Genomic DNA, 72089 nt, shown 5'->3' with positions numbered 1-72089 from the left:
GTTTTATTTTTTCCCCCAGTTACATGTAAAGACAAGTTTTAACATTCATTTTTATAGTGAACACTTCTTGGTAGGAAAGTAGATATAAATGTAGGAAAGTAGATTTATCAGAAGCAACAGCACAGAAAGTCTGCTCAATATTTAGAGCCGAGCATATGTGTGCATCAATTAGTCTCCAGCATTTATTAAGTGCTTACTATGTGTCAGACACTATTAATTGCTGAGGATACAAAGAAAGACAAAAACAGGGTCCCCGTTCTCCAGAAGTCTCCCTTAACGATAGAGACCATATGTAATTAGGTATATGCAGGGTGGATTGAAGGTAACATCACAGAAGGCCGGATCTCTTAGGGCAGGTTCAAAAGCCCTTTGCAGAATGCATTGTTTGAGCTGAGTCTTGAAGGAAGCTAGGGATCTTAAGACACAGTGTGGCTTAGTAGATGGAGAACTGGCCTTGAAATTCCTTACACACTCAGGGTTATGGGGGAAGTTTCCCTGCACCCAAGAAATCACAAGCCTGGTGCAAATGAAACAGACATGCGGTGGAAAATGAGGAAAGGCTAGCAGGGGAACCTGGGGCCTTGAGGCCCCATGTGACCCTCTAGGTCCTCAAGTGCAACCCTTTGACTGAATCCAAACTTCAAAGCATAAATCCTTTTAGGTTCCCCACTCTTGGTGGGGTTTTTCAAAAGAGGAAACCTATGTTGACCCTGTTGTGTACTTGGAATGTTTTCTGGCTCTACTGAAAAATGAAAGATTGAAAAAAAATCTAAAGGAATCTCTTAAGGGAGTGAAAATGAAAGCAACAGAAAGAAACTAGATAATTCTAAATCACGGACACTAAAACAAACAAACAAACATAAAAAACCCAAACCAAACCAAACAAACAAAAGCAAAAAACTAATGAAAACTTCCCAATTTTCTCCAAGAACCGTGTCAAGAGCACCTAAGCTTCAGCTCTGCCATCTAGTGGTCACTGCAATAACTACACATTTCCTAATCCTGCAAAAAGGGGTGTTTTTTTTTTAAAAGGGCAACTCACATGGAAGAGAATGTTATATAAAATAAATCAGGTACAGTGAGATTTTAAAGTGCTTCTGGTGCTCTCCAAATACAGTTAGTCATTGTTTAGAGGTGTGAGAAAAGAGTCCTCTCTAATTTTATTTAGAATAAGTTGCAAAAATGTTTAAATAAACATGTACGAGGAAAATACAAGTGAGGGTGAGCCAAGGGGAAATAAATGAGCCTTTGTTCATGTTCAAGTGTCAATCTTTAGTAAGAGCCTTCTCATGAAGCCCTTGCAAGAGTTAATTAACCCCCCACTCCAGGACTTGGCAGCAGAATCTCCCAGGGATGCCTGGGATCACCGAATCCATCTTGTCTCAGATCACAGATATCAGCATCTCTACATAATGAGCCAACAAATGCTTTCTCAGCTTTGCAAAACATCAGATGCATTCAATCTGGCAGGACCTCGTTTACTTCCTTCTCTTTCTTCCCAGCCACGAGAGGCTCCGCAAAACTATCACCTTTGTTGCCTGGGATTTGGCTTTTGAAGAAATGGAACTCTGGGAAGCCAAGGTAGAAAATGATCCTACTCAGCCCTTCTTTTTTCCAGAACTGATGCCTAAGTGACAGGTTCTTCTGCATGGTACATTGGAACAATGTTGAAGTTACCTCCTTCAAGAGTGGCATGAGAGATAGAATGTGAGATTTGGAGTTAGGAAGGCCTGAGTTCAAATCCCGCCTCTGACACTTATTAGTTGTGTGACCAAGGGCAAGTCACAGAATTCCTCTAAGCCTCAATTTCCTCATCTGTAAATGTAGGGGTTGGACTTTCAATGTCCTCTAAGACTCCTTCAAGATCCAAATCTATGATTTTTTATGTGAAGATTTGGTTCTTAATTTTTTTTCGGGGGGTTTTGCGGCAGAAGACAGAAATAGCACATTTAAATGTATTCAGGTAAGAGACCCAAAGATGCAACCTCGAAGTGACTTCCTCCCCCCCAAAAAAAATTGCCTGGGTGGTCTAATAAATGAAGATATATTTGGGTATGTGCAGTATAAGGAATAAAGGAGATCTAGAAATCTGCAGCAGTGGAAAGGTCATTGTGGAGAGGTATAGGAAAGATGGCAAAGTTAGGAAACAAAGAGAAGCCAAGAAAGGCAGAAAATAGGAACCTGGCTTGTAACTAGAAGTTTCTTATTTTTTCTTTTTTTTTATTTTAATTGTTTTAGAAGTTTTTCACATGGAGGAAAAACAGGATGGTGCAGGGAGAATGCAGAGAACTGGACAATGGTACAGTTACTCAGGGAAAGGGTAGCCCAGCTTTTCCTTCATCCTAGCAGGGGTCAGGGGGAAGACAGGAAGAGGCCCATGAGGTGAGGTCTAAGGATAGTGGCCACTTGGAGGAGCAAACTTGTCCCTTCACATGTTGACACCTTGGGGCAAAGCCTCATTCACCCTATGATAGTTCTAGCTCTGCTGAGGGGAGAGGGAAGACGGTAAGACAGGAAACTCAGAAGTGCTGGTGGGGGTAGGGAGAACCTAAAGGAAACCAGTGGGCCTGAGACGTCCTGTAAGCTACCAAGTCAAGGAGGGCAGGACTACCTTCACAGAGCTATGCTCTGACTTATCTTCTTTAAAAATGTCATTATGTCACACAGGACACACAATTAAATGTCGCTTGTGATACGTTGTTTATTGTTTAATCATGTTTGACTCTTTATGACTCCCTTTGGAATTTCCTTGGCAAAGATACTGGAGTCGTTGGCCATTTCCTTCTCCAGTTCATTTTACAGATGAGGAAACTGAGGTAAACAGCATTAAGTGACTTGTCCAGGGTCACACAGCTAGTAAGTGTCTCAGGCTGGATTTGAACTCAGGTCTTTCTGATTCCAGGGACAGGGGCACTCTCCTCATTGCACCACCTACTGTGCGTAGGATCATAAACTTAGAGCTGGAAGAGAGGTCTGAGGTCATGGAGTCCAACCCTCTCCTTTTACTTATAAGGAAACTGAGGCCAAGAAAGGGAAAGTGATTTGGCCAAGACCATCTTATTTTCACTTACTACATTTGCCTTGACCAGAAAATACACAGATAGGTGTGATCTCCGCTGGATTCTCATAGGGGTGTGTATCATATATTCATGAGGGAACATTTCAGCAACAATAATGCACTGCACCCATCTTTAATGACTAAATGATGATCCACACAATACCAATGGGGAAAAAAAGCAGGGAGCCTCCTACAGAGCTCCATTGCCATGCCCCATTCCTAGGCTCCTAATGTTTACCCTGATTGTTTTATCGCGTTTCCCAGCCAATTCCTGTTTCCAGTAATGATTCTGACATCAGTTTCCCAGAAACCATGCTTTCTGGGGCTTTTTTCCCTATTACAATACAGCTCCTTTCCCTGTCCCTTTGCCCCATGGAATTATAGTAGGCATATACCTATTTAATCTCATATTCAGAGGACATTGGAAAGGTGTTTCTTAGTTCTTGGAAAAAGAATCTAAAACCTATTTAAATTATATATTTGTTTTCAAAGCAACATAAACCAAAACTCCTCTAAGTGGGAGAAAATCTGGAAATTCAAACCAGAGACAGAAAAAAGATAGAGAGCTCTCTGCTTTACTTTATTAGAAAATGTCACTTGCTACTTGCTTGGGAGGGATTAGTTGGAATTAGGCAAAGGTATATGAGTGTTCCAGAACTCATGCAAGCCTCACATGTGAAATGTGTGAAATTTGAGCTGTATCAACCCCAAAGAAATTTCTGGTGATTTCTGAATTTGAGTTGCAGATAAAATGAGGCAAAAGGAGACTAATAAGACCCACATGTGGAAGCCTTTTCATGCTTCCATAATGGCAAAGAGCTGTTCTAACTTGAACAATTCAGTATTTGCCCAGAGTCCTGTCTTCCACTGTTTTTCAGATTCTTTCCTTCATCTTCATGACTGGATTTCTAGTTGGCAAGTCATTGATTTTTGCAGGGCTGATCTTCACACACCATCAAGAGGGACCATGTTCTTTGATTTATTCTGAGCAGTACCCAATGTAAAATGAGTATTCTAGACTAGAATAATCTAGTTTTAGGTTATTCTAAAGCTAAGGTCAAGGTTCTATGAACAGTGCCTCATTTTTTCCAAACTGAATTATCTCCCTCTCCTACCTGCTCCCTGTCATCTACTACTGGCTAGCAGACCATATCTGATATTTGCAGTTTCCAAGGTTGAGCAAAGTGGCAAAAACACAGGAAAATGTCTTTATGATGCTTTCCCTAGGGTGGAAGCATAGAAAAATATGGAAAGAAATGATGCACAAGGAAATAGCACTTGACTAAAAGTCAAGCTACAAAAGAAAACCCTTCCATGTTGGGGAAAGTGTATGAAGCCCAATTTTTATCGTCCGATTAGAAGATAGGATAGAAAGGGGAAACAATCTTGATAATCCAGTTATTTTATTATTGCTTTTGATCTTTCTCTTTATGCCCAGGTTAACATTTTAGTAATAAACCAGGCTCCATTGTCAAGAAGGTAATTTGTTTTGGAACACCACCAAACCTTGTTTTCTGACCATCTTTCCTGATCCCAATACCGTCATCCTGTCCTTTGATATCCCAAGGGACCAAATTATCTCTCTATAGGAAGCAATTTACCATTTATCTTTGAGTGATATGAAGATCCTTGCTTACAATGTTGGCCATTGACAAGGATAAGCCTACCTTTGAATGCAAGCAAGGCATCACCTACCAGCCTAGAGAGGAACCTGTACTTTCTGGATTTGAAAGACATGCCTAACCACATGGCTTTTGGTTACTTAGGGTATTTTGGAAAAAGGAAAAATGGTTGGGGTGGACCAGTCTAAGGGGGGGGGGGGCTTTTTCAAGAAGTGGAGAAGCAAGGACAGAAAGAGGAGAGCATGAGGTCATGGCATTAATGAATGTTTGTCTCCAAACTGCTGAGTAGGACTGAGAAACACATCCCTTAGAGACCTACATCTACTATGCTCACAGGTAGGGAGGAGAACCATGAGTAGAAAAGCACTAAGAGTCAGAAGAGACTGAGGTCACCAAATCTGCCGCTTGCCTAATGCCTTTTCCTTTCTATAGCAGCAGAGGGAGGAGGTCTAAACACCTGAGTATAAACACTCCAGCTGTGTTCTTGAAACTGCAGGGTTTGGGGCACACCTGTTTGCTGGTTTCATGCTGCCTAGGTCTGGGAGGTGCTGTAGGCACCTAGCCCATGCAGTGGTTGTTTTAATTTATTTGGTCTTATTTATTTTGCTTCCATGGTTATTACTAAAGGCCCGTACATAGTTAAGCCATACTTGTATGATCAGCATTATTCTACCATGCTGGTATGATTGAATTGAAACACAATAGCAGAGGAAAGAAAGCATTCTTCCCAGTAGGTGGGGACTAAGCCAAGAATATAACTGGGTAAATACCCACAGTGCACCTCTAGACCAATGAGACAAGCGCTGCCTGCCACCCCCAGGATGGTCAGAGCTAGGGGACAGAGGTAGCCAGAACCATAGAGACCTTGGCATTTTCCCAGAGTTCCCTCTGATGTTAAATGGAGCATAAAACTTTGGGGGTAAGCATGGTACAGCTTGTGCAGGGTCCTTATTATTGAATAGGATCTGTCAAATGACCAGCAGTGTCTCCTGGTGGTTAGATGTGCCTTCTAAAGTAGAAACATTTGGGGAAGGGGAGAGAAATAGAGTAGTAGGTGGGGAGGACACTGCTTATCCCTACACTAGTTGATAAGAACTAGCATTTATACAGCATTTTATGGTATATAAAGCACTTTACAAATGTTCACTCAGCAACCATGGGAAGCAAGTGCTATTATTATCCTATTTTATAGATGAGAAAACTGAGGAATTTAACGGAAGTTAAATGACCAGCCTAGGGTCTCACAGCTAGTAAGTGTTTGAGGCTGGATTTGAATTCAGGTCTTCCTCACTCCAGGTCCAGAATTCTATTCACTGTTCCACCCAGCTGCTATAAACATGTCTAGAAACTCTCTAGTTGGGCTCAGTCAGTCAATTAGCATTTTTAAATGCTTATTATGTGCCTGTTAATGGGATAGGAAGATCTTCCCCACCCAATAATAGGTCTCACATGGAGCCCATTAAGGGAAGCTTGCTTGGGGAGGCTTGCTAGTAAGAAGGCTTTCACACCTTTTGGTACTAAGTTGATTAGGCACTGAGTCAAGGGTTGTGATGACTTCTGGCTCTGAGAAGTGTATACATACTCTGAGTTGTTATTTTGCTTTGGGAGCTCACTTATGAGAAGTACCTTGTGACTCCCTGGACCAGACTCTGAGTAGTCATATGTACATACCCCCTGACTGCTCAGATGTAAAGGCTTTCTTGATCCAGTGGTGTATGTAAAGTATAGAGCAATATTGCTTTGATTCAGGCAGTTAAAAGCCCTGTCTCTTGGTCTTTATGCTAATTTTTCTGCTTGTATTTTCTCTGACATTCAGGGTGATAACTTTTCCCCTGAACTAGTGAATGTAATTAAAAGTAAGATTGTTAACCCCTTTTTGAGCAGTCTTTCCTAGAAAAGCAGATTAAAGAACCTGTGCAAGCAGGCCATCCTGGGCATGCTAGGGTGCTTCCTGATACAGTGCCAAGGATTAACCGTTCTTGCGTGCTTATGCTTGTGGACTAAGAATCTGTGTCTCTTAACATAGTCTGCTGGAGTAGGGTTAAAAGTTTCTTCTCTATTGCAAGAACCAGATCCACAAAGTTTGTTATCAGTTTAATAAAAGGAAGTACCCCCCCAACCCAGCAGCTGTTAGTACTTACCAATAATACTTCTTATCTTCTTAGACCTACCAAAAGCTCCACCGCCCCCTCCGCCACATGCACATAGGCACCTGGTAGGACAGTGATTGGAATCTCAGTTACCTACTTTATTGGTCATCTCTCCAGCGTAATGACTTACATTATCTCAGAGAGGGCATAGTTAATCACTTTCAAGTCACAAAGGGCAATACTAAGGAGATTATGTGACTGAAATTTTATGCTACTGTCTGAGAGGAGAAACAGAGAAGGAAAAGTGGAATGGAGGCTGAGGCCTCAGGAGACTAGTGTCTCCAGATCTGCACACATTTTCTGTATTAGTATAGTAACTACAATATTATTTTTTTGTTTTTGTGCAAACATATATGTAAGTGAAATATCAGAGGCAATTGGTAATATTTGTTCTTCACTGTATTGCTTTCTGACAACTCTACCACAGCTCCATTTGAAATGTCTCCCCTGATAATAGCCAGTGAGGCTAATGTGACTAAAGCCTTGTAGGGAATCAGATGCTGACTCTCCTGCAGATGCGTACATAGTAAGGCTGCCTTAATAGGTTCGTTTCTTCCAGAAACACCCCCACTGTTCCCAGACATTAGATAAAAGTGATTCTAGGCTCCTGATCCCAGGGGACCCACTGCCAGGCCCTGCATCCGTTACATACCCCTTCTTCATTTCCCAAGGTAGCAGAAGGACTCCTCAGATGACAATTTCTGTTGTCAGAGGATGTCTATTCCAGGTTATTAGCTGTCTCTCTTAGCCATCCTTGAAGGCAGCTTGGTATATTAGGTCTATTTTTCACATAGGGAACTTTTAAGATGAAGGCTAAGTCTATATAGAAAGAAACAAAGGAGAGACCTAATTTATTTGTATGCATTCAGATTATTACAAGTTCCTAAGTGAATTTTGAGATATTCCCCTTCAACTTTGCCATTTATATATAACTTTATGTGATAATCTCGAATTCTCCCCTTTTGTGCTAAGTAATCCAGTCAGGTGGATTCAATGTTCATCCCAATATCAACGATATCTTAGCCCTGAAAGCATAATCTGTTTTGTTTTTGTGTTCCTAATGCCCTAGGGTGGTACCTTGCATATTTTTTTTTATTTTTGGTCTGGATCTATGATTTAATTGGTATGTGGATAGACTGGCACCTCCTCTGCTGCCCAGAACAATATGTATCAGAGACAGGACTTAAACTCAGGACTCTGAGGCAAGATTTCTATCTACTCTGCCATGCTGCCTCTCACTCTTTGCACACAGTAGGTGCTTAAATAAATGCTTGTTGAACTGAATTCACAGTCAAGTGATACCAACTCAGAATCATGCTTATTTACCTAAATTCTTAGAAACCATTCCCAGAAGAATGAAGTTTTTTTCTTAAGAGAAACAAATATTAGGATGTGACTTTCAGAAATGCCTCCTCCAGTATCTGAGGAATTGGATAATATTGTGGTTTGCTACAGTTAAAATAAGAACATTTGAGTATTGGGAATAGATAGTGACAGGCGCCTGTTTATTGAGGGACCGTTCTTTTTTCTGCTTGTTGGTCAGGCTACAGACATGGTGGACCTAGGCCTGTCAAAACGTTTCATAAATGGGAACATGAATTCTTTCAAATTTAAACCCCAGGGATCCTTTTGATAACATATGCAGTACATGTGTAGGCAAAGGGCTTTCTGCACCCAGGTGACCTGTCTGTGGGGGGCAGCTCATTCAAGGGGAAGTATGCCTTCTCTTGCTGTGATGCATCTGGAATGTGGCAAGGAGCTGTCTGCTGAGCTCTTCTATTCTCTGGATTGACAGCCCTTGCTCTGCTCATGACATGCGTGTTATGGAAAGGAGAACTGGAACGGATGTCTTTTAGCATCAGCAGCAGCTGGTACATTTTCAGGCTTCGCCCCCTCAGTCTTTTCCCCACCTCTGTGATGGAACTGACCTGTGCAGCGGGGAGATGTTTGTCAGGAGAGAGAAAATTGGGCAATGCCCATTACATTCACCATCCGTTTCTGAGGACTGCGTTCGGTTCCCTGGCTTTCTGTGCAAAGCAGAAATACACGTCTGTGACTTTTGAAGCTGCTTTGCATTCAACAAATATGTATCAGGTGCTTCTATGTACGAAATACTATGTTAGCACTGTGGAGGATACTGAGAAGAACAAGGCAGTGGTTTGTTTTGTTTTTCTGTTCTTTCCCTTTAGGGAATTTATAATCTAATAGAGAGATAAGGCATATATATATTGGAGGCAGTGTGGAGTGTTAATTAGAAATGGCACCAGAATGGAACCTGATTTCTAGACCTGATTCTGCCACTAATTAGCTGTGTGGGGCCATGGACAATTTACTTCCCCTCTCTCATTCCCAGCTTCCTTGTTCTTGAAATTGAGGTGGGGGTGGGGGGAGGTGGACTAGATGATATCTGAGTTTCCTCCTAGTTCTAACATCCTGCAATTTCATGATTCTATAAAATAACTATAGCATGTGAAAGTACAGTAAAAGAAGGGGCAGCCAGGTGGTGCAGTGGACAGACCTCAGGGCCTGGAATCAGACTCATCTTCCTGAGCTCAAATCTGTCCTCAGACACTAGCTGTGTTACCCTGGTCAGGTCATTTAACCCTGTTTGCCTCAGTTTCTTCTCTTATAAAATGAGCTAGAGAAGGAAATGGCAAACCACTCCGGTATCTTTGCCAAGAAAACTCCAAATGGGGTCACGAAGAGCCAGATGCAACTGAAAACGACCAAATAACAACAGTAAAAGAGGCGAAGAGCTAGGGTAATTCAGAAAAGACAGGAATTGTTCTCAGCTACAATAACTAGGGAAAGTTTTATGAAAGACAGAGTGTCCCAGAACAGGCAGAAATTTCAAAACCAGAGGAGGACCAGAAGAAGTGAAAATTTAAAAAGCATGGGGATGAAGGAAAAGCATGGCGCCTAACTGGAGAAGAGTCTTGGGTCCAGTTTAGTTGGAATATTAGAAGGTTAAAGGAGAATAGTGGAAAGTAAAATTGGGTTAGATTTAGAGTCAGATTTTGAAATGCTTTAATGTTAGTCTAATGAGTCTGAACTTTATTCTGTAGTGTAGGTAATAAACAGCCATTAGGGTTTCTTTGCTGTGTGTTTTTTTAACGTGGTTGATACAATTACTATGTATTACAAAGCCTAAGCTATCAGCAATGTAAGATAGATTGGAATGGGGAGCAGGTGACTAGAGGCAGTAAGATTAGTAAGCTATTGCAAATAGGTTAGGCAAGAAGTAATAAGCTTTATATTTTAGGTTGAGAAAAACAGAGGTATGACAATGAAATTGGCTTGATTGTCCACTTGTGAGGCTGCAAGACTCAATGGTGGCAGCAGAGGATAGTGTCATCAGTGTTCGGCCCGACCTTGGAACATCCATGTCTTCCAAGGGTTGAGATCATTGCTTTCAGCTCAGGGTAGCCATAGCATAGCCAATTCTGGGAGAAGCAAAGAGCATTATATAAATGTACACCATTATTAGAGATCGTAGGCGAGGTGAGAAGTAAAGAAGAGATGCCATTTCCAAAGGTCAAATCAAACCAAGAAATCAGTCCAGTTGACATGAGGCCAAAAAAGGCAGATGGAGCTCAGACCAATGAAGCTGAGATGGATATTCCAAGACAAGTCTAAGGCCATACTGTCTGACACAAAAGCTAACAGGAATTAGGAAACATTTCAACAGGGTAGTGGGAATTTTCGGCTGATGGCCTCACAATCTCTATGGGCTGACTCCCTTTGATTTCTCTACTGTATTTAGGTTCTTAAAGCGCTGATGCCTGCATTAGTACAGGATCTGACAGATTAATGAGAGATGATATGAAAGAAGTGGAATGGAGAAGCATATTGTGGATAGCAATGATAAGACTCAGTTTATTATTAGAAGCAGGATGAAAGGAAGGGAGATAGCAAAGATGACCTTAAGATTAAAAGTCTGAGTAACTCAGAATGCCACTAAGAAGCACTGGGGACTTTCAGGGGTGGAGCCAAGATGGTAGAGTAAAGATGAGTTCTCCCAAAATTCCTCTCCAAATAACTCTAAAATAATACCTTAAATCAAATTCTAAAGTGGCAGAGCGAACAAAAGGTCAGAGTAAGACATTCTTCCAGCCCAAGACAACATTGGAGATCAGAAAGAGAGATTTGTGACATGGGTGAAGAGGCTGGCACAGAGCCCATCTGGATGAAACACTGGTGGTGGGACTAAGTGGAGGAGACGGAAGCAGCAGCAGTTTTGGGAGCTCTGAAGCCAGAGACAATAAAGGGACCTGGCAACTATCCAGAAAGAGATTATAGGGCACTCCTGTGCTAGCACTGGATGTAGGACCAGATGCTGTTTGGCAACTCCATTGCTTATACCCACTTGTGGGTCATAGTTCAAGTTCAGAAAGGAGCACTTTCTGTCAAGAGGGAGTAGGAGCCCTGAGGGACAGTATCACTTTCAGCCCCAAGAGATCAGGAACCCTGAGGAACAATGTCATTTCCAGTCCCAAGGGAGGAGGGACCCTGAGGAGAAATATTAATATCAATCCTAAGGGATCAGGGCGCCCTTTCTGTGCAAGAACCAGAGTACAGACCAAGAGAGCAATGATCACCTCTCCCCATTGGAAGCACCAAAAACTTCCAAACCCCCAGAACTAGCTCTGAGAAAAGCAGTGTGAGAAAGCTTGAAGTCTGACACAGAGAGTCTTCACCCCTCCCCTCTGAGCTAGGAACGGAGCCCAACAGTAACATAATGTTCCAAATCAAGAAATAGGGTAGAAAAATGAGCAAATAACAAAAAAAAGAACCAACCATAAAAATCTCCTGTAGTGACAGGGAAGATCAAGACAAAAACTCAGAAGAACATAGTGAAGTCAAAACAGCCACAAGCAAAAACTCAAAAAAGAAAAAATGTGAATTGGACACAAGCCCAATGGCAGTTCCTGGAGGAACAAAAATTTTTTTTCAAAATCAAATAAGAGTGGTAGAGGAAAAATTAGATGAAGAAATGAAAGCAAAGGGGGAAAAATAACAAAAGACAATTGACAGCTTGGTAAAAGAGACACAAACAATATTGAAGAAAATAACACCTTAAAAAGCAGAATTGATCAAATGGAAAAAAGAAGTACAAAAGCTCACTCAAGAAAATAATTCCTTAAAGATTAGAATCAGGCAAGTGGAAACTAATGACTCTATGAGATATTAAGAAACAATAAAAGAAAGTCAAAAGAATGGAAAGATAGAAGAAAATGTGAAATATCTCATTGAAAGAACAACTGAACTGAAAAATAGATTGAGAGGAGATCATTTAAGAATTGTTGGACTACCTGGAAGTCATGATCAAAAAAAGAGCTTAGACATCATATTTCAAAAAATTATCAAGGAAAACTGGCTTAACATCCTTGAAACAAGGGGTAAAATAGAAATCAAAAGAATCCACAAATCACCACCTGAAAGAGATCCCAAAATGAATACTCTTAGGAATATTATAGCCAAATTCCAAAGCTCCCAAGTCAAAGAGAAAATATTTCAAGCAACAAGAAAGAAACAATTCAAATACTGTGGCACCACAGCTAGGATCACACAAGCTACCACGTTAAAGGAGTGGAGAGCTTGACATATGATATTTGGAAGAGGATTACAACCAAGAATAAACTACCTAGCAAAACTGAATATAACCTTTCAAGGAAAAAAATAGATATTTAATGAAATAGAGAACATTCAAGCATTCCTGATGAAAAGACCAGAACTAGATAGAAAATTTGACTTTCAAATAAAAAACTTAAGAGAAGCATAAAAAAGTAAACATGAAAGAGAAATCATAAGTAACTCAATAAAATTAAACTGTTTACCTCTCTATATGGGAGATGATATACTGTGCCACCTAGCTGTCCAGAAGATAGAGTGTAGGAATCACCAATGTGAATGCTGAAGTTGCCAAGAATGCTAGCAGAATAAAGAGCAAAGACAAGGACTGCTAGCTGGTTGAAAGGGCTATGAAGGAAGGTAAGAGGGCCTTGGAGATGAACATAAATGTACCAATTAAGTTGGAGAGAAGGGGCTGTAAGTAGATGGCATGGGCTTCACAAGAGGAGAGCTTGTTGATAAGTGATGGAGGAATAATAGTCTGGAAGTGGCAGTGGTTTACACTGAGGGGTGAGAATGAGTAGAATGGATGAGAGTACAAGTGAAGGAAAGTGGGCAAAAACAATACCAGTAGAAAAGGTAGAATGTTGAGATGTTCACAATACAACAAGGGTTTCCCCAAAGGGAATGATAAATGGATAAAGTGATCCTGGTGATGGCTAGGACTGAGTGGGATGGCGATGATATTATGAGAAGAGCTAGAAGCAAGGAGACATTTCCAAGGAGTGCAATGTGTGCAGATAACTGGATTAAAGGAAATAGGATTCTTGAAGTTAGACACTTGAATTAATACTCAAAATGAAAAAAGTGAATATTCGACAAACTGAAAGACTTTCAGGTATTTGTAACAAAAAGACCAAAACTCAATGGAGAATTCAATATAAAAGATCCAGAAGAAATATAGGAAAATATTAAAGACTAATTATAAGGCACTCATTAAGGTCAAACTGTTTACTTATTATATATATGTATGTATGTATATATACATATATACATATACATATATATATACATATATATATATATATATCTATATATATATATACATATATATATATATATATATATATATATATATATATATATACACAAAAATGTTATCAGTATTCTTAAAATTGTCATCATTACTAAGGTAGTTTGAAAGAAATGTTGGGACTGAGTTATATATGATTAGGTGATTCCAAAATAAATAAAATTGGGTAGGAAAAGGCAAAAGGGAGCAATTATATCATAAAAATGGGGCATGGAAGGAAGAACTAATACAGAGGAATCAGGTGGGGGTAGAAGGCTGGTAATGTTAGAACCTTACTCCCATCTGGATTGGAGAGAAAACAACCTGCGTATCTGGAAGGATATAGAAATCTTCTGAACATGTAGAGAGCTAAGAAAACTGGGGGATGGGGTAGGGGAGAGACTTTTAAAGGGGTGTGTGGATTGGGATTTCAGAGGGCGGGGGAGGGGATAGTGGGACTTTTGGAGGGGTTTGTGGATTGAGATTCAGGACGTGGGGAAGGGGACAGGGAGGCTTGAAGGAGTGGGTAAAGTGAGAAGGTGGGAGGGTGGAGGGAGAAGATAAAGTAACATGGATAGGGTAAAAAGAGAGGCTGAGAAAGAAAATAGTGAGTAAAAATAAGATGGAGCAAAATTCATAAAATAATAATAATAATAGTCAGAATAATAATAACAATAGATAAAGTTGTGGTGTATGGATGTGATGGAATACTACTTGCTATAACAAATAATGAGTTTAATGATCTTAGAAAGGCATGGAAAACTTGCACAAAATTATGAAGAACGAATTGAGCAGAACCAAGAGAACACTGTATACAGTAACAGCAATATTGTTTTAAGAATGACTTTGAAAAAAAAGAATAAAAGTAACAAAAAAAGAATGACTTTGAATGACTAAGTCATTTTGACCATTATAAATACACAAATTAAAAATAAAGGACATGAAGAAAGATGCTATCCACATCCAGAGAAAGAATTGATAAATAGAAGTATGTATAGAATAATTTTACATATATCTACCTATCTATATCTGTGTCTAATGGTAGCCATCCCTAAGGTGGGGTGGGGAGAGGTGTTTGGGAAGGGAAGAAAAAAAGGAAAGAAAAGAAATTTACTTGATAACTATTATGTATTTAAAAGCAATAGCAAGTTGTACATGGTAGATTTGCAGTTTCATATGCAATCATCTTTTTATTGTACTATGTTTTGAAAATGCTTGTTTTGTCCCATGAATTGAAAATAAAATAAATGTGTAAGACTTCCAGGAGCCAAGATGGCTGAGTAAGCAGTAAATCACTGTAAGTCTCACATATTTATCTCTAAACAGCCATAAAAGAATGCCCCAAAACAAATCCTGGAAAAGCAGAACCAGCAAAAAGATGGGTTAAAACAATCTTTGAGCCCAAGAAATTTGGAAGGTTGTCAGTAAAGATCTGTCTCACTCAGAAAGAGAAATGCAGTCCAGGACAGGAAGCATCCCAGCAAGCCAGCAGCAAGCTCCCCCTCAGCAAACCAGAAGTAGATCCTGAGCCCCAGTGTGGTGGAGCAGGCAAATACCAACACCAGGACCCACCATATGCCTTGGCATAGCCAGAAGAACTGGCAGACTCCAGCTCTGAGAACTGCTACATGCTTCAGTGTAGGGCAAACAGGCAACCTCCAGTGGCCAGACCTCTACGTGCTTCAGCATAGCCCGAGGGAAATGCCAAAACACCTCCAGTGGCCTCGGCACATGCCAGACGTCAGCACTAGGACCCCTGCTCAACACCAGGTAAGCCAGACCTCTACAGCCTCTAGCAGAGCCAGTCACCCCTACCCCACACCCTCAACATAGCACCAGACAAAAGGGTCCCCCTAGGCCTCAGAGCAACATCAGTGCAGCACTAGATAAACAGCCACAGCTTGTAGCTCCTGGCACAAGAAGCCTGAGATGGAGCTCAAATTAAAAAAAAGGAAAAAGGCCCCAAAAGATGAGCAAATAACAACATAAAAAAAGAATCTGGCCACAGAAAGTTATTACGGTGACAGGGAAGATCAAGACACAAACTCAGAAGACACAATAATGTCAAAATACCTATGGGTAAAACCCCAAAGAAAAGTGGGAAGTGGTCTCAAGCCTAGAAAGAACTCATGGAAAAGCTCAAAAAGGAACTTAGAAGAAAAATTAGGAAAAGAAATGAGAATGATACAAGAGAATTGTGAAAAAAGAATCAACAGCTTGGAAAAAGAAAACAACTGCTTAAAAAGTAGAATTGGTCAAATAGAAAAGAAAGTACAAAAGCTAATTGAGGAAAACAACTCCTTAAAAGTTAGAATTGGGCAAGTGGAAGCTAATAACCCTATGAGACATGAAGAATCAATCAAATTCAAAAGAATTAAAAAATAGAAGAAAATGTAAAATACCTCATGGGAAAACAACTGACCTGGAAAGTAAATCCAGGAGAGACAATGTCAGAATCATTGGACTACCTGAAAGCCACAATCGAAAGGAGGACCTGGACAACATCTTTCAAGAAATTATGGAGGAAAATTGCCTTGATGTCCTGGAACCAGAGGGCAAAATAGGCATTGAAAGAATCCACCAATCACTGCAGGAAAGAGATCCCGAAATAAAAACTCCAAAGAACATTATAGCCAAATTTCAGAACTATCAGGTCAAGGAAAAAATACTGCAAGAGTCCAGAAAGAAACAATTCAAATATTGAGTACTCACGATCAGGATTACAGAGGACTTAGCTGCTGCAACATTAAAAGATCAGAGGTCATGGAACATGATATTCTAGAAGGAAAAGGAGCTGGGATTACAACGAAGAATCACTTACCTCACAAAATTAAGCATAATACATCAAGGGAAAAAATGGTCATTCAATGAAATAGAAGGATTTCAAGCTTCCATAACAAGAATAGAATTAAAGCAAAATTTTGATCTCCAAATCAAGACCCAAGAGAAGCATAAACAAGTAAAAAGGGAAAAGAAAACATAAGGGATTCAATAGAACTAAACTATTTACATCCCTACATAGGAAGATGATACTTGTAACTGTTAAAAATTGTATCACTAATAGTATGACTAGAAGGAATATACATAGAGGGTACAGGTATAAGGTGAATTTGAGGGCATAATATAAAAAATAGTTAAGGGATGAGAAAGAGGAGTACACTGGGTACAGAAGGAAGGGAGAGATAGAACACGGTACATTATTTCACATGAAGAGGTGAGAAAGACCTATTACAATGGAGGGGAAAATGGGAGGGTGGGTGATGGGCATGACTTGAACCTTACTCTCATCAGTAGTGGCTCAAAGAGAGAATAATACACACAATCAGTTGAAAATAGAAGTCTATCTTATCCAGCAGGGAAGTAGGAGGGGAGGAGATTAAGTAAAAGGGGGAGGGGGACTGACAGAAGGGAGGGCAGACCAGGGGAGGCAGTAGACAGAAGCAAAACACTGTCAAGGAGAGAAAGGATGAAAGGAGAGAGAGGATAAACAGGAGAAAAAAATAGGATTGAGGGAAATACATTTAGTGATCTGCATTGGTAAAGGTGGACTTTCTTACTATTTTAGAATGACAAATTAATTAAGTCTCTTTGAGTGAGCCTTACTAGGAGCAAAGCCCCAGGCCCAAGCCCCTAATTACTAGGTGCTAAACCCATGTGGGCGTGAAGCCCTCAGGGTCCTAAGGGGAGTTGGTAAAACCAGAGCCAATAGTAGGAGCCTAAATTCTGGTTCTCAGATAACATTTGATGACAGAGAGCAGAGCTATTTGCTTGGGGCTCTGAGCCACAGGAGGAGTGGTTCAGTGACTCTGGACCAGCCATTGCTATGAGCTCCCCAGCTACTGAACTCAGATGTTGTTGATGGTTCCTTGGTAACTATGAATTGTATTTGGTCAGTTTATAATGTATGTTTGTAATTTGTATTTGCTCTGAAGTTCAGGGTGCTAGCTTTTTCCCCTGAATTAAGTGAATGATGTTTGTATGTTGGTTTGAAATAAGATCGTTAACCCCCTAATGCTACTTTCCTTAGTAAAGCAGATCAAAAAAACCTGTGCTGGCAGCATCTTTGTTGTTGGGCTTGTGTTGGTCTTTCACCCCCACAACAGCTGCTAGCCAAATTGTTGCAACATGATCATAACTATGAATGTGAATGGAATGAACTTTCCCATAAAATGGAAGTGGGTAGTAGAGCAGATCAAAAGCCAGAATCATACAATATGTTATTTACAAGAAACACTTGAAGCACAGAGACACACACAGAATTAAAGTAAGGGACTAGAGCAGAATCTATTATGCTTCAGCTGAAGTTTAAAAAAAAAAAAGAAGCTGGGTTAATAATCCTGATCCCAGACAAAGTAAAAGCAAAAATAGATCTAATTAAAAGAGATAAGGAAGGAAACTATATCTTCTAAAAAGTTAAAGTTTGTAAAAAGAACACATGAAAGCCAGCAGATGACACATGAAGGCTAGAAGTGTAGAGATATCACATTGACCTACATATAGCCTATAAACAAATACTTAACCAAAATTTTACAGTAATGTACTGTAAACATACCATAGAAGAAAAAGAAAAAAAAATCAGACTTTTACAGGGGTTTTCCATATCTCAGGGAGTGGGGGTGGGGTGTCATACCCCTAACCCTGGTGATATAGAAAGGATAACTCTACTGCCTATTAGAATCACAGATCCTTTGATTATCTGTGTAATAACTGACATCGAAGGGACGCTAGAAACAACTTGTGAAGGGAATTTTCTTCTCCCAATCGAGAGGGACTTCAGTTGTGCCAAAGGGAACAGGCTACCTTTTGAGCCTGGGAAATGATTTTTTGATTGTCACAGAATCTGAAGTAAAAACCTATTGTATATAATTGTGTACTGTGGTTATCTTAACTTTAATACCTTCTCTTAGAGTGCCCTTTAAAGGACCTGAGTTATTGATGCTAAAAAGTACGTATGGAGTTGGTGAAGATCCCATATCCTGTCATTTGTCCTCACAGATTTTTTCTTTTTAAGAGAGATAATGCCCTTGGCAAATACCTCAGAAGGATATTAGATCCCTGTAGTCTAGGCAGATAGGGAAAAATGAAAAAGTGGAGTGACTTAGTCAAGATCACACAATGAACAGCAGAACAAGAACAAGAAGCAGAACTAGAAATCCCCTTCTGGGATCTCAAAAAGGAACACCTCCCATCTCCCTACCCCTGAGGTTAGCCTGCTACTATGATTTCTCAGAAGTCTACAAACAGGCTTCATGGGGGCACTAGAAATGGTTCTTCTCCATCTTTCTGGGCCATTTGACCCAAAGCTCTGGATAGGGTTGGCTGAAGAGAGTTGCAGATTAAACAGGTACAATTCACTGGTGGTTGCTGAGAACCTCCTCCCTACAAAAGCTCACCAAATGACACAATCTCTTATTCACCTGGGAAGCAGATTAAATGTATTAGCTTGCAATACTGGGTGGGGGGAGGGGGAAGGGGGTGGAATCAGTATCTGATTCTGGCTGCCTCCTAAAATTTTTTTTAACAAGAATAATATTTTCATCAATTTTAAATTAAATCTTAATAGTAGATTACATGGAACTTTGCGTATGTTCACTCATCTGGTCCTCCTAACAGCCTAGTCAGCCAGGTAGATGCTATGATTATTCTCATTGCAGATGAGGAAACTGAGGCTGAAAGGAGGTAAGTGAATTAATTACTTAGAGTCACATGACTGGTTAAGTGTCTGAGGTATTTAAACTGAGACCTTTCTGTCTCTTCAGTTTCATTCTCCATCTGCTATGCTACCTAGATGCCTACTGTGATTTACTTGAAGAATGGACACTTCAGGAGATGATTTGTGAAGTGTAAAGACTCTCCTCAGACTTATTTGAAATTGGAAAACTGATTTGGAGGAGGAAATAGACCCAATAAGCCCTGTCCTGTAACAAGCAGCTTTGCTGGTGCTTTCTTTGAATTATTTTCTGTCTACCAGTGAACCATAAGCTTGAACAAACAGTTAGAAAAAGGATTTTAGTAAGAAGGATAACAAGAGGGCAGAAAATCTGATTAGACAATCTAGTCGAATCAGAAAGCAACTTACAGAGGCCAAACATAGACTTGGCTGCTCCTGACACTGTTTTTTCTGGCAGCCCTTCCACTTGAGCTTTTTATTCAATCTTCCTCCATCTCCCTCCTTGTAAGAAAAAAAAAAAAACTAAAACCCTCAGTCTTGAGTTTCCGACAGACTTGGCTTTTGATAATTGTGGTTTTGTTACAAGATATAGATGCAATCCTAGTTATTAGGCAGGGCTGAAAAAGTCATCTTTGAGAATAAGTTTGGATTGTAATCTCATCCCACCAGAGGCCTACATTCTTTGACAAGATTAACTGAAAGACTAGTGGTCAGGTAGGCTTAGGAGGATTAAAGTCTGTGTTGGTTCCCACTCCCATCCTTCCACCCCTTCCCCCTCCCCCCACCCAGTATTGCCAGCTAATACATTTAATCTGCTTCCCAGGTGAATAAGAGATTGTGTCATTTGGTGAGCTTTTGTAGGGAGGAGGTTCTCAGCAACCACCAGTGAATTGTACCTGTTTAATCTGCAACTCTCTTCAGCCAACCCTATCCAGACCTTTGGGTCAAATGGCCCAGAAAGATGGAGAAGAACCATTTCTAGTGCCCCCATGAAGCCTGTGTGTAGACTTCTGAGAAATCATAGTAGCAGGCTAACCTCAGGGGTAGGGAGATGGGAGGTGTTCCTTTTTGAGCACACACAGAAATTCTGAGATTTGTAGACAGCAGTCATAGCTGCAAGGCAAAGGGCAGTCTTTGCATAGAGGTGAAGAACTGCTACCCCCCTATCTTTTTTTTTTTTTTTTTGCCAAGGTAGGGGATGGTAGGTGTGGAATATTACATGTATTGTCAGATTTGATTGGTATATTGGTTGACCTTACTATATTGCCTTTTTTCCTCTTTTATTTTCCTTCTTTGAAGGGAGGGGAGAGAGCTAAATTTGAAAATGAAGGTGATATAAAAACAAATGGTAACAATAAAAAATGTTTTTAAAAGAAAAGTAACCCTGTCGATCCCAGCAGAGTCTTTCTATTCACAATCCTACACCCCTACTATATCATGGGCCATAGCATAGCATGGTAGAAAGGTTGTGAATGCCAAAACTTACAATGTCCTAAGGCATTTTTTGCCAGCCCTTTGGTATTAGGACCAGATGACATACTTTGGAGGATTTAACTCTTTCAGCTCTAGAATTTCTCCCTGTCCCAACCGCTCCTTGAATAGATTAGTGACTCATTTCTATATGCCATATGACCTACTATATCTAGGCCTGTAGTCTCTCTCTCACCATCCTGCATCTTCCATTGCTTCCCATAATAAGAAACATAATGAAACAAATACTGCCATCGCTACTGGAAAAAGTATGTTAGTCTTTTCCTCTGTGTATACATTCAACAGCTCTGTTACTTTGCAAACCCAAATTCCCCCACAACCACTACCACTCCCCTTTAGGAAATTTCCCAGCGCTAGACTAGAAGCTCCTTGAGAGCAGAGACTGTCTTTACTTTTGCATTTATAGTGCTTCACATAGTATTGGTACAGTGTAGGCATTTAATAGATTTTCATTCAGTTATTCATCAACTAATGGAATCACAGAATTTCATAGTCAGAAGGAACCTCAGAGACCAGCCACATAATCCAACTTCTACCTGGATAAGAATCCTGTCTAAAATATCCCTGTCTAAATATCCACGGACTTGTGAGGAGAACCAGTCCCCTCACAAGGTACTCTTTTTATACTTTTAGATAATTCTGATGGTTTGAAAGCTTTTCTGAACACACCTCAGTTTCCTCATATTTAAGATAGAGATAATAATAACGCTCATATTGCCAGAGCTATGAAGAGGATTATATTGCTATAATTTATATAGTAAGGAAGTGATTACTGCTGCTGGGAAGAAAGTGGATTATAGCCACTGAGGCCGTAGTGAATGACTCTTGTCTTAATCAGCCTTAATCTATAGTCACAGATTATAGAATGTTGGAGAAAGAAGACACTCAACATATCATCTAGTATTTTACAAATGAGGAAATTAAGGCACAGAACTTGAAGTCACCTCTAGAAATGCCTTAGCTGAATCTGCTTTACATTGGCAAAGGAGTCATGAAGTCTTCCCACCTGTTCTCTTATGCCTCTGTGGGCTCACTCAGGCAACAAGCATTTATTACACATTTACTATGTGCCAGGAATTATGCTAAGCACTGGTAAAAAGCAAAACAAAGACAATCCCTGCCCTCAAGGTGAATCTATTAATGCACATTCTAATGGGGGAAGTCAACACACAAAAGGAAGCTGAAGGGAGAAAAGAGAGGGAAAAGGGAAGCTACCCAGTAAGGGGCAAAAGATGGCCAAGTCTGGATTGCAGCCTGATGAGAAACACAGAGATGGCTCCATGGCCTGGGCTTAAATGGAGGTTCTGGGAGGAGCCATATAATTAGTGATTGTGGCCCCAGCACAGAACACTTTCAAGGTGTAAATTCTAGGGCTGAGGTGATCTTCTAGGCTGAAGAGGTTTCTGAAGTGTGGTGGACAAGTATGGCAGCCTGGTCAGAAATGAAAAGTAATTTTCCCCGTCATCATGAAAACTAGAAGGTTCTGAAGGGGAGGAGGGTTGAAAAACAAGAAGCCTCTGAGTTAGGGCAATCTGGGTTCAGTCTCTGACTCTGATTCATACTGGTTGTCTGACTCTAAGCAGGTTACCTAAACTCTCAATGTCCCAGGCCTCTCTAAGACTAAGTTGCAGACCAGGTATATATCTGCTATTTATAGAGGGGATTTCTTCACCAAGGAAATTAACCCACATTGATGAAATCACAGCCAGATCAGATTGAAAAAAGGGGGGGGGAGAGGGCTGACTCACATTCTCTTTCACTTTTTGACCTAGATAATTAATAGTTGAATTACTAAAGATAAATCTGTAGGTAAGGTCAAGTGTCTGACCTGTCCAGAATAAATACTGTTAAACAGATCTCTTTGGCCAGTCAGGTGTTTTTGGATTTCTACTGTTTGGTGAATCCTGTGTACATCATTGTATATGGAGAATAATAAGCTAAAGGGCAAAGTATAGTGGTGAGTTCCTGAGTCAATGCCATCTGAGGACCAGCTGAGGGAAATGAGGATGCTAAGCCTGGAGAAGAGACTCAGGGAGAACATGGTGGCCATTCTCAAGTATCTAAAGGACTCTCAAATGGGAGATGGATTTGTCTTGTTCTCTTTGGCTCCTAAAAGTAGAAACAGAAACACTCAATGGAAGCTAAGGCAATAAGTTTAGGTTGGACATCAGGAAAAACATTCTCACTATTGGAGCTGTCCAAAAGTGGAATGGTATGCCTCGGGAGATGCCTTCAAACAAAGACTGGATGAGCATTTGTCAGTTATGTTGTACTGTATGGCTATTGTTGGGCCTTCTGACTCTGAAGTTCTGTAACTATACTCCCTAAGTATACAGATGACATTAAAGTTTCCCAGATAAATGAAATGCCCAAGGGCAGGCTCTGAAGTTACCCTCTGAAGCCTCTATTTGTACTAGTAGGCTAAGTTCCCAGAGGGTGGCCCTTATATCCCCACTCAGGGTCTCTGGGCATATATCCCTGAGAGCATAAGAGTGCCTGTGAGTGTGTGTGTATGTGTGTGTGTGTGTGTGTGTGTATGTGTAGTTGGGGGGGCAATCTTTCTAATGCTATGAGCCCCCACTGCTGGGATCCCCCCATGATTTTCAGTTGATATCCATTAGCCAGTCAGACTGAATTAATTTTTAGAAAGAGGTATTTATTAAGGTGGTATAGTAAGAACAGTTGTACAAAAACATTTCTCCCCCTGAAATTTAAAAAAAAAGGATTTGACATGCTTTCCTATCAGTACACATAGAATACAGGGAAAAGTTAGTTCAAGGCTAGTGAGTACATATGGAAAAGGGAAAAATTATAGCTCCATGTTTAAGCAGCTAGGTGGCCCAAGATAGAATATGGGGCCTTGGGTCAAGAAAACCTGAGATCAAATTCAACCTTAGACACTTAGTAGTTTGGGCTTAGTGACCCTGTGTAAGCCTTGTTATTTAGTCATTTCAGTCATGTCTGACTCTTCATGACCCCATTTGGGGTTCTCTTGGCAAAGATACTGGAGTGGTTTGCCTTTTCCTTCTCTATTGCATTTTACAGATGAGGAAACAGAGGCAAACTGGATTAAGTGTTTTGCCCAGAGTCTGATGTAAGATTTGAACTTAGGTCTTCTTGATTCCAGGCCCAGTGCTCTATCCACTGAGTCACCTTAGCTGCCCCTGGGCAAGTCACCTTGTATATATTAGCTCATTTGTTAGCAAGTCAGCCTCAGTTTCCTTAAAGTAAAATGCAGATCATAATAGCTCCTACCTCCCAGTGTTGTTGCAAGTATTAAATGAGATAATATCTATAAAGTGCATAGCACAATTGCTTGGCACATAGAAGGATTTAATAAAAACTCATTCCCTCGTTCCTGAAAGTCCTTTCTTCCCTTTGAAATGCCCCTTAAGCAGGTTGTGGTTTCTGCTGTCTTTCTGCTAAACTCTTTGTAGAGTACTTGATAATTCTTTTTTCAGCATATTCTCACCCGATTAAAAACCAGGTAGGATACTGTGTAGAGGCAGCTAGGTAGTGCAGTGGACAGAGTGCTAGGCCTGGACTCAGGAGGGCAATGAGTTCAAATCCAGTCTCAGACACTGACTAGCTGTGTGAACCTGGGCAAGTCATTTAACTTCTGTTTGCCTTAATACACTGGAGAAGGAAATGGCAAACCACTCCAGTATTTAACCAAAAAAACCCCACGGATGGTATGGTCCACAGGGTTATGACGAGGCTGAACAATGACAAGGATAAGGTCATTGCTTGATTAACTCAACCAACCCTGCCCCCCCACAACTATTCAGCAATAGCCAGAAAAGAAACATATGGTGGTAGGGGTGGGGAATAATCATAGTTATACTTAGTAGATTATGTATTAATAGAATACATAGTTCATATTTAGAATAACAGACTCTGAGTTTTCAGTTACAATCCAGGAAAAGGCTCTAAAAGTCTCAGTTCTGAAACCAATTTGGGCATGTGGTCTTCTCCTCTTCCCCCTCCAAAAAGACCAACAAAAGGAGAAAGTCCGGAAAAGGATAACTGATGAACAATGAAATAGAAACACTGCTTTATGGGGGCAAGCTAAGAAAACGAGACTTTGTTCTGGGAAAGTAAAGCATGGAGAAATATGAATGACATCTATAAACTCACAGAACCTTCAGGAATAGAAAGTGACCTTTAAGATAGTTTTTTTCCTGCACCTGTGATTTCATCAATGTGGGGAAACTCCCAGTGTAGAAACTTCCTCCACAGATGCAGAGGCTACTTATAATGTGAGAGTCCTCCAGTCCAGTGGTGCCAAATTCAAATAGAAACAGATCTCTGCTGGTACATATTGATTTAGAAAACCTTAAATTAATATTATCTATGTTGTATTACATTCTTATTTGCTTTGTTAAGCATTTCCCGATTACATTTTAATCTGATTTCCAGCTCACTTGGGAGTTTTACAGGCTGATTCTGGCAGTGGGCCTCTGCCAGAGGCAGAGAGCTGAGAGCAGAAGTGCCCATGGTCATACAGCCAGTATGTGCAAGAGGCAAGACAGAAACCTATTTCTTCCTGATTCCAAGCCAGCCCTGTAGCTACTATCCTACACTGAATCTCTGAAAGCACCCTAGGATCATGTAATTTGGAGCTGGAAGAGATCTTAAGGATTGTTGATCCAACCCCTTCTTTTTACAGATGAAGAAATGTTTGAGTGACTAGAAGTGACTAGAAAGTGAAGTGACTTAATGAAGTGAAGTTACACAGGTAGCGAGCCTGGAAGTCTAAACAAGTTGTCTGACTCCCAAACCAATGATTTTTCCACTGCATCACACTCTAGTCCTATTTCTTTGTTTTATAGATAAAGAAATCTGAAACCCAGGTATCTGAAATGACACAGAGGATAAAGAATGTAGATTTGTTTACAAGATCTTGGAACACTAGCATTAGGAGCTCAGGAGATGTCAAGGTAACACCAGTTTTTGATTGTAAGGTAAAATCAAATAAATTTAACAGGGAACTGACCACTGAACTCAGTCCTTAAGAGAGAGTGCAGAGTGCCACTGATGCAGTTTCCCACTTGGAAGAGCCAGGAAAGTGGTGATGACATGTAATGGAAATACTTTGGAGGGATTGCAATCATGTGTAGATAGATGTTCTGTATCTGGTTCTGATCCACTTACTATGTGAGGAAGAGGAGCCTTTCTGATTGGCTGCATAACTGGAGTTGGGGGAGGGAATCAAAAGGCACTAACTGCTTAGACACTCCGCCATTCTCTTCCTATGACTTCTTCCTGGCTGATGGCATTCCATTGAGAGACAGTGCTATAGGAGAAAGGCCTTGGGCCCTTTCCTTCTGAGGCTGACATAGCTCTAAAAAGAACCCCCAGTTCTTTGCCTTGCTGTTTGTTCTGCCATTTTAAGATGATATTTGAGATGACTATCACCTGGTGAACGTCGTTAGGAGCCAGTACTAAAAGATCAGGCATCTGTGATTTCATTAATGTGGGGAAACTCCCACTGTAGAAACTTCCTCCACAGAAGGAAGTCCTAGAGCCATGCCAAGTTGGTTTTTGGGTTTGTTTGGGTTTTTTTTTTTGCCAGACATCATCAATGCCTTTTTGATATCCAGCCTGAGACCCAGCCCAGCAATAATAATAGCTGAGACAAGGGCTCATCTAACAAAAAAAAACCATGCCACTTATGGGGGTGAACTTAGTAGGACCATCACCATGTAGAAATTGGATCAAGCCCATCTGCCCTAGGACTGAGGAAGAACAGGGAGAGAGTATGCCCCTAAAGTATTGGAGGGGGATGTTTGCATTTCTGTTCTTGCTATATATTTGAAGTAAATATACTTTTATAATGTTAGTTGATATTGAGTGGCTAAATAGACTGAGACCTTAGTAATAACTAGCTATCATTTCTATTTCACTTCAATTTTTGCAAATCATTTTACAAATATTCTCTCCTTTGATCCTCACAACAACCCTGGCAGGTAGGTGCTATTATTATCCCCATTTTACAGATTGGAAAATGATGCTGAGATGTTAAATGAGGGTGGCACATCTAGCAAGTGTCTTGGACAAGCTTCAAACTCACCTTTTTCTCACCCCAAGTCCAGCCCTCTCTTTGATCTACCACCTAAATGCTACTAATACCTGGAGGCTAACAGTGTAATGGTGGAGGAACCTACCTGGAATGGGGGCTCAAGCTGATAGCATTGGAAAAGAGACAGGAACCCCAAGGGGAGATAGAGCCTGTCTGGTTAGAATATAGTGAAGTCAGGGATTACTCACTATAGAAAGAATTACTTTGTACTGTGAATAGTAAACTTCTGGAAGTAGTTTACCCCAAGGACTAATAGAGACTGAAAATGTAAATTAGTTCAAGATGTATTTAAGTAAATTTATGGATGATGATGGCTTTTTAGACTTTTTTTTTAAGGGAAGCCAAGAATATCTGAAGTAATCTCTTTTAAATTGGTAGAATGAAGGATAACCAGGCCTTCCTATAAACTATCCCACGGTGTCTTCATAGTTAGAATGCCGGGCTAGGCATAGCAGCACATGCCTATAATCTCTGCTACGGGAGGCTGAACGTGGTCGATACCTTGAGCTCAGAGGCTCAAGGCAATTGGGTGCCCAAGTTAAGCCTCGAGCCAATATGATAAGCCCCTTGGATTTAGCCACTAGGCTGCTGAGTGGGTCAAAACTTTCATGCACTCAATTTTAAGTGGCTGCCACTTCTAGTCTGGCCAAGGTAGGAAGACCCAGTCTCTGGAAGGAAAGCAGGAAGGAAGGAAGGGAGAAAAGGAAGGGAAGGAAGAAGGGAGAGAGGGAGGAAAGAAGGAAAGGTATACTGAGCTGAATGGCTCAATGGTTCAGTCAGTGTTTATGTAAAAAACAACTGAGTACTTCAATAAGAGCTGGAAGGAAAAACAGGGAATCTTTTCTCTCCTCAGGTGTTCTGCTTTAAACTCCCCTATTCATTTACGTTTGAGGAGTGCCCAGTGATTGATAACATTAGACACCAGGGATATACAAAGACATATTTATGACGATGGGGGCTTACTGAAGGATGAGCTCTGGAACCCATCTGTTTCACTGGACAGACTCCTAGGAATGGTTATGATTGGGAGTTGCGCTGACCCGGGGGCATAATAAATTAAATGTTCAGTGTGATTATGGGTGGGTGTTCCAAAACTTCATAATGGTTGTGTCTGTCTGGGGTAGAAGAAACAGTTGGGGGAGGGGGGAGACTAGAATCCGTGGAAATGACACCCTTGGTTGCAAAATTGTCTTTTAGTCTCCTGGGAATCATTAGCTAGCTACCTGTGCGCTGAAGAGCTTCATTATCTCACAGAGCAAAATTTTGTTAGTTTCTAGAGCCAGAGCCACTCTCTCGAAACGATTTGCTTCTGGATTGCTCACATCGGTATTGTTGAGGAAGAATGAATTTCGCAAACAGTTCCAAGGAGTTCCATCCAGAGGAAGTCTGCATGATAGAAGAGAGAGACAAGCAACTCCAAGTACCCAGAAGTGTGTTTGTGGGGTGGGAATAAAGGAGTACTCTCTTATTCATTGGGAAAGCTTGGATGACATCCTTTGAAATATACTTTTTATTCTGACATTTTTACCTTGATTTCCAGACTGAAAAGTCCCAGTTACTGAGAGAGAAAAAGAAGAGAAAAGAAAAGAAAACCAAATATTCTGAGCCTGAGTTTATCACTTCCATTAGCCAGGCCCTTCTATGAGGCTCATCATTCCAAGGCAGTAGTGACAGAGAAACCCAACAAGCAGACAAGGTTCATTTTTTTCTCAGTTGTCTACCACAAATCAGACAAAACAGTACCTTGTCTGTCTGTCTTGTTCACTGACTTTGTCTGTCTCTCTGTCTGTCTGTGCCTCTGTGCATGTGTCTCTCTCTCTTCAAGGGCATTTACGACCTACAAAAATTTGCAACATATTTATGACCCCTGGGTAATTCCACAATCAAGAAAACACATTTAAGCATAATGAAGTGCCTTGCTCTGCAAAAGTGTAACAAAATAAACGACTCTATTCACAAAGGAAAACGTTTCACTAATGTAGAATTTGCATGTCTCCGAAGGTAACAATTTACTTCAATTAGCAATAATAATAAACCTGAGGAAAAAACTGAATATTCATAAAGGCCTGTATTTCAGTAGAGGACAATTATTTACTCTAGTGGCCCCAAAGAGGGAAAGCTGGCTGGCATCAGTACCAGAATGCCAACGTCTCCCCCAACGGCACTCACGATAATAATAATAGTAGTAGCTACCATTTAAATGGCACTTGAAGGTTTACAAAGTATGTTATATAAAGTATTTTATGTGATCCTTGCCATCTTCTGAGAGATTATATATGCATATATGTGTGTATGTATATATGTCTATGTGCATATGGGGTTAGCTAGATGGCTCACTGGATAGAGAGCACTAGGCCTAGAGTCAGGAAGACCTGAGTTCAAATCTTCCATCAGACACTTACTAGCTGTGTGACCTTCGGAAAGTCATTTAACCTCTGTTTGCCTTAATTAATTGGAGAAGATAATGGCAAACCACTCTAGTATCTTTTCCAAGAAAACTCCATCTGGGTTCACGAAGAGTCATACATGACTGAATAGCAACATATGTGTATGTGTATGGATATGTGCCTGAATATTTATGCTGTGTATTTGTGCACCTATATTTACATATAGTCACATAGTTATACAATATATGTGTGTATACACACACACACACACACACACATATACACGTGAATATTTTACAGATACAGAGCCTGAGGACCAGGTAAGTTAAACAACTTAACCAAGGTCAGTCACACAGATAATAAGTGACAGAGGTGAGTTTCAAACTCATTAAGTCTGAGCCTAATGCTCTTTCCACCCCTCTATACTGGTTCTAAAGTAATTTCACCCCCTTCTCAATGTCCCTGAGACACGGGAGCTGCCTCATCGGTGCTGCCTGCTCCAAACCACTGTCATGGGCTTAGACTACAAAACCAGAAAAAAAATGTTCCAAGAGACCAGGAGATCCATAGTGGGCCATTGACTTTAGGTGCTTATGATCAACTCCAAAAAAGGTGAAATGTTACTACTACTGCTTCTACTGCCACTACTACCGCTTTTACTATTGGAACTTGCCTAGTGCTCTAAGTTTTAGAAAATGCTCTGTAAATGTTATCTGACTTTATTCTCATAATAATCCTGGGAGGTAAGTGCTATTGAGAGGAAACTGAGGCAAGCGGGGTTAAGTGACTTGTCCGAGGTCACACAGTTAATATCTGAGGCTGCATTTGAACTCAGATCATCCTAACTCCAGGCCCAGCACTGTATCTTCTATGCATTCTAGTTATAACTTTTTCACAGTCTTATTAATACAAATTGATGTACAGACTCTCAGAGTTGGAGGATCATGGGATCTTAGGGACATGGGATCTAGGACTGGGGTGGGGAGCCTCAGGGACACACATGACCCTCTAGGTCCTCAAGTGCAGCCCTTTGACCCAATCCAAACTTCACAGAACAAATCCCCTTAATAAAAAGGATTTGTTCTGTAAAACTTGGACTCATTCAAAAGGCCACACTCAAGGACCTAGAGGGCCATGTATGGCCTCAAGGCCTCAGGTACCCCACCACTGATCTAGATGGCCATCTAATCCAACTCCCTCATTTTAAGGATGAGGAAATTGAGGCCGGTGGTTTTGACAGCATAAGCAAAAATTAAACATATAACTTCTAAACACCCATTTCCGCTGAGATTCTATGAATTTTCCCCCCCTAAACTTCCCCCCTCCCAATTTCCCTTTGTCTGTAGGTAGTACACCGTTCTCTTCTTCACTCAGGCTTGAAACCTTGGATTCCCCTGGGATTCTGCTTCCTCTATCATATTTATTGCCCAGTCCTGTCCTTTCTACTTACACATTATCCCTAGCAAAGTGGTGGGATGGAGAGGGCACCAGGCTTGAAGTCAGGAAGACCTGAGTTCAAATCTAGCTTCAGACACTTACTAGCTATGTGATCCTGGGCAAGTCGATTAAGCCTGCTTGCCTCAGTTTCCTCATCTGTAAGATGAGCTGAAGAAGGAAATGGCAAAACCGCTCCAGTATCTCTGCCCAGAAAGCCTCAAATGGGGTCACGAAGAGTCGGACACGACTGAAAAACTAACAAACAACAGGGAGCATATGGGCATCTTTTGCTGCCATCTACTGGATCTATGAGGAACTGCAGCTGCTTGACTAGATGGGGTGTCTATCAGTACTTTTGTTCCTGGCATTATGGCTGTTCCCCTTTTGAAAGCCCTTCCTTAGTTTCCTTTGTTTCTGAGGAAAGCAATCAGCCCAGGCAGTGCTTACTCAGGATTCTAGGGCATAGTTAACCCTCACCATTTTATTGGTAGCAGCAGCATCTGACTCAGAGATGTTTGTATTCACGATTGCTTGGAGAGGTTAAGTGTAAACATTATGTGACTTGGGCTTTTTTCTTCAGCAAGGTCACAGGCACACAGCAGGGCAGATTCAATTGAAATGGGTTTCTGCTCACTGCATACCGTAGCGCTGGCCTTTCACTTTGGGGTGGGTTCTGTCTCCACCTTCTCTCCAGAGATCTCTAACCGCACATCAGTCATGGATCTGAGTCTATGAATCATGCTGAGTTTGATGGCACCTGGACAGCATATTTCGGTTTGTGGCTATGTTAGTGTCAGGTTCCTTCTCTGTCATCCCTTCCCCCCCTAGAATTGTTTTCTTGAACAAGTCCTAATTTCAAAGTACTTTTGCTCTTGAAAGAGCAATTCTAAACCTCCTGGGACATTGGGTTCACTCTGCCCTTCCAGGTGACACTGAAGATCCGAGCCCTTCTGAGAGTCCTCTGTGATTTCAGTGCCTTCTGTAAGATGTCTTTCCTGGCTGCCCACTTGAATTGGGGTAGCATTTATTTAAAGAAAAAGGGACTGCTTGGCTATAAGAGTAAGACATGAATAAATTTATGAATGGGCTCACTGGAATCCAGGGAAGGGAAGTCTGTTTCAATATTGACATTGTCCTCAGCAATATGGAGATGGTAAGCAGCAATGTTGCCATTGGACATGGGCTCTCATCCTTTGCTTACTAATAAAGATGATCAGGCCATGCACCTAGGTATGTGCTATGGCCACAACTGTCACTGGCAGCCATCTGTCTTGGATTGTGTACAGTAGAAGGTAGACATAAATATTTTGGGTATCATGGCCCCTAAATGACCCTTATCATCAAACTTTGAATACTCATTTAAAAAGATTATTCAGAGAATAATTTAAATGAATATTAATTTAAAGTTAATTTTTGAAGTTAAAAAATTTAACTATTCATTTAAATGAATACTCATTTAAAAAGATTATTCAGCTGGGGTGGGGAGTATCTTAGGTTTACAGAGACCTGACTCTTCTCCAGCTTTTTGAAGACTTTTGAAGTCTTTTTTTTTTTCCAAACAGTGAGTCAAGTTGCTCTGTTAAATAAGAAGTGTTTCTTCATTTACTTGATATATTAGTGCATTTTGTCATTTTGAAGTCAATAGTTTGGATATCTTCTGATACCAAAATCCAAACACAAAGTACTGTCAATAGACTGGGCATTGACATAGACTTGAGTTTCTACATTGATTCTTGGCATATCTGAGCCACTACCTTCAGTCATCAAAGGTGGGTGAAACTTTTCCATCATCACATCATGTTGAATCAGGACCATCTCACAAATCCCCATCTTATCATGGATTACATAGGTTTAACAGATATGTGCCAGGATGATCAAGCAGAGCTATTCTTAATGGAGGCCAATTTCATTAAAAGCCTATTTTCTCCTCTTCATATTATTTCACAGGACCACTAGAATCCTCCAGTTAGGTGGTGGAAGGAGAATCAATAGCTGAGTCAGGCTCTCCTTTGCACTTTCTCAGGCTTGCTCCCTGCCCTCTGTCAGGAGCCCATTCCCTTAACCCTTACTGCCTGAGCTATGGCTCAGATGTTCAAGGTATGTGCCTGCTTTTCCTCATGTCATCCCCAAACCAATTCTAATCCACCTCAGCTGGCTTCACTGGCTTCTTAGACTTATTTTATCTCACTTTGCTTCCCTCCTTTGCCCCGATATCATTTAATTTTTTTCTTTATGGGGGAGGAATGTTACATACTCCTGTTAGATTGTAAATATCTTAAAGGTAGTAATGAATGGTGTTATTTATCTTCTCTTTATAAGAGAACTCATCCCATGGAGCATGCACTTAGCTTTCCTGGCTGCTTTCAGCCAATCAAACATGCTTACTCAGTCCTAAAGTATTCAGATGCTTTGGGGGTGACAAAGCAACCCCCTTACTGGCAAATGGTTAAAGGATCTTTAAGAGGGAGTCACCTTCCCTTAGCATCTCTCTTCTCTTCCTGTCTACAAATCTGGACTATTCAAGCCTATCCATTGAAGGGTAGGCTTGAAGGTCATAGAAGTGGTGAACTGTGAGCACATGGAATCTATAGCATATAGTGCGCTTAGGAGAGTTTGAGTCCAGGCTCTGAACCCCCAGCTTCCTTTTCTGAGTTTTTTTGTTCCTAAGAATAGGTGATCAAACTATAATCTTGGGGTTACAGAATCCAGTCTTGAAGGTAAACTTGTGAGGTTGGAAAACCTGTTTCCCTTGGTCAGACCTGTTAGGTATCAAAGTGAGGCTCTGTATTCAAGAGAATGACCACCAGCAGGGTGAAGAACTCTCCTTCCAGTCTAGTCTGCCAGAAGTCATGGATCTGGAGGGATTTGTTTGGACAGCAAAAGGGCAGCCAAGGTGAAATACTAATTTAGCTTTCCAACAAAATGCTTTATGTAAAGATGGATTTAACTCTAAACCTCCTGGTAGCATATAGTAGTAGTTAGGTTACTATATCCTGTTTAAAGTTTTTGTCTGGTTTTGTTTTCTGGTTTATGTTTTAGCCAATGAACATTTTTGAGTCTTCCTGTAAAGTATTTCTTTTATGTGGAGGAAATAAATAGCTGTCCCACACCTGATTTACACTGCACATTGGGTACCTTTCTACTCTTCTCTCAACCCCCTTTTAAGGAGATCCTAGACATTAACCACATTTTAGCTTTAAGTAAATCTTAGCTGGGGCTCTTGGGTAGGAGTTTAAAGAGGCAAAATATGTGAGAAAAGGAGGCTAATCTTTCTCATCAGAGGCTCTTACAGAACTGAGATATATTGCCTTATGAGTGGGTCCAAAGCAGAGGGGCCCTTTCATGGTCTGTGCCTGATTCAGGGTGATCCTCTAGTTAAGTCTTGTACTGAAATGAAATGAGACATCTGTAGGTCATTCAAGAGTTATCAGAAGGAGGTTTATTTAGTCATAGTAGGGGAAGGATATTCAACAAGCTTACTCAGAGTGTGCTCAGTAAGGAACCCATGTTGATTCAGATGTGTACATCTTTCTGGTTTGGGTCATTTTGTTGTTCCACAGGATAAAGTCTCAGAGAGGCAGCCAGAGCCCTTTGTGACCCTTTGTACTCAGGCAACAAGGAAGCCCCATCAACAGACTGAACCAGTCTCTGGAGCCAATCAAGTCTCAAGAAAGCTTTCAGCATCTCTTAAAGAAAAGAATTATCCTGGTTTGTGTAGCGTTGGGCCTCAGGAAAAATTAACCTCACCATTTTGACAGAGGCCTAGAAGATATTGCTTCTTTCATAGGTCCCTGAGGCAAGAGTGAGAGTGCTCCAGCCCTGTGGTTCCAAGAACAAATGAATAATCGCCACATTTGTAAAAGGTTACTTTGTAGCAAATTGCTCTACACCACCCCACTCCCTCCACCCCCACCCCTGCTCCTTTTTTGTAGAAACAAGTTACTTGAATGTTTCATATACTATCAGTCCTTGAATAGTTGGGTTGAATGCATGGTCTTACCACTTGCTACCAGCCCAATTTACCAATAGGAAGTGGAGAAACTGGTGGGTGTAAAGAAGAGCAACCTACCTTTGGGCTTCAAGCCTTCCATCTCCTGCTATGCTTATCCCTTGAGGAAGAAGAAAGTGGGTGGGAAACAGGTCTTATTTCTCCTGCTATGCATGTTTAACCTCTATATCCTTCTGTGCCCTTTTCCTGCCTCACATCCACCCTTTGGAAGGAAGAAGAGTAGTGAAGCAGTGCCTCCCATCAGGATGTCTGACCCTCCCATCTCACACTCTTCTTGTCTCCAGCTTCCATGGGGAAGAGTGGTCCCCTCCACTCAATGATGAACATTCTCATGCCTGACCATCCCATTCTCATACCTTATACATCCCAGTGATTCTGAACCCCTATAGATCATCTTCTAAACCCCACTCCCTATCCTTATCGTCTGATTCCTTATTCTCATCCCCCTCAATTCTCCCACCCCAAAGTTTCAACCAAACACCATCCAGCCCTTCCACTGTGCCCTTTCAAATGCCTGTTCCATAGGCAACAAATTCCCTTCATTCTTAAGCTTTTCATTTCTCTTTCCTTCCATCTTCTAGCCATTACTGAAACCTGGCTCCTCCCAGGTGAAATCGCCTCCCTGACTACCCTTCCCAATACTAGCTGCACCTCCATTCATTCTTCCTGGTTCACTGGTCAATGTGGGGGTGTTAGGATACTTCCTTATTGTCACTTCCAGGATGTCCCCCTACCTCCATCAGTAACCTCTCTTACTTTCAGGTTCATACTAGTGATATATACTACCCAATCAAAATCCTAGGAGTTGTTATCTACAAACCTCCAGGTCTTTCCCCTTCCCTCCTCAATGAGTTCAATACATGACTCACAATTTTGCTCTTCTCTACATCTCTTGCACTCATACTAGGAGAGTTCATCATACACATCGACTTTTCCTCAAACTTCCTAACCATTCAGTTCCTCGACCTACTCACTTTCCATGTCTTACTCCTCCACTCCACCTCAGCCGTACACAAAAATACTCATACTCTTGATCTTGCCATCACCCACAAATGCATCACCTTCAAGTTCAAGAATCACAAAACCCTCTTATCCAATCAAACCTATTGGCTTTTCACCTCTCTCTCTGTCTTCCCATACAAAACCCTACTCTTTACTTGCACTGTGATCTCCAATCCCTTGATCCCTTAATTCTCTCCCAGGTCACTCTCTCATCTCTTTCCCATCCTGAGCCCTTTGTGAACCAATTAAACTCTACACTCTCTTCTTCTCTTGAATCCTTTGCCCCAATTATTTATCACTGATTATTCCCTGCCAAACCTCAGCCTTAGACCACTCCCACCATTTGTTACATTTGTTCCTACACATGTGTTGCTGAACTTGGGTAGAGAAAACCATGTATAAGTTCTGACTAGATCCACTACAAATTTATGTAACACAGTCTCAACTGGGATCTCACCACTGCTAGCCAAGCCAACTAGACCTCTCTAATCGACTAACTATCCCACTCTCCATAGCAGCTCATCCAAACCTTTTCATCCCTCCTCAAACACCCGATGACTCTCTCTTCCTCTCATCTCAGTTTATATCCATACCTCATATTTTATCCACAAAAATAAGGCCACTTGCCATGAGCTCCTTCTTCTCTCCTCTTCCCTTATCATTCAGATGTCTTCTGTCACTATCTCCTCCTTTACCCTATGCTACATGATGAAGTTACAAGACTAACTAACCCCTCTACATGTTCAAGTGATCCTTTTCCATCCCATCTACTCCAACAGTTTACTCCCTTTGTCATCCCAACTCTATCACTTATTTTAATCTTTCCCTGTCTACTGGTGCATTCCCTACTGCTTACAAACATGCCCATGTCTCCCCATCTTGAAAAAAAACCCTCACTTGATCCTCCCATCCCCACTAATTATCATCTTTTATCTCTTCTTCCCTTTGTAGCTAAACTCCTTGCAAAGGCCATCTACAATAGGTGTCTCCACCTTCTCTCCCCTCACTCTCTTCTTTATCTCTTAAAATCTGGCTTTTGATCTTATCATTTCACCAAAACTTCTTTCTCCAAAGTTATTAATGATCTCATAGTTGTCAAGTCCAATGGCCTTTTGTCAATCCTCATTCTCTTTGACCTCTCTGCAGCTTTTCCTCCTGTTAACAGCTCTCTCCTCCTTGATATTCTCTTCTTTCTAGGTTTTGGGATACCACTCTCTCCTGGTTCTCCTCCTGCCTATCTAACTGCTCCCAATCTGTCTCCTTTGCTGCATCCTCATCCAGATCACACACTCTATAGAGATCTCTCAGGTTTTTTTTCCTGAGTCTTTTCTCCTCCCTCTATACTACTTTCCTTGATGACCTCATCAGCTCCTACCGATTTAATTATCATCTCTGATTCTCAACTTTACCTATTCTGACCCAACTTCTCTGCTAACATCTCCAACTGCCTTTCAGACATTTCAAACTGGATGTCCAGTAGACAACTGTGTTGGTAAGCAAAATGGGTTCTTAGCACTTAGTTCAACAAGTGCCCTTGAAGAGTTTGGCTTTTGTTTGCTTTGAGTAATTCAGTGTATTTCATTGAGTCTTACTAAGTGCTAAGCCCCAGGCTCTAACCCCTATTAGGTGTTAACCTAACCTATGTGGATGTGAACCTCCCAGGGTCCTAAGGGGAGGGGCTAACTCAAGAGCCAATCATAGCAGCCTAAGTTCTGGTCATTCAGATGACGTTTGATGACGTCTGAAGCCCTATAAGAAGAGAGGACAGAGCCATTTGTGCAGGGCTCTCGCTTGAGATGGTGTTGATGCGGAGACTCCAGGCAGCTGTAGCTAAGGGCCCTCCAGCTTGTAACCTGGATGCTGAGACTTTATTAAACTCTGGTAACTAGGTATTGGGATTTGAATCAGACAAGGTCTGTCTGTCGATGTTTGTAATTTGTTTATATTTTTTTCTGAAGTTCGGGGTGCTGCCTTTTTCCCCTGAACTAAGTGAATGATATTTGTATGCTGAATTAAAGTAAGCTTGTCAACCCCTTAACCGTGCTTTCCTTAGTTAAGTAGATCAAAAGAAGCTGTGCTTTGGCAGCTTTCTGGGTGCTGGCTGTTGGTAGATCTTACACCCCCACAACAGCTGCTAGCCAGATTGTTGAAACAACAACTTAAACTCAACATGGCCCAATCAGAACTCTGCATCTTTTCCCTGACCAACCTCCCACCCCCATCCTCCACCCCAATTCCCTATTACTAGAGAGGGCAACATCATCCTCCAAGTCCTTCAGGCTCACAACTTAGTGGTTCTCCTGAACAACTCATTATCTCTCTCCCCCATATCCAAGCTATTTCCAAAACCTGTCGATTTTATGTTTACAACAACTCTCAGATAGGCTCCGTGCTTTCCCCTGAAATGCTCATCACTCCAGTGCAGGGCCTTACCTCACACCTAGATTATTGCAACAGCCTGATGGTGGGTCTGCCTGTCCCAAGTCTCTCTCCACTCCAACCCACATACCATCCAGTCACCAAAGTGATTTGCCTAGTCTTACCATGTTACCTGCTACTCAATAAACTCCAGTGGCTCCCTATTGCCTATAGGATCACTGGCATTCAAAGCTCTACCTTATCAGTCTTCTTATGCCTGACTCCTGCCACATACATTTTGATTCATTAACTTTGGTGGCCTCCTGAATATTCTGTGAACAACGCACTCCAGGCGTGTTCCCTGATTGTCCCCAATAATGCTCTCCTCCCTCAACTCCACCTACTGACTTCTCTAGCTTCCTTTAAGTCTCAACAAAAATCCCATCTTTTACAGGAAGACTTCCCCTCTGTTAGTGATTTTCCGTTGATTCTGTATATAGATTGCTTTGCATATATTTGTTTACATGTTATCTCAGACTCCCATTAGACTGTAAGTTCTGAGTGTAGGGATGATCTTCTTTTGCCTCTTTTTGTATCCCTAACACTTAACACAGTAGCTAGCATATAATATGTATTGAGTAAATGTTTATTGATTGATTATTTGAGGGAATTTGTTTTGTTTGACTATACATATTTGTTATAAGGGATGTGTTTTTCTTTTTCTCCCCCCATCCTCACTACAATGGATTAGTGGGTAGGGGAGAGAAAATAGACTTCTGTTAATTAAAAAAATTAGAATTAAAATTAAATTAATTAATTAAATTAGAAAATAAAAAAAATATTTTTTAAAAAATTAAAAGGGTCAAAGAAAGTGAATATAATTTGAAATATATACCAATAAAACAAATTCTACACAAATATCTTTAACCACTAATATCAGAGTTGATAAAAAGTCATTTTACTGTCTCTGCCAACAAGAGGTAAAGAAAATGAGTTTGAGTACCGTTTTCTGTTTTGGCCCCTGGCTGGTGAAAGTTCTAAAAAGTGATGGTGCTGGATTTGCAGTCATGTGAAAAACCTGGGTTCAAATTCTCTTTTACTGGGGCAAAATAGAGACTGGGTTTGAAATCAGAGATTATGGGTTTGACTTTCCAGCTTACTACCTGTATGGTCTCAGACAAGCCCTTTAACTTCTTCAGGGTATAGATTCCTCATCTGAAAAATGAATGCATTGGACCAGATGACTTTTGAGATTCCTTCTGGATCTAAATCTCAATCAATAAACATTTATTAAGTACCTACTATGTGCCAAATACTATGCTAACTGTTGGTTATATAATCCTATGACGTTCACTGATGTTTAATCATGTTGTCATGTTCAGTCACTTCAGTTGTGTCTGACTCTTTGTGAGCCCATTTGAGGTTTTCTTGGCAGAGATACTACAGTGGTTTGCCATTTTCTTCTCCGGCTCATTTTACAGATGAGGAAACTGAGGCAAAAAGGGCTAAGTGACTTGTCCAGGGTCACGCAGCTAGTAAGTATCTGAGACCAGATTTGAACTCATGAACATCAGTCTTCCTGATTCCAAGCCTTATCTACTATGTTACCTAGCAGCCCTACCCAATGTTAAACTTTGACTACAAAAGGTTTAATGTGAAAAGATTTAGTAGCCTAGACTTTTGCCCAAATGTAATTTCAGGCTGATTTCAAGCAGGCATAAATACATTTATAACTTTTCTTCAGCAACCTCAAGAGGGCCTATCCCTATACCTTTCAGCTTCTTTATGTCACCTCCATAATACGGGGTTGTGGTTCCTGCTAAATGGCTTGCCAGCTTGTTATGTGACTGATCACAGCCCAGGGCAGCACTGCAGGAAGGTACTCAGAGAGTTTAGTTCTGAAACTATCCATTAAGACAGGAATAAAAAGTCGACATTATCCACATCATTAGTTTATGCCATAAAGTGTGATTAGCTTTCAAAATGTATCGGAAATGGATTTCACTGAAATGACAAATTCTTATGATGTTTATGTTCTGCCTGGCCTGAATCAACTTAAGTAACAGAAAAGAACCAGCCCATCTCACCAATAATCATCAAAGCTAAATATGTCTCTGGATTAGAATGGGTTTGTGGATGTAGTTGAGCAATGGTTTGATTCACACAGTACAGACTTTCTCTTAATGACTGACCATTTCTACAGCACACTTTTCTGAGAGGTGGGAGGGTGTGGTGGGGAGAAAAAAGAAAGCGAACTGGCCTGTTAATAAGATAACACTTCTTTAACATTTAAAAAAAGAAAAAGAATATCCGTGCTGAGGAACTTTGAAAAATAGGAATAAAAGATGGCCTCAGGGAGATGGATGATCAAACAACACACATTTAAACGACATGCCATCAATCAACAAACATTTGGGTTTTTTAAATTTTTTCAGGCGGTTGGGGGGGAAGTCAGGGAAATTGAGGTTAAGTGACTTGCCCAACAAACATTTGTTAAGAAGCTACTGTGGATACACTGTGCTAAGCACTAGAGATGTAAAGGTAAAAGGGAAATAGTCCCTGCCCTCTCGGGGCTTACATTCTGATGGAGATGAAATATGTATTTATAGAGGTAAAGGAAAGTGCATATGTTAAGATTAAAGGGGATGGTCACATGGTGAGGGTGAGGGATGACAAGGGTGCAGCCAGAGCACTACACTGATACCCTCCTGATGTCAGGAGAAAGTGAAGAGGTCTCCAGCAGTTTGAGTGGACCCCCTGTGGCTTACTTATAGGAAGAAATGGACAAGAATCTCTTAGACTGCATAGGCATGGATGGGGTTTGATCTTTGAATGGAATGTCCAACCAATGAGATCAGATTTATTTGAAAACCTGAGTTATGTCAGACAATAAGGGTCAGGTGTAGATATCTAGATTCTTTTCCATTTTTAGAGAGGGAATGGTTTTTTTATGCAGTGGTGAGAGCATCTCCAGAATGTTCTCTTCCCAGAGTATAGGTAGTGTTGTGGTCAGTCAGTCAATAAACATTTATTAAGCACCTACTATGTGCTAGACACTGTTAAATGCTGGGGATACAAAGAACAGCAAAAGAAGCATGTGTAGAATAAATTTACATATACATATATGTGTATATATACATGTAAGTGTATGTACATGTGTATCTATATACATAGATACATGTGTGTATGTATACACACACACACACACACACACACACACACACATATATATATATAAAGAGAGAGAGAGAAAGAGATACACACACCTATTTTTGTCTAATGGTAGCCATCTCTGGGGCAGGGGGTAGGAAAGGGAAGAAAAAAAGGGGAAAAACCAGAAATTTATATAACTTTGTTGTACATTTGGAAGGAATAGCAAGGTGTACATGGTAGATTTGCCGTTTCATATGTAATCATCTTTTTATTGTACTGTGTTATGCTTTGTTCCATGAATTGAAAATAAAATACAATTTTAAAAAATAATCCTTGTTGTCAACGAGTTCGCAGTCTAATGGGGATGACAACATGAAAAGAACAACACACAAGTAAGACAGATTTGCGATGAATTGGGGAGTGGAATAATCTCAAAGAGAAGGCACTAAGGTTAAGGAAGTTGGGGAAAGGCCTCTTGCAGCAGGTGAGACATTAGCTGAGACTTGAGGGAAGCCGGCAATGTTAGGAGGTGGAGATGAGGAGGGAAAAGCATGGAGGACAGCCAGTGCTTGAGTCAGGAGAGGGAGTGCACGCCACAGAGAACAGCATGTAAGCTGCTGTTGCTGGATAGCAGAGTAGGTGGAGGGGAGGAAGCAAGGGGACAGCTTATAAGAATAGGACTAGAAGAAAACTGGATGTAGAGTCAGAAGAGGTGGGCGGAATCCCAGCTCTGCTCCTTACTACCTATGAGCACATCACTTAATTCTTAGGCGTCTTGGCTTTCCTCCTCTGTAAATGGAGGGATTGACCCAGATGACCTCAGAGATCTCTTTCTGCTCTAGCTTGGTAATTCTAAGTATTTTTTGATTATATGGTTTCTTATATGCCTTCTGATTCTGAAGTGTATGATCTTATGACCTTAACTGATTCTACTAGGCAGCATTTTAAGCCCCTGCTCTATGGGACTGGAAACTGCCTAACTGAGCTTCATGCTAAAGGTTGACAGGTCCCATTTATCCACATTATCACTTTGAGATGAAGCCAGAGGGCCATTAGCTCTCAGTTCCCTGAGATCTGCAGGTGGTCCTTTCCATAGCCACAAAACAAGTATTCTCCAGTATCATATGGAAGGATTGGAGATAATCTTACAGCTATCATTAGGGCTGGCCTGCACTCTTGACTAGGTTATTGTGTTCACTCCTGGGGCTTTGTAATTTAACTCATTTATGGGAAGAGCTGCTAAATTTTGCTGAACAGAAGTTGTATTGAATTTTTACAACTACCTGCACCCATGCTTTACAGGGCATAGTGAACTTGGTTCTAGAGAAGAACAAAGGGAGGATTAAGGGATTAGACAGGAATATCATGGAGGAATGTTTAAAACCCAGAAATAAGGGAACAAATGTGGAAAAGTGGCTTTTAGTTTATGATTGGTTAAATAATGTACTAGGCCAATAACTGGCCTCAGTACCCTGAAATCATTTGTTTGGCTCTTTTGTCCATATAATCCAAAGGAGCTATTTGTAGCCATGAAAAGTATTCAAGGAATGTAACTGGGTTCTGCTAATTTCTATGCATTAGCATTCAATAAAACTTATGTATTACCAGTGTTTTACTTCAATTTGGTGGTGTAGAAGTGCCAGCTCACTTCCAATCAATCAATCAACCAACGAGTACAGATCAAGTACTCGTTACATTCCAGACCCTGTGCTAGGCACTGAGGACACAAGTATAAAGAATAAAACCATCCCTACTCACATTCTAATCAGGGAAACAAGAAGTATGTGTGTGTGTGTGAGCGTGCACACACGCGCACCTGTGTATGTATATGTATATGTATATATGTATACATACACATACATACATCCATACACATACAAGCACACATATACATATAATTTGTGTGCATATATATACACATATATGTATAGATATAGAAATAGATGTAGCATGTCAAAAGTAAATACATATATATGTATACATACAAACATGTATACATGCATACACACACATATATATGTACACATATAATTTTAGGGATATAGTTTTATTTTTATATTGCCTTTCCTCTTCTTTCATCCCAGTGAGATAGCCTTTATAACAAAGAATTTAAAAAAAAACTAAAAGAGGAAGAACAAAAATAAATTCAGCAAATTTCAATCAATATATCAAAAAAGTTGACATCATGTGCAATATTCCACTCTTGTAAACCCATTGGTGGGCCCCCTACTTTTTCAAAGGAGTGGAGGATCAGGGATCTTCTCATATCTTTTCTTTTGGTGAGTTTTTTTTTTAAATTTCACAAAATTCATTTTGTGTGTGTATGTGTGTGCGTGTGTCTCTCTGTGTGTGTTTTTGTTGTTCTTTCCATTTCCATTGTTATCGATGTATATATTGTCCTCCTGGTTCTGCATACTTCACTTCACATCAGTTCATAAGTCTCCATGTTTCTCTGTATTAATCAAATTTGTCATTTCTTACAGAATGGTAATACTCGATTTTTTTCTTTTTAAAATACATTTTATTTTTTAATTTATGAAATAAAACAAGCATTTCTATAACATAGTATAATTTTTTTTAAAAAAGAATTGCACATGAAACTGCAAATCTATTGTGTATAACTTACTATTTCTTTTAAACATGCAACAAAGTTATCATGTAAATTTCTTTTTTCTTCTTTTTTCTTCCCTCCTCCCCCTGCTCTAGAGATGGCTACCATTAGATGCAAATAGGTATGTATATGTAAATATGTGTGTATATATATATATATATATATATAAATTCCTCTATACATACTTTTATAATAATCAAAATAACTTATTCACTCAGTCATTCTTAAAACAATATTGATGTTATTATATATAATATTCTCTTGGTTCTGCTCATTCTGCTCTTCATAATTTTGTGCAGGTCTTTCCATGTTTTTCTAGGATCATTGAGCTCATTTCTTTTTAAAAAAATTTGTTTATTTTTAGTTTACAACATTCATTTCTACAAGCTTTTGAGTTTTAAATTTTAGTTTTAAATTTTCTCCCCCACACTTCTCTTCTCCCTCCCTAAGACAGGATGCAATCTCATATAGGATTGAGCTCATTTCTTATAGCACAGTAGTATTTCACCACAATCATATAAGACAATTTGTTCAGCCATTCCCCAATTGATGGGCATCCTTGCAATTTCCAGTTCTTTGCCACCACAAAGAGAGCTGTTATAAGCTTCTAAAAATATATAGATTCTTTTCCTTTTCCCCTAGTCAGCTTTGGAAATGGACCTAATAGTGGCATTACCCTAGTAGGGTATAGGTAGTTTAATAATTCTTTGGGCATAATTCCAGATTGCTCTCCAAAATGGTTGGCTCAGCTCACAGATCCACCAGTGTCCTAATTTTTCCATATCCCCTCCAATATTTGTTGCTTTCTCCTTAAATCATTTTAGCCAATCTGGTAGGTGTAAAATTATATCTCAAGGTTGTTTTAATTTGCATTTCTCTAATCAATAATGACATAGAGCATGTCTTCATATGACGATAAATTGTTTTGATTTCTTTATTGGAAAACTGCCTGTTCACATCCTTTCACCATTTTTATCAATTGGGAAATGGCTCACATTCTTGTAGATTTGACAAAGTTCTTTTTAGATATGAGACCCTTATCTGAGAAACCATCTACAAAATTTTTCCCCAGTGTTCTACCCTTCTTCCGTTCTTGCCTACATTTGTTTTATTTGTACAAAACCTGTTTTAATTTAACATAATCAAAATTATCCATTTTACACCTAACTTTGCTCTCTATTTCTTGTTTATCCATAAATTGTTCACCTTTCCATTAGTCTGATAAGTAATATGTTCCATGTTCTAATTTTCTTGTAATCTCTCTCTTTGTATCTAGGAGATGTACCCATCTTAGTAAATGGTATGACATACTGGACTATGCCCAGTTTTTGCCATACTTCTTTCCAGTTTTCCCAACAATTTTTACCAAATAATGAGTTCTTATCCCAAAATCTTAAGTCTTTACATTTGTCAAATACAGGGTTATTATGTTTATTTGCTGCTGCAGATTGTTTGCCTATTCTGCTCCATTGATCTTCCTTTCTATTTCTTAGTTGGTACTAGTAATTTTTTAAAACTCCTAAACCTCCTTCCTTCACATTTTTTTTCATTATTTCCTTTGATATTCTTGGTGTTTTGTTCTTCTAAATGAATTTTATCATTATTTTTTCTAATTCAGTAAAATAATTTTTGGTAATTTGATTGAGATTGATTGAATATATACATTACTTTGGGTAAAATTGTCATTTTTCTTATATTGGCCCTGCCTACCCATGAAAAAATAATATTTCTCCAATTATTTAAATCTGATTTTATTTGTATGAAAAGGTCTTTTAAAACAATTTTGTTTATATACTCTCTTAAATTCACCATGTTTAGCCATTCCTGAATTATCAGCCATCTACTTTGTTCCCAGTTCCCAGTTTCCAGTTCTCTGCTACCTAAGAGGTACCCAGTACCTCTGCTACTAAAAGTGCTGCTATAAATATTTTGGTGCATATGGATCCTTTCCTTTTGTCAATAATCTTCTCAGGGTATATGATAAATGGTGGAAATCTTTTGAATAAGTACATTTTAGCCACTTTATTTGCATAATTCTATTTTTTCCAAGATGTATGTACTGATTCACAGATCTGTCAATGACACATTATTCTGCCTGTCTTTCCACAATCCCTCCAATGTTGACTATTCCCATCTTTAGCCATCTCAAAGAGTAGTTGTTAATGATACAATGTATGTGGGACAGGAGGTCTCCAGTGGAAGTTATCAAATTTGAAGATGACACATCTGGGAACAATAGCTCACATACAAGAAGACAGAGCTGGGAGCTAAAAGGATCTTGGCAACTTAGGGTATTAGGCTGAATACAATAAGGTAAAATTCAGTAGGGAGAAATATGTTTTATTCTTGCACACAAAAAAAAAATCACTCAATGAATATAAAATGGGGGGGTGGGTAATGTGGGATTTGCTGGAGCCAACTCAAACCAGTTCAAAAGAGCTGATTGTTAAATTTTTCAGTGTGAACATTTACATCTTGAAAATTGACAAATGCTACAAATCAAGACTTGATTTATTGTTTTGTTGATTTTCTAGATTTAAGAAAGTGATGGACAACATATTAATAAGGAGTTTAAAGTTAAAACTGTGCCATGGTTACATTCCGCGCCCCCCCCCCCCCCCACCAAGAATTGGTTGTTAAACATTTACCAGCACACCACTGATAGGAATCACTACTGTAACATACCCCAAAAGTGATCATGGAGTATTCACTTGAAGACCACCAAGGAAGAGGTACCTGTGACTTCTCAAGTCAATCAGTTCCACTTTGGGACAACTCTGATTGTTAGGAAGCTTTCTCTAACATCCATTTTGAACATACCTCTTTGCTTCTTCTACTCAGAGCTCCTGGTTCTGCCCTCGGGAGCCAAAAGTAGCAAATCTAATCCCTCCTTCAAATGTTCAAACACACATTTTCTGCCCCTTTGAACATTTTCTCCTGTAATTTAAACATGTCTAGTTTCTTCAACCTAACTTCATATGTCTTAGGCTCAAGTACCTGCACCATATTGGTTACTCTCCTCTGAATCTTTTCCAATTTATCAATGTTCTTCCTGAATCATGATGCCCAAAAGTGAACATGATAGTCCAAATGAAGTCTGAGGAGGGTTGAATATAATGGGACTATCACTTCCCTGTTTCTGGAAGTTATGTCTCTCCTAATAAAACCCAAGGTCATATTAGCTTTTTTGGTTTCCATAGTAAGACTGCTGAATTAGATCGAGCAGGAAATTGCTATGTATCCATGCCTCTCCCATGTTATATTTTTATTTTTTTTTACTGAAGTGCATGACTTTACAGTTATCTCTACTGAATTTCATCTTATTAGATTCATCTCAATGTTTTAGTCTGTTAAACTCTTTTTGGGTTCTGACTCTGTCACCCAGCATGTTAGCTCTCTCTACCAACTTTGTTTCATCTACAATTTGATGGCCATGCAATGGATACCTTCGTTCAAATCATTGATGGCCTTTGTCAACTGGACCGAACTAGCCTCTAACCTTTGAATGGCCAGAGCTGAACAGAGCGGGCTAGAGAGAGAAGAGTCAGGAATCAAACAGAAGTTTAACTTCAAAGCGAGAGAAATGGCTTGCAAGCAAGGAGGCAAATTAGATACATGTGCCAGGGCCCTGCCTCTAGTAGGGGGACCTGCTTTAGTGTGTTACTTATACCAATGGCTACACAGTGAGCTCTAGCCTTCATAATGAGACAAGTTTGATTCATAGCAGGGCTTCATGACCAGAACATGTCTAGTGTTTCTTAGAGTCAGAAGGACATGAGCTCAGATCTGGCCTCAGACACTTACTAGCTGTGTGATCCTGGGCAAGTCACTTAACTCTGCCTTAGTTTCCTCATCCGTAAAATGAGCTGGAGAAGGAAAGAGTAAACCACTCCAGAATCTTTGCCAAGATGGAATCATGGGGATTCATAACTGAAATGACTCAACAACAGCAACGCTTCCCCACCATCTCTCTTTGCCCTGTCCCATAGAACCTTTCTTTATTTTTTTTTAATGCAATTTATTTATTTAACATATTTGGTTTTCAGCATTGATTTTCACAACATTTTGAATTACAAATTTTCTCCCCATTTCTACCCTCCCCCCCACTCCAAGATGGCTTATATTCTGGTTGCCCTGTTCCCCAGTCAGCCCTCCCCTCTATCATCCCCCTCCCCTCTCATCCCCTTTTCCCTTCCTTTCTTGTAGGGCAAGATAAATTTCTACGCCCCATTGCCTGTGTATCTTATTTTTTAGTTGCATACAAAAACTTTTTTTGTTTTTGAACATCTGATTTTAAAACTTTGAGTTCCAAATTCTCTTCCCTCTTCCCTTCCCACCCACCCTCCCTAAGAAGTTGAGCAATTCAACCTAGGCCACACATGTATTATTATGTATAACCCTTCCACAATACTCATGTTGTGAAAGGCTAACTACATTTTGCTCCTTCCCAACCCATCCCGCTTTATTGAATTTTCTCCCTTGACCCTGTCCCCTTTCCAAAGTGTTTGTTTTGATTACCTCCACCCCCATCTGCCCTCCCCTCCATCATCCCCCTGCCTTTTATTTTTTTTTTCTTCCTCCCTCTTCTTTCCTGTGGGGTAAGATACCCAACTGAGTATGTATTGTATTCCCCCTCAGGCCAAATCTGATGAGAGCAAGGTTCACTCATTCCCCCCTCACCTGCCCTCTCCCCTCCTCCCATAGAACTGCTTCCTCTTGCCACCTTTATGCGAGATAATCCACCCCATTCTATCTCTCCCTATCTCCCTCTCTCAGATAGTTACTCTCTCATCCCTTAATTTCATTTTATTTCTTTTAGATATCTTCCCTTCATCTTCAACTCACCCTGTGTCTGCTCTCTCTCTTTTACATATATATATATATATATATATAAAAACACATATATACATATATATACATATACATACACATACATACATATACACATAGATATATACATAACAACACATTCACTTATATATATACATAAACATATATATATATATATATATATATATATATATATATATATATATATATATATATACATGCATATTCCCTTCAACTACCCTAATACTGAGGTCTCATGAATCATACTCATCATCTTTCCATGTAGGAATGTAAACAAAACAGTTCAACTTTAGTAAGTCCCTTGCAATTTCCGTTTCTTGATTAACTTTTCATGCTTCTCTTGATTCCTGTGTTTGAAAGTCAAATTTTCTATTCAGTTCTGGTCTTTTCACTGAGAAAGCTTGAAAGTCCTCTATTTTATTGAAACTCCATATTTTGCCTTGGAACATGATACTCAGTTTTGCTGGATAGGTGATTCTAGGTTTTAATCCTAGCTCCATTGACCTCCGGAATATCGCATTCCAAGCCCTTCGATCTCTTAATGTAGACGCTGCCAGATCTTGGGTTATTCTGATTGGGTTTCCACAATACTCAAATTGTTTCTTTCTGGCTGCTTGCAATATTTTCTCCTTCATCTGCCAGCTCTGGAATTTGGCGACAATATTCCTAGGAGATTTCTTTTTGGGATCTATTTGAGGAGGCGATCGATGGATTCTTTCAATTTCTATTTTGCCCTGTGGCTCTAGAATATCAGGGCAGTTCTCCTTGATAATTTCCTGAAAGATGGTATCTAGGCTCTTTTTTTGATCATGGCTTTCAGGTAGTCCAATAATTTTTAAATTATCTCTCCTGGATCTATTTTCCAGGTCAGTGGTTTTTCCAAGGAGATATTTCACATTGTCTTCCATTTTTTCATTCCTCTGGTTCTGTTTTATAACATCCTGATTTCTCATAAAGTCACTAGCTTCCACTTGCTCCAATCTAATTTTTAAAGTAGTATTTTCTTCCGTGGTCTTTTGGACCTCCTTTTCCATTTGGCTAATTCTGCCTTTCAAGGCATTCTTCTCCTCATTGGCTTTTTGGAGCTCTTTTGCCATTTGAGTTAGTCTGTTTTTTAAGGTGTTGTTTTCTTCAGTGTATTTTTCAGTATTTTTTTGGGTCCCCTTTAGCAAGTCATTGACTTGTTTTTCATGGTTTTCTCGCATCCTTCTCATTTCTCTTCCCAATTTTTCCTCTACTTCTCTAACTTGCTTTTCCAACTCCTTTTTGAGTTCTTCTATGGCCTGGGGCCAGTTCATGTTTTTCTTGGAGGCTTTGGTTGTAGGCTCTATGACTTTGTTGTCTTCTTTAGGCTGTATGTTTTGGTCTTCTTTGTCACCAAAGAAAGAATCCAAAGTCTGAGACTGAATCTGGGCGCGTTTTCGCTGCCTGGCCATATTCCCAACCAACTAACTTGACCCTTAGTTTTTCAGTGGGGTATGACTGCTTGTAGACTAACAAGTTCTATGTTCTACGTTTGGGGGGGAGGTGCCAGCTCTGTAGAGCCGCACTCCTCCTTCCCCAAGGACCCCCAGTCTAGGCTGGGCTTAGATCTTCAGCAGGCTGTTGCGCTCCTGCTCTGATCCGCCACTTAATTCCTCCCACCAGGTGGGCCTGGAGCCGGAAGTAACAACAGCTGTGGCTGCCCCACCTCCACTGCCCCCGGGGCTGGAAGCCGAACCGCGAACTCCTTCCACTCCCACAGCTTTTCCCACTAACCTTCTCCGCAGTCTTTGGTGTTTGTGGGTCGAGGGGTCTGGTAACTGCCGCAGCTCACATATTCAGGGCGCTAGGGCCCCCTGCGCCCGGCTTCTGGTCTGGATCATCCACGCCGCTCAGGCTGGGCTCTGCTCCACTCCGTTCCCAGCTCCCAGCTCCGTGTGGAATAGACCTCCCCCAGAGACCATCCAGGCTGTCCTGGGCTGGAGCCCTGCTTCCCTCTGCTGTTCTGTGGGTTCTGCCGTTCTAGAATTGGTTCAGAGTCATTTTTATAGGTTTTTGGAGGGACTCGGGTACGGAGCTCACTCTAGTCCGTGCTTACCAGCCGCCATCTTGGCTCCGCCCCCCAGAACCTTTCTTTATAATAAAGAAAAATAGTAAAGTAAAGCAAAACCAACTGACACAGTCTGATAGAGTATACATTATTCTGCCCCCATAGTCTACCACCTCTTTACCTAAAGGAGAAACTTGCATTTCATCATAAGTACTCTGAAACCAAGATTGGCCGTTGTCCTCAATGTGACTTCTGATGTATTTTAGTGTTATTTCATTTATGTGGTAGCCAACATGAATGTTTTTAACCTCATTTTGCTTTATTCAGTATCACTTCATGTATGCCTTTCTTTGTTTCTCTTAATTCCTCATAGTCATTTTAATAGTGAAATATTACTCTATTATATTGACATGCTGTAATTTATTTGCTATAATTCCCTATTCAATAGGCACCAACTTTTCTTTCTTTCTTTTTTTTGTTTTGAATATTTTATCCTATACATCCAAGTTCTTTTTTTGGACCAAAGAAGTCTAAAACTTAGAAGTCTGCCTTCACCCTGGCTAATAGAAGTTGTTTGTAAAGAACAGATAACTGTAATCTGGAGCTTGTCAGGTCAGCTTTCCCATCCTCATCAGTGACTCTTTATCAAATACCTATTATGTACCCAGCACTGAAGAAAGCTCGAGAGTGTGGAGGAGAGATGCTCCCAGCCCCACAAGCAGTGTCTAGTCTAAAGAACCAGTTAAGACGTGAAGAATTACAGAATATTAAAGTGGGAAGAAATTCAGAGAGGCAGCGTGGTATAGGGGAATGAATGATGAACTCACAGTTATAAAGACCTGAGACTGAAGCCTACCTCAAAGACTTAGAAGTGGTGTGACCTTGGGCAAGTTACTTAACATCTCTCAGACTGTTTCCTCACCTGCAAAATGGGGATAATATTAGCTCTTACCTCCCAGGTTGTTGTGAGGATCAAATGAGATAATTTATGGAAAATGCTTTGCAAATCTTAAACACGAATATAAATGTGAGCTATTATTATTACCTAGTCCAATGCCTTCATTTTATCTGTAAAGAAATTCTAACCTGGAGAGTGGCAATGAATTCTCAAGCGTGGTAAAAAGAGCTGGAAGTAGAGCCTAGATCTTCAGGGTCTGAGTCTAGCACTCTCTCCTCTCCGTTATGCATAGGGTACGTCCACCTAAGTGGTGGTTGATTGTTCATTATGTTCTGGTTTGACCAATCTTTAACAATAAAATTATCATCATAACTGTCAGTCTGGCTATATGTCTATCTGGAAGAGTGAGGGGCTATCGCCCAATGGGTAAGGAGCGGGCTACAAGAGCCAAGCGATGGGGGTGGGGTACTTACCTTAGTACGACAACCCACCTTGATATTGGGCTTTAAGTGTACAAAGAGAATTTCATATATTACCTCCCTTGATTGTCATCACACCCCCCAAAAAACCTGGTTCTACAGGTATTTATTATGTCCGTTTTATAGATAAAGAAACAGGAACTTGAAGAGGTTACACATCTTGCTCATTAGAGTCCTACAACTGCTGAGTGTTGGAGATCTTTCCCGCTCTAAGTATGGTACCAAAAATATGTCCAAATGTCTTTCTTTTGGATCCAGGAAATGATATCAGGGTAGTAATTTAGGAAAAAATTGATTTAGACCAGGGAGGGGCTTTAGAAACCATTTGGTTCAAATTCATTGTATAGTACAGAAACTGAGGTCCCAAGGAGATTAAGTGACTTGTCCAAGGTAATACAGCTACTTAAGTGGCAGAGCAGAGATTTGAACCCAGGACCTCTGATTCCCAAAATAGCACTCATTTCAATGAAACACATGTCTTCATCATGATGAAGTACTCATGACACTGGCACGTGAGCATGTTCAGTATATTCCTAGGGCTTCTTCCTCCTTCCTACTGCCAGATTGAAGTTGTCCTCATATCCAGGTCTTGAGTCACTTGGGAAAATGGGTTGTTGTCATGCTATTGTTGTTCAGTCGTGTTTGAGCCTTCATGACCCCATGGACCATACTGTCCATGGGGTTTCCTTGGCAAAGATACTGGAGTGGTTTGCCATTTTCTTCTCCAGTGAATTAAGGCAAACAGAGTTTAAATAACTCATACAGCAAGCTAAGTATCCGAGCCTACTGCACCACTTAGCTGCTTCCTAGTCAAATAGAGAAAGCAAGTCTGGTGACTTTGCACAGCCCTCTCTCACTTAAATCTAGTTCACTTTTATGTCATGGTATCTCACCTCCCTGATGTCATGGTCCCCTCTGAGAACAAAGGACAAACAAAAACCTCTGTGAGTAGAAAACAGGAGTTGCCCCACTGGGGACCCAACCGGAACTGGCCAGTAGGGCAATACAGTGTTTTCTTTCTTTGTTCCTTCCTTCCTCCCCCCTTCCTCCTTTCTTTTTCTTTCTTTCTTTCTTCCTTCCTTCCGTAGCCAGAATGGACTTTGTTTTCTTTGAATGACTCAACTTGCCTCGTTGAGCTTCCCTGGACGCTGGGGCTTGCTCTTCCGGGGCAGGACCAGAGCTTCCTGTGTGATGAGTCGTGGGGCTGGCTGAGGGGAAGTATGTTAACGTGGTCTACGCTAGGGGGAAGGGCCAAGTCAAGAACCAATCGGCCCTGGTCGTTCAGGCGGCACTTGATGATGCCAAAAACTCTATAAGAGGGGAGAGGACGGCTTGAAGATCCTCCTTTCCTTTTCCGGTTGGAGCCAGAGACACCTACAGCCGAAGCTGAGCTGCCGGTAGCAGAGCTGACTAGAGGCTAGTGGGTAATCTTCTTACCGTAGAGGGGAAGCATGTATACGATTTTGCCTTATACCATCTCGCTTCTCTGTGGCCTCCTGGTTACTCTTGTAAGGCGGACTTATTGCGCCTGGAAGCTTTTGATGAAAATATCAAAATGGGGACGCTGGTTTGTGGGCTTGTTATTGTGGGGTGTAAATACATGCTTTAGTTCTCCTGCCTTCTGCCTAGAGAATTCCTTATATCCTGCGGTTCCGGACCTTTTAGGCACATACGAGATTCTCTTTGAAATCATAAATTCTGCCTTCCTAATATACCTTCCTTCCTTCCTTTCTTCCTTTCTTTCTTTTTCTTTCTTTCTTTCTTTCTTTTTCTTTCTGCCTTTCTTCCTTCTTTTATTCCTTCCTTCCTTAATGCCTTCCTTCCTTCCTGCCTTCCTGCCTTCCTTCCTCTCTCTCTCTCTCTCTCTCTCTCCCTTTCTTTCTTTCCCAGATTGATTTTTTACTAGATAAAGAAGCCATTCTCTGCCTCATTTCTTACCTAACCTTAATCACTGAATGGGTGTTGATTCATTCAAACTGAGACCCATTAAAGACCTTAGTTAAACAGGGTCTCCCAATGCATCCTGGGCTATCTCCAGTTGTCCTGATCTATATCTCACCGCTGGACAGAGATGACTTTGGAGCAAAGAGTGAGGCTGGTGACCTTGCACAGCCCTCCCTTACTTAAATCCAATTCACTTGCACATCATGGCATCACCTCCCTCATGTCATGGTCCTTTTTGAGAACAAAGGACAAACAACAAGAAAGAAGACAGAGGTTAAGTGACTTGCCCAAGTTCACACAGCTAGTAAGGGTCTGAGGCTGGATTTGAATTCAAGTTTTCCTGACTCCAGGCCCACTCCTCTATTCACTGAGTCATCTAGCTGCCCTGGGAAAGCGGGTAAAAATGACAAATGGTGAGGAAGGAGGGTTTTTTTCTTGACTCCATCACCTTGTTTTTTTGTGCCTCACATTTGTTCGGTGCCTCTCTGGCATTAACTAGAAATACCTTTCCATTTCTTCCCACAGAAATTCCCTTAAATTCCAAGCATGTAAGAAATATTTTAAATATATCCCTATAAATGCTTTATTGTTTATTACTGCAGCTGAATGCCATGTAATACAGTCTGTTTATTGCTATTTTAACCAGCTTGACAGCATTCAGTCTAAGAGAAGACGCAGTTAGAGAAGGGGTCAAAGGAGTGAGAAGTCTCTGAAGAAATCAGAGATCAGGGGAAAGTTGGTTATTTCAATTAATAAGTCAATCTATAGGGATTTATTGAGCACTTACTGTATATGACCAGGCTTGGAGATGCAGAAGAAACATAAATTTCATCTGTGCCCTTGAGGTACCCGTCATAATCTTGTGAGGGAGACAGGATTAACACACATGAAATAATGATAGAACAAACCCAGAGAGTGTATAATTAAGTTCTAAACTGTGTGATGTAGATGGTGAGAGTTACAGGAGTTCACAGAAGGGATAGACCAGCACAAGCTATTGCACTTCATGGAAGATGTGGGGCCTCAGCTGGGCCTTGCAGGATAATCGAGAGATAGAAGCCATTTCAGGGAGAGGGCAGAGCACAGGCAGAGCTAGAGAAGTGGGAATCAAGATGGCATGTGTAGGGAATGGGAAAGTAAGAAGATCAAGTGTGGCATCTGAATAATAAACCACTGTAATACCTGTGCATTGTCTAATTCGGTTCTCCCAGCCACTCCACATGGGGGTAAGGCTGTTATTAGTCTCCCCCTTTTATAGATGAAGAAACTGACACTCAGAGAAATTAAGTGATTTGGCTAAGATCATACAGCTAATTAGTGGCTGAGCTAGGATTTGAAAGGAAACTACCTTCCACTGGGATGACCTGGGATGACCCTTTACCTTTATGGTCCTTAATTTTCTCATCTGTAAAATGTAGCCGTTGGACTTAATCATCTCTAAAGTTCCTTTACAATTCTAAATCCACAATGCTGTGTTATACTAACTTTACATTTAATTTTCATAGCCTTCCACAAAGTCTTCAAGTCAGAGGATGATTGCAGAATTCTTTTTATTTCTCTTTGCCTGGAGCAACTAGAGAGAGATGTGGGATGCAATGGCATAGTGTGGGCTCAGAGCTATTAAAAAACAAAACAAGAGTGTCTTCTTCCTCTCCTTCTCCTACTCACTCTTCTCCTCTCCCCTCCCTCCTTCTTTTCCTTTCTTCCTTCCTCCCTCCCCCCCCCGCCCCTCTCTCCCTCTCTCTTTCTCTCTCTCCCTTCCTCTCTCTCTCTCCTCTCTCCCTGTGTCTCTGTCTGTCTGTATCTTCCTCCCTCCCTCTCTCCCTTCCTTCTTTTCTTTCTTTCTTTCTTGACTGAGTTGCTAATTACATAGTAATACTGACGCAGATAGTGCTTCAATTTTGTTTTAAGTTCTGAATTTAAGAAATTTGAAATAAATTGAGCATTTCTATATATACTTAGTACAACTGAAGAAAATTATTTTATGTGAAACTGCAAGCTTCTATTATGTACAGTGTATTTTTTCTTTTAAATGTATTGTTTAAATGTATATTTAGATATAAATATAAATTTAATTAATATATTTTACATGAAACTTTAAGAATATGTTTCAATGACTCTTTTTTCTTTCTTTTCTTCAAAAAAAATTTTTTTGCTACCTGTATTGTATATGTCTGAAAATGTCATTCTGTGTCTTAGGTCCATCAACTCTCTGTTAGGAAGTAGGTAGTCTGTTTCATTACCATTCTTCTGGAATTATGGTTAATCACTACATTGACCAGAGTTCTTAATTCTTTCAAAGTTGTTTTTCTTTATAATGCTGTTATTGTATAACTTCTCCTGATTCTGTTCACTTTACATCAATTCATAGAGTCTTCCCAAGTTTTTCTGAAACTGCTTATTTAATTCTTATAACTTAATAATATTCAATTGCAATCATATACCATAATTCGTTCAGAGATTTCCTAGCTCATGTGTTCCTCCTTCATTTCCAGTTCTTCTCCATTATGAATAAATATTTTTGAACATATGAGCCTAGAAATGGTATGGTTGGACACGCACAATTCAGTGAATTTTTAAGTGTAGTTTCAGATTGCTTTCGAGAATGAATGGACTAACTTATAATTCCACCAATGGTACATTAGTTTGCTTTCCTGTAACCCTTCCAACAATGGTCATTTTCCTTTTCTGTGCATCATCTTTGACAGTCTAAAGAATTTGAAGCTTTAGTTTGTATTTTCCTAATTATTAAGTGATTTGAAGAATTCCTTCAAATGGTTGTTGATAATTTGATTTTTAAAACCTCCTGTTCATATCTTTTGACCATTTATCAATTAGGTAATAGCTTTTGTTCTTATAAATTTGAATCCATTACTTATATATCTTAGATATGAGACTTTTTTTAGAGAAACTTGCTGAAAAGATTCCCCCCCCCCCCACCAAGTTACTTATTTTTCCTTTAATTTTAACTACACTGGGGTGGGTATTTTTTTTATTTTTTGGATACTAACTTTAAAAAAAAATTTATAACTTTAAATTTTTATAAATCAAACTTATCCATTTTATCTTCTGTGATCCCCTCTATTGCTTTCCCACAAGTTAGAAAGTACTTTCTTTTTTGCTCCTCTAATTTGTTTATGATGTTACTTTTTATGTCTAAGTCATATATCCATTTGGAGACTTTCTTGGTATTTCTTATATGAGATTGGTCTCTATACCCAATTTCTGCCAGACACTTTTCCAGCCGTTTTGTAGAATAGTGACCCCAGGAGATGGGGGGTTTTGTTTTTCACTAAATTCTATGCTACTGTGTTCATTTGTGTCTGTATGTTGTGTACCTATAGATACCTCCCCATTTTTTAAACCAATACCAAACAGTTTTGATCACCAATTTATAGTATGGTTTAATATCTGATCCTGGTAGGCCACTACATAGCTGTTTCAAAGCACCTTACATATTTAGAATAATTTTAATTTTAATATCCCTATTCAAGTTAATCAGTATTTACTTAGTTCATTGTGATGTAGTGGAATCAGTGATTTTATGAATAAGTAGGATAGGGTTAAATTTGACTTAGTTAACTTACAGTAAGAATTATGTAGGTTAGAATTAATTAACCCACAACGATGAATATATTGTTTTTAATTGATTCATAAGATAGATTTGTATTGTATTAGGTAGACCTGTTGTGAAGATTTATATTAACTTGTGTTAGGACTTTGCCCTACTCCACTCCTATGGATGTGCTCTGAGAGCTGCTGTGTTCCAGAAAAACACAGTTTCCCCACTCTCTCTGTTCTTTCATGACCAATATTCATTGCATGCTTGTGAAAAGTCCCAGAGTCTTGTTGCCTAATCACTGACTAAACAGTGGTATTTAAGGGACATCTCCCTTGGCCAAATATGGGAACATGGCCATATATGGGAGTTCCCAATATGGAAGTTTTACTTCCTCATCTTGATCAATCATATGGGCTTCTCCCTTCTGGAAATAGCCAACCGAAGAATTATACCACCTCATTCTATTTGTGGTACTTCCTCAATGGCTATAAAAGAAATTTCTCCTCAAACAGAGGGGTCCTTGACTACAGAGTCTTAGATTCAATAGATTAGGGACCACTAGTCTCCCTAATAAATTGGTTTATGCTTGGAGCTCTGCCTCAGTTTCCTCTTACTGCAGAATGGATTGTTAGGGCTTACAACATATGTTGTCATTTGATCCACACAACAAGTTTGTGAAGTACATAATGCAGGTACGATTTTCCCATTTTACAGATAAAAAGGAACTTAGATGCTTATAGGTTCAGCACCTTGTCTAGATCATATTGTTAGTAAGTTGCAGAGCCAGGACAGGAACTCAGATCTATGATGTACAGATCTAAGATTCTTCCAACCTCTCCACCACTGCATCACAGAAGGTACTGTGCATATCAATATATACAAATAATCGCCTTTGTGATTTATTCAATGTCAGTAAATTGAGGTTGTTCTTTTTCATCAAAAGACTTGGGAAGGTCATGCAGCTATGGGATTTAGGACGCACATGTCATCCAGTTTAGCTCTGATGCCTGTAAGGCCAATGGCATTGATTAAATCCTAGTTCTTTCAAGGCCACATTTTTTTTTTGCATGGAGTACTGGCTCTATACCAAGAATTCTAAAAATACCGTGGATTTCTCACCAGAAGGCTGGCCAAACTGTAGCATAAGTAGAAACTCTTGGTTTGGGGGGCACTACATAAAAAGGCAGAGATGTTTCAGTGTGAACCCACCTTCACGTCAGGGCAAACACACTCCAAGCACCTTCCTGCTGATTCTAGTTCAGGAGATTCATATAGCAAACCATGTTAATTGAAGAATCAAATGACTTCAAGTTATCAAATGACTTCAAGCTCAATGAATCATGTAGTCTGTGCTGCTAGTACTCTTCTCCAAAGGAATCCTGCAGAGAAGGGCTTCTTAATCATTTCAGGGGGGTCCATGAGCTCAGACGAGAAAGGAATACATCTTTATTTCAATATAATTGATTTCCTTTGTCATCCTGTCCATTTTATCTGTTTTAAACCATTATTCTAAGGAGATGCACAAAGATTTCACCATACTGTCAAAGGGGTCCATGACACAGAAATGGTTAAGAGTCTGTGCTATAGAGCAAGAAAGGGACAAAAGCAATCAGATTGCTGATTCATCTATTACACCATCAAGGAAGGCAGGGAAGCTGAACTGTGGAAGTGGAAAGCAATAGCTGCTGCCAGTGGCTCTGGCAAGAGCACAGGTTTCTTCTGTATTAGGGCTGCCTGCATCCAGCAGAAGATGTAAGGAGAAGTAGGACCAGAAGTGTGGTGATGTTTAAATGAGATATGGGACATAAAGCACTTTGCAAACCTATTTACAAACTTGTTTGTTATTATTATTAGCAGCAGCAACAGCAGCAGTAGTAGCAGTAGTAGTAGTAATTATTAATTATCTTACTAGGCTTCCAATCTAGTGACGACTTCATTGCCTCAGCCTTCTACTGTGTTCCTGCAGAGCTCAAGCATGTTTATAGAGCAGTAAGGAGTGTTCTGGTAAATGTTTAACAACCAGGTTCTGGGGTATGGGAGGAAGATATGTATGCACATGTAATTGAAAAAAATTTTTTTCTTCTCCTTTCCCCACACTTTTAAGTTTAATCCGCATTATTAGCACTTTCTGAAGTCTAGACAATCAACAAAATAATACTTCAAGCCCTGAATTGTAGCAGTTGTTGATTTCTGAGATGTGAATGCTTACACTGAAAATTAAATAATTGGATTATGCCCTGCTAGAGCTGACTCCAATACACTTCCAAGTAGGAAAAGCCAGGGGCAGCAGTGGATAGAGCACTAGGCATAAAATCAGAAACACTTGTGCTCAAATCCAGCCTCTTACACTGACTATCTGGGTGACCCTGGGCAAGTCACTTACCTCTGTTTGCTTCGGTTTCTTCAACTGTAAAAAGAGGATAATACTAGCACCTACCTCACAGGGTTGTTGTGAGGATTGAGTGAGATAATATTTGTATTTAGCAGAGTTCCTGGCACATAGTAAGAGCTCCACCAATATTAGTTATTATGATGATGATGATTAATTATTACCTTTTGGCTTGTGTTTTGTAGCCTGGTCCACTACACTGTGATAGCAGAACTTATTCTCTTTGAAAGAAGGGAAAAAGAGAGTAGATGGTCCTTTGTGTCAGAAGAGTGTGACTAGAGGGATCTGGTTTTCCAAGTGCGTTGTTGTTTGTGTTCACTTGTGTTTTGCATGTCTCTGGGGACGTCTTATGTAATGAGTCATGCTTTATGCTGCCTGAGGTCTTGGGTACAGAGGACACTGAAAAGGTTGGTGCTATTGGATCTGAGGTACAAAGTGAGTAATAGCTTCTTTGACAACATTATCTAGGGCAGTGTGGTACAGGAGAGAGTTCTGGTCTTGAAATCAAAGGATTGGGGTTAGAATCCTGGTTCTGCCATTTATGAATGGTGTGACATTGGACAAGTCACTTAATTTCTCTGGCTCTCAGTTTCTTCATCTATAGAATGTTGGTTTGGACTAGAGCACTTCTAGGGTCCATTCCAGCTTGAAATCTATGGTCCTTTTCTGTTTTTTCCCCACCATGACTTGTCAGAGATCACAGGACTCTATTATTTCTTTTATAAAAACTAATTTCTAACGGTCTTGATTAAGCAAAAGCATTATTTTGCTGATGTTTAGAGGGACCATACTTCCCAGTCCTTCTCATCTCCAATATTTATTAAAAGAATGCAATAACATGCATCATTACTCTGGAAATCAAGGCTCAAAGCAACACTAAGTTTACAGTCCCAGGAATTTTTACCTTAAATGGCAGAATTTCATTAGCCGTAACTTAGAACTTCAATATTTTTCCTAATGTTTTCCTAACAGTTAACATTTCATTAATCCTTTGCTTATAAATAAAATTGCAAGTCACGTCATCATCTCCTTGATGTCATGGTCCTTTTTGAGGACGAAGGATAAACCACAATCTGTGAGTAGTATAAGCTACCCTAATGGGGACCCAGCTGGCCAGTTCCAGTTGGGCAACTCCTTCCCTCTCCTCCCTTCCCTTCCCCTCCTCTCCTCTCCTCTCCTCTCAGATCATATCATGCCTTACCTAAGGGTGTTCTGCCCAAAGGAAGGTTAATTTTGATGGCTTAAACCTACCTAGATAACTTAGGGTTTACTGGCTAGATTTCTTTCTCAAAGACCAAACCTTAAACCCAATTTACTCAGAATCTCATGTTGGATAATAATAGGTCCCTGCCCAAGCACCACATAATGCTTATTTTTTGGGGCCCTCCTGGGTCAGGGTGAATGTAAATAACAACTGTGTCTCTTTTGACCAGGAACCCTGAGGGTCTTTGCTTCCAAATTTGATGTTTTTTATTCAAGGAACCATCCCTTGACTCAACTTCTTAAAGAGGCCTATTCACTGAATGGGTATTGCCTCGCTCAAAGTAAAAACATGAAAAGACCACAGCTTCCAAAGGCCAAGATCTCCCACTGCATCCTGGGCCATCTCCAGCCTTCCTGATCTATATCTGTCCACTGGCGGAGAAGAAAGTGAAGCTGGTGACTCTGCACAGCCCTCCCTCACTCAAATCCAATTGAATTGCAAGTCATGTCATCTCCCTGATGTCATAATCCTCTTTGAGAACAAAGGATGAACCACACAACACACACAAATACCTAATAGTTGATTCATCATCAAGATGCTGAAGCCACATCTTTAAAACACCTCATGTACTTTCATAATAGCCAAGATTTTAAAATGAAAATATGCTATTATCATAAATATTATCATCATTATTATTACCTGTTTATAACTAAATATATCATTCATATTTAACAGTTTTCAAATATCTAGTTTTTTGTCACATGCTGGTGCACGTGCATTGGATAGAGCACCCGACCTGGAGTCGGGAAAACCTGACACAAATCTAGCCTCAGATACTGACTAGCTTTGTGACCCTGGGCAAGTCACTTAACCTTGTTTGCCTCAGTTTCTTCAGCTATAAAATGAGCTGGAGAAAGAAATTGCAAACCACTCCAGTATCTTTGCCAAGAAAACCCCAAAGGGTTTTCTGAGAAAGTCAGATGTGACTGAAGAAATGACTGACCATATCAGGACTTGATTTATTGTCATAACAATTGTCTAGACATAAGAAAATGATGGAGAAAATGTGAAGAATGCAGTGTGATCTTAAAAGTGTGTTGTACATAATTCCCCCCCACCCCCAGAGAGCCAGTTGTTAAACATTTAGAAATAAGTCCCAGACACACCTGTCCACCTCTGCAGATCCCAACTCTTCTATTAGTTGACATTCTTTGTGAAATCCTATGTCCAAAGAATTTTAACATGTGTTGGCCAGCCTGATCCACGGGCCTATTGGGACTTAACTGGGCTCCTTCTTGGATGATAGCTGAAAAGACCCTCACCAAAGCCCAGTCAGAGATAGGGTTCCATTTGTACAGCCTTGGAGAACCCAAGGCTGCCTTCATGCTGCAATGAGATATTGGAGGACTCTGATGCAGGAATATTGAGAGCATTAAAACATCTCTCACCCTGGCATAATTTTTTTTTTACTTTTCTATGTGCTTCAACATACAATATTCTCCTTAAAGTAAAATGACTTTATCATTCCTATTTTAGAGATGATAGAAGAAAGGCTCGGGGAAGTAGAAGATGATACATGTTCACATGGTCAGCTGACAGCAGAGTTGAGACTAGAATCTGCATTTTGAGAGTGAACACCCAAGACCCTCACAGGGGCTGTCTGTGTAATACTTCCAAAGGAAAAAAAGGTAGCCTTAGCTTTACCCTGATGGGCAGCTGGGTGGTTCAGTAGATAGAACACCAGGCCTGGAATTAGGAAGACCTAAGTTCAAATCTGGCCTCAGACACTTACAGCTGTGTGACAAATCACTTAACCCCGTGGGCCTCATTTTCTCATCAGTAAAATGAGCTGGAAAAGAAAATGGCAAACCACTCCAGTCTCTTTGCCAAGAAAACCCCAAAGGGGGTCATGAAGAGTCATACACAACTGAAAAATGGTTGAAAAATAACAAAAGCCCTAATACTTTATAGAGTGTGTGTTAGTGTGTGTGTGGGGGCGGGGGGGAGGTATGTTTGTTTGCTCTGCCCCTTATCACGTAAGATAATGGGTTTGGAATTGAAAGGAATTTTTGAAGTTATCTAAGTCCAATCTCCTCTTTTACTGGATGAAGAAACTGAAGTCTACAGAAGCAAAATAATTTACACCAGGTAGTAAATGGAAGGGTCAGGATTTGAATCCAGGACATCAGATTCTATATCCAGTGCTCTTTCTACTGTACCACAAAGACTCAATGTCTATGTCATTGTCAAATGTGTTGAATACCAATTGTTGTTTCACCATCCTCTAAATATTGTTAGTCTCCCTAATTGACAAAATGCATGATCCCATATTTGTGAATTTGACTGTGATATAAATTTGCCACTAATTTCATTTTGTTTTTAGATGTCATGGGTACAAGGCACACCTTCCATTGGACAGCATTTACCTAGGACTTCATAGTGGGGCAAGGGGTCAGGACCATCAAGATCTTTTATGGTGGAGGTGTCCAAGGTTCTGATTGAACCTCCCCAGTTTGGGGAGCGGGGTAGGAATGGGGCTGTGACTGAGAAATCATTGCTCAGTTGGGGGTCAGATGTTTAGTGTGAACAAGCTAAGTCCAAAAGTTAGACAATGTAAATCTAAATCTAAAGATCTAAAAGGAGAGGCCATGCAGGGGGTAGGGGGACAGGTCCTGAAGAAGTTGGCTGAAATCCGAAAATCAAAACAAAATTCAAGGAAGGCAGACAAGCAGTGGCGGCAAAAAATTGTCTGAGCATCAGTACCTGTGGCTCCAACAAGCTGTAGCATGTGCAGTGGCTACACTCCAATAAAACTATCTTGGCAGATGAACTAAACCAGATGTAAGGTAATCAATGGGTCCATAGGTGAGTTAGGGGTATGCCTAGCCCAAGTATGTGAAGACTTCCCCTGGTGGAATGGGCAGATGGAAACAATTTATTCCAATGGCCGTGAAGGAGACTGAAGCAGCAACCTTGGAGCACTGAGAGCTTAGTCATTCACTACATCTGGATTATCACCAGTTGTCTGACTTTGTCTTGTCACTGGACTTCGATGAGAGGAAGTACCTGCTCTCAAGAAGCTTCCATTCTAATTAAGGTAGAGTCTAGCTTCAGAGCAGATAGAAAGCCCCAGGACCCAGGGTGGGTTGTATGGGCTGAGAACATATTGGAGAGCAATGACAGGGCGGGAGATGCTTGACCAGTGATGATCATGAAGTAGACAATGGGTCTGAAATCTGGAGGGGAGCTCTGGGTATTACCTCAGAAAGAAAGAGGGAAGGCAGGGTTGGGGAGATGTGTATACATCTAAGAAGGGGCATCCAGCGCCTGGTGGGAACTGGGCAATGGGAGCTAGCGTTGAAGAAGAAAAGGGCTCCCTGAAGCAGATGCCTGCTGGGCTCTTTGACAACCTTTAATATGTGAAGGGTAGGTGGGCAGGAAAGGAAAAGAGGAAGGTGACCAGGTCCTGGTAAGACTCCCTCTTGACTCCATGATATGTAATTTTGGGGGAGAAGGAAAGGAATATCTGTGATTTTATTCATGTAGGGGCTTCCTGATAAAAAAAAAAAACTCCCTTTGCCAATGCAAGTCAGCAAAACTGACCTTTTTGGTGTGCAGGCATTTCAGTCATGTCTGACTCTTTGTGACCCCATTTGGAGTTTTCTTGGCAAATATTGTGGAGTGGTTTGCCATTTCCTTCTCCAGCCCATTTTACAGATGAGGAAACTGAGGCAAACAGGGTTAAGTGACTTGCCCAGGGTCACAAGGCAGTATGTCAGAGGATTCAAACCCAGTTCTTCCTCACTCTGAAGTCAGTGGTATACCCCCTAGACCATTGACCCTCTCTTAGAGATGAAGTACTGGGGCCCAGATTGGAGAAACATTTTACCAAAAGTCACATAGCTCCTAAGACTTGAATCCAGATCTTCTCATTCCAAGCAAGGCTACCAAAATCAAACCTTTTTTTTCTTTAAGTCCAACCTGATGTGCCAATAAGAGGCAAGCAGCTATTGTGGTAAAATGTCAATCAAACCAGTCAAATACTGTCTGATCACAAATAATGTTAAAGGCAGAGCACCTCTAGAGTACTTAGCTGGCCTCGCTATAGTAGGATGAGGAATCTGAGGACTTATTTCCTTTGGGACAGATCTGATAATATAGTCATTTGAATACCTATTAAGAATTTTTGAAATGCAGAAAGAACACAATGTCCAACACTGAATAATTCAGACAAAAGTTTGCCACAGACATGGTGCTTGATTTTGGACCTTACCATCTAGCTTATTGATATGACCTATACAATTAAATGTTCCACAAAATAATCAAGTCAAAAATGTATATGAGGTATCCATGTAATAAATTTGCCAAGTGGTATGTAGGAATGAGGTTTACTCAGCAGTAGTGAGTAGGTTTCTTAGGGGTATCAGAGTGGTGCCATGATTCCAGGTATTAGAGAGCATTATGACCATAAAGATACAGGTAGGGAGGTTAAGCTCATACAGGAGACAATTGGGATGGCCAGCAGGCCTAACCATTGACTACACAGAAAATAGTGTGAAATGAGTCTGTAAAACTACTTTGGCACCAGATTGTATGAGAGAATGCCAGAAAAGGGTAGTTTCACTCTTATTCAACAGGCAGTAGGGAGCCATTGCAGGTCTTAGAGGAATGTAATGCCATAACTAGATCATAATACACATACAAAATACTTCATAATAAAACAGATTTAAAAGGATAGAAAGTTGCTGTGGCTGTTGACCATGGTAGGTGTTAAGTGTTTATTGAATTAGTTGGGAGGGAGGGGGAGAGGGGGAAGAAAGACATCATGTATGCATGCCAGGGGCCACCCATTAGTCAGTCAATAAACATTTATTAAGTTCCTACTATGTATTAGGCACTGTGTTAAATCCTGGGGGTAGAAATATGAATAAAGTAAATAGTCTCCACCCTCAAGGACCTTTGCAATTTAACGGGGGAAGACAACAGAAAACGAAGGAGAAAAATGGGAGAGGGCAGTGGCCAGGGAAAGATATCTGACTTGGGTACTTGCTGAAAAAGTAATAGAAAACCCAAAGTCATGTAGGTAGGTGAGAACTCGGGCAGGGGGATGTGGGAGGGGAAGAGGAGAGAGATATACCTATGCATGTTCCCTCAATTTCTTAATAAATTCTTGATTAATTGGGTCAATCACTCAGGGATATAAAAAAAAGTTTATTTATAATTCCTACCCTTACATAACTTATAAACTTGAACAGGGAACAGATAAAACATTTACTGAAATGAACCTAAAACATGTTTATTCCATATACTACATTCTCAATAAAATTAAAGTAATTGAATTATGATATTCTCCAGAATTCTGATAGACACACTTCATTCTTTGGAGACCAAAGAAAGTAACCATTAAGGAATTATCATCTTAAAGTTTGGATTGTGGAGTGAAAATATTAATTCTATTCATTGGCTAGGCAGCTCTTTCTCAGCTCTAAGAGAGATTTGTCCCTTTCCATATAAACCATTCTGAACAGTATTCATGGTGTCTATTCTATGAGCTCCTTCGTGAGAGGAGGCCCAGAGGCGGCATCATCTCCCTCACACATCAGTGTTCAGAGGACAGATGGTCATGGATGGTACATTTTCCCCTGTCACTGAGTGGCCAATCAAAAAAATGGGCCTGAGAGGCTCTGAAAAGTGTAGAGAAGGAGAAGAAAATACAATAGTGTCTTCAAGAACATCGTAAAACAGGAGTGTTTGAGAAACACAGTCCAAAAACACTCCTAGCTGGTGTATAGGCGTCCTCACCTGCTGCCTTGAAAATGGAAAGCAGGTCAGAACGTAAGGAGCATTTGCTTCCTGGTGGCAGCTGAGCAGGAATATTTCTTGAGGGGCATCATGTCTGCTATTCCTCCTGTTTAGGGATTCCTTACAGACACCCACAGCCCACTCAGACTGTCCTTTCACATCCACCTCCCAATAGTGTTTGCCTGAACTGAAGGCCTGCACAGCCATTACTGCATTGAAAGACAATCTCTCAGGACTGTTGGGCACCTTCTGCAAGGTACCTCCATTGGTTACACTCTTTAGATCCTCAGAGATGATGAGACAAGGATTGGCTGTTTCAGCATCCAGGGTGATGTTCACTGCAGAAAATAGAGGAAATGGTTGGGTAAAAGCAATAGGAAGGGGTAGCTAGATGGTGCAGGAGGGGGAAGGCAGTAGGGAGGGGGAGGGACCCCTGGAGTCAGGAGGACCCAAGTTCAAATCCAGTCTCAGAAACTTGAACACTTACTAGCCGCACAACTTTGTTTTGGGGTTTTTTCTGGGCAGGGCAATTGGGGTTAAGTGACTTGCCCAACGTCACACGGCTAGTACATGTGTCAAGTGTCTGAGGTCACATTTGAACCCAGGTCCTCCTGATGTCAGGGCCAGTGCTCTACTCACTCACCTAGCTACCTTATAGCTGAATAACTTTGGACTCAACCCCAAATGCCTCACTAATAATAATAATAATAGGAAGGCCCTACTCGTGTTCAACACTAAGCAGTGGTTCTGATTCCCAGGTAGTGGGGAATCCACAGAACAAGAAGGCTTCTTGTTTGCACAACCTCTTTTACCCCTCAGCTGACCTAAAATGGAAACCCTCATATTTCAGGCTAAAGCGCATGCCGCTGCCACCCCTGCATTCCCAGACCTCCCTTATCCTGTCAGGGCAGGGCCAACCTAGGAACCAGTTTTCTGGAGCTTTCAATGACCTAAAGCACAGATTTCCCTTCCACATTTTTCCATCCATCTCAGATGAGGCAGTGGTTCAAGTGGTGCCCTGTGACCAAAGGAATACCAACTGGATTCTTGCATGAGGATCTTACCTTGGAACATGTACAGCATTTCCCTCATCCCAGTGATGCTACACTGCCACAACTCTGGGATGATTGTGACAGGCTTAGGCCTCTGGAGCAGCAATGATGCACTCCTGAAAAAATAAGAAAAGACAGATTTGGTTAGGTAACTTCACTGTACCCCACTGGCCTGTTCTGTACATGGTTACCAAGGCCTCCTTAGGGATTTGGGCACACATGTCAGGCTTCATAGAGGTACTTTGGTATTTACTATCCTTCTCCTTCAGTACACACCGCCTGCTCCCTGCCCCAACCCACAAACTCCTCACTTAGAGACTAAATGGAAACTCACCTGCTCAAAGTGTCTTTCACATCCTGGAGGAAGAAAAAGAAAAAGGGTTAGTGGTGCTTATAAAGCACTTCCTTGCCCTCCTGTCTGTGTCACTGTCTCCCAAGGAATCTCAGAAGTCAGATTCTCCACAGTCTCCTGCCCCATCCTCAATGTGAATCCCAAGACATTCTATTTTACTGAATCACAAGTGTTAGAAGAAGCTGAACGCAAGATATGAAATCTATCAGGTTAAGTGGGCAGGTTCTGCCTTTTGGGGGTGACAGCCAGTGAGGGAGTCAAGCAAGACCCATGCAAGGTCTCGGTTGTTGAACACAGAAGGGACCTTTGGCTCCTTGCCTCTTGGGGGGCAGCCCAGTGCACCTTCCTCTGACAAGGTCTCCACAGTTCTCACCTGCATTAGCTCGGCATAGGGTTTCTGGCCTTCTTCCTCGAGGTCTATGATCATTGCCATCAGCCTTTCACTATGTTCAGTCATCTGGATCATGTCCTCTTTGACATTTTGACCACTCTTGATTTTGTCCCTTTCTAGCTCTTTTAGATATTGCCGTTCTTCCTCATGCAAATATTGGTGCATTCTCTTATATTCAAATCTGATCATCTCTTTCCAGTCATTAATATGCCTCTGCAAGGATACAAGAAGTCTGGCTACTCAGATCCTGATAAACTCTTATTTTCCCTAGTTGGTTATTAGGCCCTCAGCCTGCTCCACTCAGACATCCTGTATATGTCCCCTCATTTCCACAACTGTCCTTTCAAAATTCAACCAGACAAAATTGCTCTTCTCAAAGCAGTCCAATGAACAGGATTACTCACAGACAAATTGTTTGGCCCCTGCCAGCACCATCACAAACAGTAAGTTTTCCGGCCTCTCTTGGAGAGTAATTTTCTCTCTTTCAAGATGATGGGGTACAAATAAATATCCCCTCACCAGACAATCTTCCCTCAGTCACTACAACCCGACATGGGATTCTTTCTTCCTAACTCCCACACTTCTTGCCCACTCTCTGAAACATCAACATTTGCAGTGAATTCCCAAGTGCATTGTAGTTTGCCTTATGGGCCTAATTTCAGGAGATTAGTTCTGTGAGTGGCCTTTCAAAAAGTAGCCCTTGTTATAACCCACTAGACTTAGCCTTGACTGCCAGCTAGCTTCAGGACGACTCTTCTTGCAGGAGCAAGAGCCAGATACTTACAATTATTTTCTGCTTTTCCTTGGATATCAATTGCCAAACTTCTTTTAGTTCCTGCCATAAGTGACTCTGGGACTCCCGAAGCTTCTTCTGTAGAAGAAGCATCTACAATGTCACAAGCACATCAGTTGAATCCAAACTTTTTATAATACAATCATTGGTAATTGGATAAGTGGGTCTTACTGTATTTGTGAAGTGGTGTGGGGGGTGGGGAGAGATGGGGGGTAATGAAGTAAAAGATAAAAGGTAGGTTGGAGCCAGAATGTGAAGAGAAAAGGAACAAGTCAGCCCAATTTTTATTAAGAGAATTTAGACTTCCCCAATAGACAGGTTCTGCTCCAAACAAGATAGTTGACAGTCCTGTTATACTCTGCACTTATGTGACCCCTTCTGAAGGATTGTGCCCAGTTTGGAGTGACCTATTTTAAGAAGGTCATTGCACTTCCTAGGATTTTTTTTTCCCCTTTCAGAAGTAGAACAGGCTGCCTCAGGATTAGTCACTGAATATCTTCAAGCAGACACTGGATGCCTGACTACTTTATGGGTATTTTGTAGGAAAGTTTCCTCCTGCATATAGTTTAGATGGTTTGTGAGATCGTTTGTAACTCTGAGATTCTATGCTTCACCCTTGTGACCTAACATTCTTGCAGCTGAGAAGTTTGCTGTCAGTGGGTCTCATATCATCTAGGAAATTTCCCATAAGGCACTCTACTTACTCTGTAGGTCTCAGCAGCCTCTTCTAACCCAGAAAGTGTGTGAGTCTCATGTTCCCCTTTTTCAGAACATGTTTCAGATTGAGAGAGTGGAGTCTGTTCTTCCTTGGATTCTTCACATCCCTCACTGTTGTCTTGTCCTTCAGGGTTCTGTAGGTTCTGGGGTCTGTACTGTTTGGCAAGGACAGCTAGCTTGCCCAGATGGAAATTCATTTGAAATTCTCTTTTCTGGGAGACTTCTTGGCACTCAGGGCAAGAGAAAGAAGTAGAGGCTTCCTGCCAGCTTTTGAGAAGACAACGTTGGCAAAAACTGTGGGTACAGTCAATAGTGATGGGGTTTTTGAAATAATCCTTACAAATGGAGCAGGTGAGCTCCTCCTGGATTTTGGTAAGTACCTCCTTAGCTTCCATTTTCCTAAGGAGAGAGGATGGGAATGGTAATAGTCAAGGCCTGGGGCAAGAAGGCTTATTGATTTCACAATCTTTCTGCCTGGCATCAGTCATCTCTGATCTCTCACTTGGTGAGTTAAATGGGGTTAGGCTACATGATGAAATGAGAAAATGATGAAAATGAAATAGACATTTAAACGGTGGTCCAGAACTAGACTTAGGAGACTTTTCATTGACCTGATTATTTACCTCTTTCCTATCCAACGTACCCTAAAGTAAGTCTTTTCATTTGTCTAACTCGCAGTTTCAATGATCCATTATTTTTAAATGTTATGGTAGAACTCCATTTCATTGAGCTTAATTTTGTCTATCATATTGTCTTGTAACTACACAGAGCTACATAAAAGGTGCTTATGGCTGGCAGACATTGAAGATTATTAGGTCTCAAGCCATTTCCGGCTATTGCCCCCACCATCAAAGGGCAAGAGACAATTGTCCCCAATAATTGGATTAAATACAAGCAATATTCATTAAGAGCCTGCTATGAGGGGAAGGATGGAGAATGGAGCCAAGATGGCAAAGAAAAGGCAGGAACTTGCCTAAGCTCTCCAAAATTCTCCTCCAAACAACTCTAAATGACACTGCAAAACAAATTCTGGGGCAACAGAACCCATGAAGAATGGGGTGAAATAATTTTCCAGCCCTAGCTGATATATATTGTCAGCAATAATGCGCCAAGGTGAGGGTAGAGCACAGTTCATTGCAGGAAACGCCAGGCAAGCCAGCAACAGGCCTTGGAGAGTGGGGTGAGGAACTGAATCAGCAGCATTAGTAGCTTCCAGAGTTCTCAGCCCACAAAAGGTTAGGGCATCTGAAAACTGGTCTGAATGAGATTACAGAGGTCACTTTGCTGACACTGGGCACAGGATTCTGTTGCGTTGCCCAAATGCAGATCAAAGTTTAGTTCTGGGTCATAGTTCCAGCATGAAGAAGAGCACTAGTACACTAGAGCTTGCTGTTACAAGAGAGCAGGGGCCCTGGTCATAGTTCCAGGGCAGAAAAAATGCTTGTGGTTCCTCATAGACCAGAGGACAGTAGTCAACACACTTCTCCTTTGGTCATTCCACGTTGGAAAAATGAAAAACTTACAGACCCCAAGATCTAGCTCTGAAAACAGCTGCCCAAAAACCTGAGACTTAGGACAGTGCCCCCTCCATCCTGGGAGCAGAGCCAAAATTTAGCATAAAGTTAAGAAATAAGCTGGAAAAATAAGAAAGCAATAAAAAAGTACCCAACCATAGAAAGTTACTATGGTGACAGGGAAGATCAAAACACAAGCTCAGAAGAAGATAACAAAATCAATAACTACTATATCTAAAGCCTCACAGAAAAATGTGAATTAGTTTCAGGGCCCTCCAAAAATTCCTGGGAAAGCTCCAAAAGGATTTTAAAAATCAAATAGCAGAGGTTGATGAAAAATTTGGAAAATAAATGAGAATGATGCAAGAAAATAATGAAAATAGAGTCAACAGTTTAACAAAGAAGGCAAACAAAAAAAACACTGAAGAAAATAAT

General features: G+C 40.6%; 1 pseudogene; it reads right to left on the bottom strand.

Moving 5' to 3' along the window:
• Positions 1-30871: 30871 nt before the first annotated feature.
• Positions 30872-70535, bottom strand: LOC118837008 (annotated as a pseudogene).
• Between the last annotated feature and the right edge of the window lie 1554 nt (positions 70536-72089).

The sequence above is a fragment of the Trichosurus vulpecula genome, chromosome 2 (assembly GCF_011100635.1).
Source record: "Trichosurus vulpecula isolate mTriVul1 chromosome 2, mTriVul1.pri, whole genome shotgun sequence".
Classification (NCBI taxonomy): Eukaryota; Metazoa; Chordata; class Mammalia; order Diprotodontia; family Phalangeridae; genus Trichosurus; species Trichosurus vulpecula.
This window is presented reverse-complemented; position numbering and strand designations above follow the sequence as displayed.